Raw genomic sequence first — 69,691 nt, 5'->3', positions numbered from 1 at the left:
TAGGGTAGTTATTCTGGCTGCTGCAAGTAGATGTAACTTTCTCAGTATTCATGAGGAGAACAGGGCTAAGTGTGTGTGATTTCTGGCCCTGTTCCTAATCAGAAGTTTGAAGAACCAGAAAACTCATGACACATTCCTTGTCCTCTGTCTAAGAGTTTTCACATTGACACTAATCGGCAGTCATCCAGACAACTGCAGACTCTTGTGGAATGGGGCTGGGAATGGAAGAAAGAATGCTTCTACTTCATCCAAAACAAATTTCTCAATTGTTTGACAGTTGTTGAGAAATAACAAAAGATGCAGTCAATTTGAAATATATATTTTTTTCTCTTGTACCCTGAAGTCTTTTGGCAAAACGTCATGTTAGTCCAGTATTCCAGAAGGGTCAGAGAGATACTGTTTCTTCTTTAGAGTTTTAGGGTCTAAAGAGCATAAGGCAAAAGCCAGATAAAACAATACATATTGTTAATGTTTAAAGGCATCTCAATTTTTATATGTGCTTGTGTAAATTGAAAAAGTAGAATGTTAATACGATTTCTAAACAAAGTTCCTGACTGTTTCAGTTTGCTGAAGTTGCTGCAATGTAGTATACTAGAAATGGACTGGTTTTTCACAGTCCTGAGGTCATGAAAATGTCCAAATAAAGGCATCAATAGGGCAATATCTTCTTCCTGAACAAGGGCTGTTGGCAATCCAGACATCTCTGTTCTCATGGCAAGGCATGCAGCGATGTCTGCTGGTATTTTTTTTCTGGGTTTGTGTTTTTCAGCTTCTGGCTGCTGTTTCATGACTTTCTTTCTGAGCTTCTGTTAGTGTCCTCTCTCAGCTTCTATGTGAATTCTTCTCTCTCAGCTTCCTATACAGGTCTCAAGTTAAGAGAATGAAGACCCATCTGACGCCTCAACTGAAATAACCTCATTGAAAGGTCCCACCCAAAATAGGTCTGCGCCCACAGGAATGGATTAGTTTTAAGAACACAATCTTTTCTGGGGTCCATAAAACCTCCAAACCATCACACAGCTGTAAACACTTAACAAGTAAACATTTAACAAGATACTAAACATTTATCTTTAGTTTTCATTTTATGTGGATTCTGTACTTCCAAACTTCCCCAGTGGTGATCTTGAGCATGATGGAAGTTTGAAGATACATTCCACACCCAGGCTGTGTGACAAGGTCAGTTTGAATTCTGCCATAGGCCCGATCTGTTCAGTCATTTGTTCACAACTTTCTTCTCAGAGGTAGAACTTCTCAGACAGTTACTCCCAGGGAGGATGCCTCTAAGCCATATAAAGAAATGAAGGGGAAAGGACTGTCAAAAATGGTGAAAGGTCTGAGATTTTACCCTACTCACAAGCGAAAAGGAAAACCTGCCATAGTTCATGGATTCCAGAGGAACACAGGAGACACTTAGGTCAATGTAGTCATGTCCAAGCAGTACGAGCACCATGTGTGTTTCAGTTCCTTTTACTTCCCAAATACCCTGAGAGTGATGTTGAAGGGTCTCTGCAGATCCTGCCCATATGTTAGATTTGCATCATGGCTGAGGAACCACAAGCTCAGAAAAAACAGCCCTTTTCTTTATGAGCGCTTGCAAGCATATCTGCCCTTTGCATCGAAGAGGGAGACTATATTTTTTATGGTTGTACAGTCTGCAAATATCCTTGCAAAAGATAGTCACAAACAAAGGCCCACAGTGTTTCTGCTCACAAGACATGTAGAACCATGAGCAACTCATGGATAATTGTTAAACAAATTAAGGGGAAGAACTTAGTGCATTTTTCTCTTTCCCTTCTGCCTTGGGTTGGATCTAGAAAAGAAGAGAGATTTAACTACAATTAAAAACAGTCGCTTGTGTTATTAGAGTTAACAAGAGTTATTTGGTATTGAGTTATGTCTTTTATTTCTCTCGTCTTCCTCTCTTTTGATCCAGAGTGACATTTGTTCAACATACAGTAAGCACTCATAAATGCTTATTATCTGTGTGAATGCTAAAAGAGCAAAGTGAAAATATGCATTGCTATGCCTCATCTCCAGAACAGAAGCAGCTACTGTATAGATGAAAAAAAAAAAAAAATCACCAGCGACTGGCCCATCCCTCTTCTGAATAATGTCCAGTTGTAGCTCAGTGATATCATTTCAGATAGGAAATCACTGCTATTTCATATCTGTGCTACACTGACAGGATTCAACAACTCGATGCAACATCACTTAATTTATGTATAGGAAGGAAACAATTCTACCAGCGATTTTGCTGTTTATTGTGTGTGCCGGGATATAAACCCATGGAAAACACTTCCTTACCTGTGGGAAGCTGATGCCTCATAAACATGTGGCCTTCTCTCCTGCTGAGTGTAAAGATTGGTAAATAAAGGGTTCTCTGATAGAAAATGGGTTCATCCCCGTAAGGTCAATGAGTCCTTTGAAGCCACCACACTTATTCAGTGCCCTGAAAGAGTTCATTAACCCCACACAAATTGACCATTTGCTTCTACCAAGAGGATCTGGCTAATTAAATTGCTCTGATTAGCCACCTATGTCCCAATTTTCTATGAATACATGAATGTCATGAGTCTCATTCTCTCTGACTTTCTTGGAGGAAGAGATGATTATAGATTCAAATGCTTTGAATTTGCACTTCTGCCATAGACCTTAGGCTTCCTTGGTTTCCTCCAAAACCAATTTTTAAGAAACCTATCACAATAATGTTATATATAGCGAAAGCAGCCTCAATGGAGGAATTTTACTGTTTCATATATGTATTTTAATAGTTTCTTACCTTATTGTGGACTGCTTTTTGAAAGTAGGGAGTTTTTAAAATCAGTTTTGTTCCATTCCAAAATTCTCAGGAATTTCATGAGTGTGGTCATTGTTGAATGATGCGTTTAGCCTTGGGATACCTTGAATATGAAATACCAATAATGGTGTGCATTCTTTATTGTACTTAGGAATCTTACAATACACATATATACAATTGAACCTCATATCTATTATAGTTATCTATGCACCCATATTCTTATCATATTTGCTTCTTGCAGAAATTCAGGATCTGCCATTCTTCCCCTAAGAATAGTTTTTCCATCCATCCTATGGATTCCACCTACTGCCCGATCTCAGGAGCCTTAAATTTTAAGCAATTCCTCCTCTCTCTTGTATGTTTAACCCCTCTCTGTTGCTCAAACTTTCCTGCTGGTTTTTAAATATGTCTCGCCTACAAAACAATGAAAACCACCATGACCACAACAAAAAATACTCCCTAGACACCTTATCTCCTTCCAGTAACTTCCCTCCTTGTTTTCTTCACCTCACAGCCAATTTTCTTAAATGAATTATTGATTCCAATTTCTCCATTTCCTCATCCTATGCCAACATGGACTTTACCTTATGCCACTGCAGTAGTTCTTATTAAGGTTACAAATGACGTACAGATAAAAGAATTGAAGGCATAATGCCAGTCATTTTTGTACAAGTCCTTTTAGTAGAATTCAGATTTTGTATTTTTTTTTCATTTTCTCTTTCCTCATCATTTACAGCCTATTCTCTCCAGAATTTACTTCCTGCCTATCCGGCTCCTTATTCTCTGCCATTTTTTGAGGCTTAAATATATCAACTTGAGCTTGGAATGTTGCGCTTAGATCCTCTCTTCTTCTTACCTTTTATTTTTTTTCTTATTGATTCCATGTTATCTATGGTTTGAGTTGAGACATATCTGTAGATGGCTTACAAATGTAGAGCACCAGCCCAGAATCCTCAGTTTTCCAGATCCATATATCCAGCTTCTTTCTTGACAGTTTCTTTTGGAGACTCAAAGCCATTTAAAAATGAAAATGTCTTTATCCCATCACTTCCACCCCCCATAAATACCATTTAGTCTAATGTACAAGCTTGAAATCTTCAACCATCCTTGCTACCTCCTTTTCCCACATCCATTGACAATTCCTTTGACTTTTTCCCCATAAGTATGTCTAGCTACATCCACTCTGGTTCTCTCCAATCCATTCTGAAAACGTGTTTTTGACAAGTGCGATACTTCAAAACCAAATGATTTACTCTGCTCTTTCAGGTTAAATCTTCACTAGCTTCCCATTTTCCTCAGGAGAAAGCAGAACTCCACGTGGTCAATCATACCCTCTCCTGCTGCCCATTCCACACTCTTCCTTATTCTCTAGGCTCTGACAACACTGTCTCTTCTTTCAGTCCGTTGTGTTATCCATGCTTCCTTCTACCCTGGTGTGTGAGCATGTACGTTTCCCCTGCTGGAATGCTCTTCCCTTGCATCTTCTTTGGCTATTTTTAGCTCATCCTTCAGTCTCAGATCAAAATGTCCTTTGTTCAGGGAAGCCACCTTCAATTCTTTGACTAAGTCTGTTTTCTATATTCTGTGTTCCTAAAGTGTGGTTGCAACTCTCCTTTGCAGAACTTATTACAAAAGAGCAATGCTGTACGTTAGCATTATTTGATGAATATCAGTCTCTCTCACCAGAATGTAATCTGTATGAAGCTGGAAGTGCATTTGTTTTTGTTCACTATCATATCTCCAGGAGTTACCACAATGAGATGTATATGGGAGATGCTGGGTAAATAGTTGATGAGTTAAGAAATTTAAATAAACAAAACCCAGCAGATGAGGAAGAAGAGGCCCATAGAATAAAAGGGGGGTCAAGGAACTATAAAAGAAAGAAAATGAGAAAAGAGAGAAAGGAAAAAAGGACAAAACAAATGAGAAAGGGACGAAGAAACTCCTTATTCAGTGAAAGACAGTTATTAAATATTTAGTATATACTAAGCACTGTGTTAAAAACTTTATACATATTACTCTTAAAATAAATCCAAAGGCTATAATATTTTAATTTCTATTTTATAAATGTGACAACTGAGTTATAGGGAAGTTCCGGATCACAGAATATTTATGTACTATGATTTAAATCTAGGTCTGTGTGAACAGGATGAGATGTATTACTTTAGAATTTTCAAGCCCAAGACTATAATTTTGAATGAAATATTTGGGGCAAAAGAGAATCCTGAGAGCTTTTGAGAGGGTAACTTGTGTGATATATATATATGTAAGCATCAATAGCTAGATCAAGCAGAGAAATTTGTTAAAAATTAACAATTAGGTTAAGTATCAAAAGCAACAAATTTTTGTTTATGTTCAATTTTTTTCATATAAATAATTTATGTTGGGTATCAAAAATAACTCTTCTTTTGAAGTGCAAGGGAGAGGATTAGATACTAAACTTGGATTGAGCATCTTAAAAAGAAAATGAGTAACATATTTTCATGCTAATCTTTGAGAAAAGACATGAAGACGTCAATGGAAGTACTTGAGACAGTGTGGCAGTGATAGAAGTAACAAGTGAGAGCAGGGTAGAACTAATTTGAATTTATTTAGTGGTGAAATGAGGCAAGACATGGCGACGTCTACTGAAGGTGCCAGCTCTGTGCTGAGGGCTTGCTCCCATGCATCTGGTCCCTTAAGTTCACACCATCCTACAATATAGATGTCATCCTTTTTTATTTTACAGAAGAGGAAACTGAGGCTCAAAAGTGTTTAGCATTTTATCCAATCTGGTACAGCTGTTAAGTAGGGGCACTAGTGCTGGTCTGACCACAAGCCAGGAGCTGTCTCGTTCACATACTCTCCTATAGATTAATTAGGGAGAATGAGACCGGAAGGAGGACATACTGCCTTAGCAAGCATGGTCATAAAACATTGGAGAGTTGGAGGAAAAATATTGTGTTGAAAACTCTTAGTTTAAACACAATTATTCATTAACTTCTACTCACTATCTTATACTTTATAAAGGAGTACATGCTTTGCATATAATATAACATTTTATTAGCACAATCAAGAAAAGAGGAAAACTAATTCAATAATACTAAAACAAATGAGGATGCAGTTAAGTTCTCTCAACTGATGTTATTGAAATGACCAAGGCTTAGAAACAATTTTTAAAAATAGATTGGATAAGACTAAAGGAAAAAGATATAGCAATACATGAATAGTGAGAAATGAGGCTCTTTTTTTTTATCTGCTTAATGTATTATCATATCATCTGCTTGAATAAGTTTAATTTGCCCATCCAGGTTTTTCAGAAGATAATATTATCTATGAGTCTCCTTGATAAGATAAGATATAATTCTCCTTGAATGAGAATATACAAATCACTTTTCTCAAAACTAGATAAATCTTTGAAAAATTTTCTCTCTCTTACCTTTGAAAAGATTTCTTGGGGAGAAAAAGACTTCTTTCCAACTTCAGCATTCTCTTAAAGAAAGTCATCTCAAAGTAACAATATGTACCACATTTATCTCCAACCATTCTCCTCATTGCACATGGCCAAGAAGAGCTCATTTCAAAAAGCAGTCCATATGGTAATGTGAGGCCAGATGAGATAAAATTGAGGAATCTATTTCAAAATGGTCCTTTGCAGAAACAAAGAATAAACATGAGGGGAAGTCAGATGGACATCCTGGATTCCTGCAGACCAGACATTCAAATCAAAGCCCTTTTGGCTCCCCAGGTCCTGGATTTAAACTTGGCTGCAAATTGTCCTAGATCTGGCCATTAGTACTGTTGTGCGGAATTTATTGCTTAGGAGTGCAAGATACTGCAATGGTTGAGAACCTCGGCTTTATCAAAACAAAGAGTAGGATTGATATCCTAGCTCATAAAAGCATGCAGTTATCCTCAAGGCAACTGGCCTAAAAACCGTGTTGGGCAACTAGTTTATATTTTCTAACCCCCAGAGAAATACTGCGTTTCTCATAAGGTCATTAAATGCATTAGGCTTCCTCATTCCTAACCCTTCCTTCCTTAACCAGACAATGTTCTGAGGGACATAGGGAGATAAGGGAGTAACTGGAAAATGTAGAACTCCATCTAATAACTCCATCTGAGAACTCCCTCATCTCCATATGTCCCTCAGAACTCTGGATTCAGCAGGTTTTCTGTTCCTTAGAAAACAACCTGAGAAGATAGTGTTTCTTAAGTGTCAAAGTCCAATAAAAATATTAAGATATGACTTGTCCAAGATATGTGCCTGCTTTTTAAGTGGTTATATTAGTAAAGGTCCAACCAGAGAAACAGAACCAGCAGGAGAAATATACATTTAGAATTTTGTCCAAGGAGTGAGTTGGCTTGCATGATTGTGGGTCTGGTAGGTCAAGTCTGATATCCACAGGGCAGGCCCTCAAAAAAAAAAAAGGTAGGAACTCCCCTACATAGGCCTAAGCTGCTATATGAAAGTAGAATTTCTTTGTCTTCTTGGAAGGCATCTTTCAACTGATTGAATCAAGTCTACCTGTTTCTAGAATTATCTCCTTTATTAAAGTCAAATTATTATGGGCTATAAGCAAATCTACAAAATATCTTCACAGAAACTGCTAAATTAGTGTTTGAAGGAAAAACTGGGGACTTTAACTTAGTCAAGTTGGTAACAAAAATGACCACCACAATAGTCATTTTTGACATAATACTTACCTAAAACAAATAATTCTCTAATAGTGAATGACAAGCATCTTTGAGGGCTGGAGTTGGAATAGTGAAAGAAAGATGCTCCAGTGTTAGAATTCCTGGAGTGTTTCATCATGAATTTTTAGTAGAAGAATGATTTCTGAGACCTGTTTCAGCATCAAGTTATAGGGAATGGCTTTGGAAGATTAATTGTGAGTGAGAGTGATGATCTTGCTTTTTGGAGTTACTCTTCTCATCTTCTCTTAGCAGGTGGACTTTTCTTTGCTAATGCCCACATATCTTAAAGCAGCCTGACAATGCTGGCCATGACCATGTGCAGTTTATCTCTTAGAATGAACACAGAAAAGTTTTCAGCAAAATAATAGCTTTGGTAATGTTTGCAGCTTTAAGTTGAAAAGATCTATTTTAACCCATATATGTTTTAAACACTTCTAAGCATATGTTAAAACCTTTCTGTGGTTTAGAAATTGGCTCCATACTTTATTAACATTAGACTGTGAAAAGGAAGTATGAATATAATTAATGATTTTCTCTTAATTTTCCTTAGCAAAAATGTAAATCTTGAACTATTGGTAAACTTTTCTCTGCCTTTACCCATTTGATGTCTGTTTCCCAAAGTGATCTACTGAGCAAAGTGTTTAGGAGATGCAATGAACATAGAAGTATGAGCTTACCTCAAACTCTGGGTTTAGATCTTCCACTTAAGCTTATACTCTAAATTATTATTCTTATTTTTTTTGCATTTAAATTATTTTTTATTTCAGGATCATTAAATAAAGACTATTTCCCTTGATTATGTAGTTATTCAGTGGTGGTATTTGCCATCTAAATTAATTTTTCACCTCAAAGTGTATAATAATATAGTTGATATAATAGAAAAATGTTCATAACATAATTTCAGTTTTTGTTTATAAGCTTTTCTAAAAATTAAATACGCTTGACTAAAATTCTCAGAATTAAGTTGTCTAAGATGCAGCATGCAAATTTTATAAATAGAATGTAAACTGAGGCCCTTGATTCAATAAGTATTAAAGCCACCACTTGCACACTCACACACTTAGTTTAATATACTACTTATTTAAAATATCCTGGAGGTATGGAATTTTATTGCATTCAAGTGCATTTAAATCTCCAGTCAGGGAGACATACTTTAAGCAATTATTTCACATAAAAAAATTCTTCTTTCTAAGTAATGCTTAATCTATATTTTGTAACATAGAAATAGCCTTCAGTTCCAGAATTTATAAATCGCATACTTTAAACAGTTTTATATTGCTGATTTAAGACTTGTTTTCAGCTCTATTACAGAATTTAATGATTATTTTATCTCTTTAATTAAAGAAAATTCTGGTATAAAATGTCTAAAAAAGTATTTTGATCATGGAATTGAATACAGATGTTTTAGCAGTTTTATTGAAACAGATACACCATAAATCTATTTTAAGAGTAATATTTACTGATTTTTTGGGTAAATTTAGAGAGTTGTGCAATCATCACTGCACTCTGGTTTTTATTTTTTCTTACTGTGAAAAACAACATATGTACAAAAAGCAATAAATTTCAAAGCACACCACAACACTTTGTCATAGAACAGATTGCAGAGATGGGTTACAGTTCCACAATTTTAGATTTTTCCCTCTAGCCTCTATGACACTAGAGACTAAAAGAAATATCAATATAATGATTCAGGAGTCATACTCATTTGTTAAATCCTATCTTCTCTGTTTTAACTCCATGTTCTTCTTTGATCTCTCTTCCAAACTTTAGGGGTATTTAGGCCGTACACACCTAACTTTTGCCCTATCCCATATTATACATAGCCCTTAGCCAAAGTTTGCCTTTGGAAAGCATTGTGGATAATATGGGATAAGGGAATGGAAGTAGTTGATGTTCTGGAGAGGCCCCTCTGGGTTTCACGACTAATCTGGCGTAGGAACCTATTTGGAGATTGTAGGTCTGGAAAGTAAGCATAGTGCTTGGGGCTTTTGTATAATCAGATAGAACCCTAGATACTCTTTAGAATTCTTTTGGATTGGCAGGAATGGGTTTTGTTGAGGTTTAATAAATAGCAAGAACTAGCTGAAGCTTGAATACATAAAAGTAGCCTCCAGAGTAGCCTCTTGATTCTATTCCAAACTCTCTCAGCCCCTGATACCTCATTTGTTAGAATTCTTTTCCCTCTTTTGATCAGGAAGGCATGGTCAATCCCAGGGTCCCAGGGTCCCAGGGCCAGACTCATACTTGGTAGTCATGCCTCACATTGTCAGGGAGATGTTAACATAGATGTCATGTCCCATGTTGAGGGGAGGGTAATGATTTCACTTGCAGAGTTGGGCTTAGAGAGAGAGAGAGAGAGGCCAAATTAGAGCAACAAAAGAGGTTCTCGGGAAGTAACCTATAGGCATAACTATAGGTAGGCTTAGCATCTCTGCTATATCAATAAGCTTCAAAGACCAAGGCTTCAAGATCAAGGGCTTGACCTATTCACTTGAAAGTCCCCAGTGTTTGAGACAGTATCAGGGGTTTAATAGTTTCATCTTTTTTCTCCAGCCCCTTGAGTGACTTTGCAATACTTTTTAGTTATCTGCTACACATACTTTGGAATGTATCTGGACATTGCATTAAGCTGTACAGAATTACAAGCTTCATTCCCATTTTGGACTCCATGTGTCTGGGTTGTTTATATGATCTACCCAGACAGGTTGAGTTATATTATGTGCTACAGAAAATTAAGGTTTTGGTCAAAATAAACCTCTCTTCTTTGGTCTCATACACTCGGTCAAGTTCTGAAATGCAGACAATGTCCTCCTTACCCCTGTATTCTGGTTTACCTTAGTCCTAACAGGATTGGCTTCATTCTTATCTCTAATTGAAACCTGATCTCTTTCTCAATTTCTGCAACAGTTGTTGTATGTGGCAGTGCTGACCTTCTGTCCTGCAGAATTCCAACTCTGAGTCTTAGGTGTCATAGAGCTACCTGAAGTTCCAGGGAAATACCATATACATACATAGTACAGCCTCTCAAAATCTATAAGTAACAATTACAGATCTGGACTAAATATAACTGCTGTAAAAGCTTACCATCTAGGCCCCAATTTTCGTATAAGTATTTTCTAAATGAGACCAAACAGAATTTTTTGTTTCTGGCTTATTTTGCATCATATAATGTCCCACTGGTTCATTCACAACGTTGCATGCCTCATGACTTCATTCCCTTCAGTAGCAGCACAATATTTGATCATATGTATACACCACAGTTCATCACTGTACTTCTCAGTCAGGATATCCTTCAGCCACCTTCCTTCACCCATTGGGCCTCATGCATAATGACCAAAGTTAACAGTTCATGTCTCACATTATCCTCACTTAGTGGTATAATCATCAGCCCTCTGAATTTTAGATAATTTTCATTGCTCCCAAGAGAAGAATTGATAAATACACCCTCACCAAGTAGAAAATCCAAACCTCCACTTAACTCTTTTCCTTCCTCCCCCAATTATTTATCCCAGGTCTTACTGTGGTACAGTTGGTATCTTCCTATTAAACATAGTCTATAGCATGTAATAGTAGTTTCCCCCCTATAACCTGTGATTATAAACTCTTTGTATAAGATTCATAACTTTTGAAGTAGTTCATATTAGAAATTATTTATATTTGCAGTGTTAATAGATGGCATGCATGGCTCTACACAACCCCTTTCAACCATCTTCACTGTCAATGTGGCAATATTACTTATAGACCCACTAATGAACTGCCTTCACATCTATCCATTCCTTACATTTAAGTTCAATCTCATTAGCTAACTGTTCACCCATCACTAGCTTCTGTGTATCTCTAGGTACCCTATATTCAGTATTATAAGCCTCTGAGTTTACCTTCACCAAAGTCATAAAATCAAAATCATTCAGTACCTTTCTTTTTGTGTCTGGCTTATTCACTCAGTAATGAGTGAAACAATCCTCCTGTTGTTTCATCCATGTTGTCATATTCTTCAGGACTGCATTTTGTCTTACTGCTGCATAATATTTCATCATATATATATATGTATATGTATATACACACACATCACATTTTGTTTATCCACTCATCTGTTGATGGAATGGGCACTTGGATTGTTTCCATCTTTTGGGAATTATAAATAATGCTGCTAGAACATCAGTGTGCAAATGTCTGTTTGTGTCACTGCTTTCAGCTCTTCTGGGCATATACCAAGCAGTGGTATTACTGTGTTATAGGAAAATTCAATATTTAGTTTTCTATTGAACCACCAAACTGTCTTCCATAGTGGCTGTACTATCATACATTTCCACCAACAGTGCATACGTGTTTTAATTTCTCACATCCTTTCCAACATTTGTAGATTCCTGTACGTTTAATAGCAGCCATTCTAAGTGTGAGCTGGCACCTCATTATAGTCTTGATCTGCATTTCCCTTGTAGCTAATGAAAATGGGCATCTGTTCATGTGCTTTGTAGTCATCTGTATTTGCTCTTTAGAAAAATGTCTACTCATATCTTTAGTCCATTTTATAATTGGGTTGTTTGTTCTGTTATTGTCAAGTTGTGTGATTTTTTCGTGTATCCAAGATATCAAACTTCATTTACTATGTGATTTCCAAATATTTCCTCCCACTATGTTGGCTGCCTCTTCACCTTTTTGACAGTCTTCTGTGGCACAAAAAGATTTGATTTTGAAGAGTTTCCATGTATCTATTTTTTTCTTCCATTGCTTGTGCTTTGGTTGTAAAGTTTAGAAAGCTGCTTCCTGTTACCAGGTTTTGAAAATGTTTCCTTGTATTTTCTTCTAAGAGTTTTATGGTACTGTACTTATATGTGGGTCTTTGATCCACTTTGAGTTCATTTTGGTATAGTGTGTAAGGTAAGAGTCCTCTTTCACTCTTTTTGCTATTGATATCTAGTTCTCCCATGTCTATTTATTGAAAAGACTATTTTGTCCAAGTTCAGTGGATTAGGGGGTCTTGTCGAAGATCAGTTGATCATAGATCTGGTGATCTATTTCCACACTCTATATTTGATTCCACTGGCTAATACTTCTATGTTTGTGCCAGAACCATGTTGTTTTGACCACTGTGGCTTTGTAATAAACTTTAAAATCAGGAAGTGTTAATCCTCCCATTTTGTTCTTCTTTTATTTTTAGGATATATTTTAGTTTTTCAAGGTCTCTTTCACTTCCATATTAATTAGCTTTTATGACTCTTCAAAGTAAGTTGATGGAATTGTGATTGATATTGTGTTCAATCTATAGATCAATTTGGGTAGACTTGACATCTTAACTACATTTAACCTTCCTATCCATGAACAGTGAATGTCTTTCCACCTATTTAGAGCTTCTTGGATTTCTATTAGCAATGTTACACAGTTTTCCATGTGCTGGTCCTTTACATTCCTAGTTCAGTTTATTCCTAGGTACATGATTAATTCAGTTGTTATTTTAAATGGGATTATTTCCCCTAATTGTTTCCTCAGGTCATTGCTTGTGTATAGAAACATTACTGATTTTTCACATTAATCTTATATCTGACCACTATGCTGATTTTGTTTATTAGTTTAAGAAACTGTGTCATAGATATCTCAGGATTTTTCAAGTATGGTATCATGTTGCATCCCTGGTGCTGGGGCACAGCCTTTAGATGAGCGGCTTCCGAAACATGGCAGGACACCAGAGATCAGGCTCAAATCATTTTATTGTGCTGTGCAGCAGGGCAAAAAAAGCTTTGTGGTTGCTGTTGCAAGTTGGGACCGAGAAGGTACAAACAACTGGAGGTTTTATACATAGCAGGATGCAGAAACATTCACTTTAGGCATCATGGACCAATCATAAGGCAAGTTAGAAATGATAACCATAATGGGGCTAGCTGCACACCCGTTACTGATTTAGTGACCTTTATACTGTGCATGTGCAAGGGACTTTCCAGCTGGCATACGTGACCGCCTTCCTTAGGGTTAATGGCTGCTGGCTGGTGTATGTGACTGCCTCACTTAGGGTCAATTGCAGCCAGCAATTATGGCTCATTTTGATAGCCTGTTGCAGGCTCCACAATGCCATCTGCAAACAATGAAAATTTTACTTTTTCCTTTCTGATTTGTATGTTGTTCTAGCTTGCTAGCTGCCAGAATGCAATATACCAGAAACAGAATGACTTTTAAAAAGGGGAATTTAATAAGTTGGTAGTTTACTGTTCTAAGGCCATGAAAATGTTCAAAAGCAAGTCTATAGAAATGTCCAATCTAAGGCATCCAGGGAAAGATACCTTGATTCAAGAAGGCCGATGAAGTTCAGGGTTTCTCTCTCAAGTGGAAGGGCACATGGCGACCACAGTCAGATTTCTCTCTCATCTGGAAAGGCACATGGTGAACACAGTGTCATCTGCTAGCTTCCTCTCCAGGGCTCTTGTTTCATGAAACTCCCCCAGGGCCATTCCCTTTCATCTACAGAAGTTGCTGGCTGGTGGACTCTACTTCATGGCTCTCCTCATCCTGTCATCCTTCTCTGTTCTCTCAGAATTTCCAAAGGTTGCTGGGTCATGGACTCTATGGTTCTCTTGGCCTCGTGGCTCTTCTCAGCTCTGCTGTGGTTTTCTCTTTGTTCTCAAAAAGTATTCCCTCCCAAAATGTCTCCTCTTTTATATAATCCAAGTAAACTAATCTAAACTCACATAGAATGGGTGGAGACATGTCTCTATCTAATCAAGTTTAATACCCACAATTGATTGAGTCATAACTCTGGGAGATAACCTAATCAGGTTTCAAATTTATAGTACTGAATAGGGATTAGAAGAAACTGTTGCTCCCACAGGATTGCTTAGATTTAAAACATGGCTTATCTAGGGTAAATAAATCCCTTCAAACTGGCTCAGATGTCTTTTATTTCTTTTTTTTTTTTTTGTCAGAATGCCCTAGCAACAACTTCTAGCACAAGATTGAATAATAATGGTGACAGAGGCCATCCTTGTCTCATTTTTTATCTTATGGGGGAGAATTTCAGTCTCTCACCATTGAGTATGATGCTGGCTATGCGTTCTTCATATATGCCCTTTATCATATTCAGGAAGTTTCCTTTGATTCCTTTCTTTAAAGTGTTTTTATCAGAAAAGGATGTTAAATTTCGTTAAGTGATCATTTCAACATCAATCAAGATGATAACATAATTTTCCCTTTTCATTTGTCAATATGCTTATTACATTGATTTTTTTGTGTGTTGAACCATCCTTGCATTCCTGGTATAAACCCCACTTGGTCATGGTGTATAATTCTTTTAATGTGTCATTGGATTAGTATTTTATTGAGAATTTTTGCAAGGTAGATTGGCCTCAAGTTTCCTTTCTTATAGTATCTTTACTCAGTTTTGGTATTAAAGTGATGTTAGCTTCATAAGATGAGCTAGGTAGTGTTCCTTTTTCCTCAGAGTTTTGGAAGAGTTTGAGGAGAATTGGTGTTAGTTCTTTTTGGAATGTTGATAAAATTCCATTGTGAAGCCATCTGGCCCTGGGATTTTCTTTGTAGGAAGATTTTTTATGACTGATTGAATTTCCTTACTTGTAATTGGTTTGTTGAGACCCTCTATTTCTGCTCAAGTCAGTGTAGCTTGTTCATATTCCATACATCCATCTATGTGAAGGGTAATGATTTTTTTGAAAATTCAGACTTGTGCAGTCATCACCACAATCCAGTTTTATAACATTTCCATCACCTAAAGAGATCCTAAATGTCCATTTACTTTCAACCCCTGCACCCACCCATATCCACAGACTATCTCTGATCATAGTTCTGCTTCTACAGATTTGCCTTTTCTGGACATTTCACACAAATGGAATAATGAAATATATACTCTTTCATTTATCTTCTTGAACAATGTATCTATATTTCAGCAGATATTATTTGTTCTTTTTTATTGTAGAATAACATACAACTGTATAGATAAAAGACACTTGATTATGCATTCAGTAGTTGAAAGACAATTTTATTGCTTTGAGGTTTTGTTGTTATGAATACTACTTTATTAAGCACTCATCTACAGGCATTTATGTGGTCATATATTTATATTTCTCTTAGATAACTAGGAGTGTGAATACTTGACTGGCTTTCATATTTAAGTGTATATTAGTTTTTTTGTAACCTGCCAAGCTTTTCTCCAAAGAGGCTGCACTAATTTACATTCCCACCAGAAAAAGTACAACAATCAAAATTTCTCCTCATCCTCATCAATGTTTAATATTGTCTTATCTTGGATTATAGCCCTTCTAGTGACTGTAATGATGTTGAACATCTTTTTATAAGCTCATTAGTTATTTGTATATCATCTTTGGTAAAATGCCTATTTAAATAATTCATGCATTTAATTGACTTGTCATTTTACTATAGAGTTTTAAGGGTTCTTTATATATATATTCTGAGCCCAAGTCTGTGCTCAAGTCTATGATTTGCAAATATTTTCTCCAAGTTTGTTCTGTCTTCTCTTCCTTAGGGCTGACTTTTGAAGTGCATAAGATATGTTTTCATGATGCCCAATGTATTAATTTTCCTTTTAGCACTCATGCTTTTTATGTCCCAATTGAGAAATCTTGGGCTAACTCAAGGTCATGATTTCTTTTTAAGATTTTAGTTCTTAGATTTAGGTTTATACTCCATTTCAATTGAAAATTAATTAATCATAAATGAAAATGCTTATTTATGGGGTCGTAATTTTATTTCATTGATTGGCATGTTTATCTGTAGTAGTTAGGATCAGGTATCAACTTGGCCAGGTTATGTGGCCAGATATCCTGTTGCTGTGGACTTAAATCATCAGCATATGAAATTAATCTATGGCTGATTATATCTAAATCAGCCAATGGAAATGCCTTCCATAATGAGTGAAGCTAAAAATGGAAGACTCAGAAGAGAGGAGCTCAAAAGCCAGTTAAAGCCCAGATGTTTGGAGAGGCAGAAAGAACATGCCCCAGCAAAAGCTGTTTGAACTCAGAAGCCAGGAAAGACTTCATTGTGTGCCTTCCCAAATGACAGAGAAACCCAGATGAAAGTTACTTGCCTTTCATTCATGGAACTGTAAATTTCTAACTAAATGCATCCACTTTATAATAGCCAGTCCATCTCTGATGTGTTGCATTTTGGTAGCTTTAGCAAACTAAAACAGATTTTGTATATATCTATATTTCAGCAGATATTATTTGTCCTTTTTTATTATAGAATAGCATACAACTATATAGATATGACACTTGGTTATGCATTCACTAGGTGAAGGACAATTTTATTGTCTTGAGGTTTTGTTGCTATGAATATTACTGTATTAAGTACTCATCTACAGGCATTTATGGGGGTCATATATTTATATTTCTCTTAGATAACTAGGAGTGTGATAACCAGAGGAATGGGATGCTGCTGTGATTGCAAATACCAAACATTTCGTATTGGCTTTTCAAGTGGATAAGGAGAGTATTCTGGGAGAATTGTGAGGAGCTTCAAAGAGAAAGCCTAGATTGTTTTGAAAAGACTGTTGGAGGAAATATGCACTCTAAAGATACCTCCATTGCAGATCGGAAGTAGGGCCACTGTTGTTTTGAAGTGGCAGAAAGTTTAGCAAAATTAACTCCTGGTGCTATATGGAAGGGATAATTTGAATCTGGGATACTTTCTGGGGAAATTTTTAAAGGTAAATGTGGAGGATGTGGCCTAGCTTCTCCTTGCAGCTTATCATAAAATGTGACAAGAAAAGGATAGGCTGAGGGCTGAACTTTTGGGTGCAGAGAAACCAAAAATTGATGATCTGGAAAATTCCAGGCTTCTAGAAAGTGAGACCCCAGATAATAGTGCCCCACATGAGGATTTAACCAAACATGGAAGTCAGCCATTACAAGACAAGTGGGGATAGGAGATGGATTAATCCATAAGGGATTTGTGATAGGTCCTATCATCTAATTGTTTTGATCCCTGTATGCTGCATGCTAAGTTGAAAAGATGTGTTACAAGACCTGCATAAATGGAACCACTGCCAGACTGGACTAAAAGGGAGAGGAAATGGACGGAATGAAAGAAGAACAACCTCAGAGGATAGAATCATGGAGGCTAAGTTCTGAAGCCAAGAAACTTCAGGCCATGAGAGTAGAGCATTAGTAAACTAAAGCACTGTTCTTATGCCATTTCTTCACTCTTTTTTGGTTACTGTAATATCTTCTATAAATTCTGAAGTGAGAAAGTAGAAGTCCTTCAACTTTGTTATTATTCAATATTGTTTTTTTCTGTTTTTGACAGTTTGACTGTTTGGAGGTCTGTTGTATTTCTATATAAATGCTGAGGTCAGTTTATCTATTTCTACAAAATGCCTGTTGTGATATTAAGGATTGCATAGAAGCCATAGATCAATTTGGGAAGAATTGCTATGTTAGCCATTTCAGTCTTACAATTCATGGACATAGAATCTCTCTCTTTTATTTAGAATATGGATCTTTAATTTCTCTTAGAAATGTATAGTTTTATACTTATTCTTCTTTGTTAAATTTATCCTTAAATATTTAAATCCTTTAAAAGCTATTGTGAATGGAATTATTTATTAATTTTACACTCACATTGTTCATTACTAGTGCATAAAAATACAATTGATTTTTTGTATATTGATTTTGTGTCCTGTGATCTTTCTGAATTTGTTCATTAGTTACAGTAGATTTTGGGTGTTTTCTTTTTTGGGGGATTGCGGTGGTTTCCTTAGGAATTCCTGCATATAGAATACATCATTTGCAAATAAGGAAAGTTCACCTTCTTTCTTCCAATATGTGTATCTTTTATTTTTTTTCTTGCCTGATTGCACTGGCCACAACCTCCAGTATGGTATAAACTGATGTGGTGAGATGTGGTAAAGAAAGGCATTCTTCCTTTGTTCCTGATCTTAAGGAGAATCCATTTAATCTTTCATAATTATGTGTGATGCTAGCTGTAGATTTTTTTTATAAATGTTCCATGAATTCGTTGCATCTCATACATATTTATGTTTTGTTTTTGTTTTCATTTAATTAAAATATCTTTATTTTTAAGATATTTTGATTTCCCTTCTCATCTTTATTGATGCGCGGACCATTTAGAGGTGTGTTGTTTAAACTCCAAATATTTGTGAATTTCTTAAATTTTCTTCTGTTGATTTCTGACTTATTTTCATTATGGTTAGAGAATATACTTTGTTTGGATTTAATCATTCTAAATTTATTGAAACATTTAATGAGAGTCTAGCATATGGCAACCAAGGCCTGCCCCACCCTGGAAGGACTATGTCACCAAGGGAGCTGGGAACATGGAAATGGGGTAAAATGACAGAGGTTCCCACCATCAATCTTCAGTAGTTTTTTTAATAAACAATTCTAATTTTCTGTATGCCTCTGGAAAATTCCCAGGTTCCTAAAATGGTTATGTTTGACAATTTTGCCCAATTTTTTCACTGCTTTTTCAGGGAAGAGCATTGGTCAATCTCTTCATTCAACCATTCAGGAAGTTCTGCTTTCTCCTAGCAGAAAATTTATTGAGTCGCTACTCAAATGCAATTAATGAGAGTAGGCTTATGCTCAGATAAATTACAATATTTTCTAATAGAAGAATAAAAATGTTTCATAGCTTTCAAAGAATCTACTCAATCTTGAAGAATCTCTGCAAGAGGCAATATTTGTTTCCTACTTAAATGCTGGGAAAATATCTGGAGACAAAGATCTTTGACTACCCTAAAAAAAAAAAACTATGCAAAACTGCAATACAGTAAACATCAACACAAAGAAATGGTTTGGGTAAAAATAGTTATGTTAACTGTCAGAAAATATCCATAGGAAAATGTCTTAATGTAGATATAAAAAATTATCCACATAATAAAAGAGTCAAACACTTTCTTTGATTTCTAACCAGGAATAAAACATGTACATTTGCCATTGAGAAAAGTCTTTGAAGTGGATGATTCAATCCAAACAACATGCACTGAGGCTCTATCCTGCATCAGGCTCAATTTCAGATTTTGGACCCCAGTACAAGGGCGCTCAGGGGAGATTACTCAGTGTCTATTTGAATAATGGTGGAACATGAAACATCATAGGGACATATGTTTGTTTAAAAAAATCAAACCAATGCATTTTGCCTAATTCTCTTTTACAAGAGGTGAATGTGATATCTAAAACAAAACACCGCATCAAAGTGAAGCTGTTCTTGGCCTGAGATAGGGCTGTTTCACTAATTTCTTTAGTAAAACAATAAACAAACAAATAAAGGATGCTGGCACTACCAACATCCAACTACTATCACCAAAAATGTGAGCAAATAAAAGCAATCCCTGTATGGCAAAAAGAGCCCACATCTAAGGGTTTTCAGTTCAGAGTGGAAAGACGCTAGTCAACTCTTTCCATTCCTCTCTCCTCTACTTCCCTCTCCTGCTGTTTCTTCTTTTTCCCTCTTTTCCCTCATTCATTCTTCTCCTCTCCTCCACTTCCTCCTCCTCTCTTCCTTCTCCTCCCTCATAAAAGTAGAAAGCTGATATCCTGAAATGAAGTACTTCAGGCTTTATATAAATAGGATGACACAAAATTAATATCTGAGTTAAAATCCTGATATGCTGGACAAGATATTTAAAAACATTAACATTAATTTAGCTCAGGTCAAAAGCTAGAGAATATTTTGGTTTTGAGGCTAGAATGATCAACTACATTTTCCACCATAGATAAGATTTAGAATAAGGTTTTATGGAAATAAAACAATTTAAGTTAAAAGGATACTCAGTTGCCTCTTAGATTTAAATATTGCTGATTATTATTTCCTCAATTTTTGATCTAGGATTAAATTTCCTAAAGTCTCATGAAGGGATCAATTTTTAAAAAGCAAATCATGGAAATTATATAAGAACAATGAGTCTAATTGCATGCTTTGCATAGTGAGAGGCACAAAGTATATACAGAATTTGTGCCTTGCTATATAGGAGCTGAAAATGGAAGGGTGAAACTTCATTACATGTGAAAAAAATCAACATATACTGGGCAATGGAGGGTGAGTGTATTAGTTAGGGTTCTCTAGAGAAACAGAACCAACAGGGAACACTTGCAAATATAAAATTTATGAAAGTGTCTCACGTGACCATAGGAACGCAGAGTCCAAAATCCACAGGGCAGGCTGCGAAGCCGATGACTCCAATGGATGGCCTGGATGAACTCCACAGGAGAGGCTCACCAGCCAAAGCAGGAATGCAACCTGTCTCCTCTGAGTCCTCCTTAAAAGGCTTCCCATGATTGCATTTAGCATCACTAATTGCAGAAGACACTCCCCTTTGACTGATTACAAATGGAATCAGCTGTGGATGTAGCTGACGTGATCATGACCTAATCCTATGAAATGTCCTCATTGCAACAGACAGGCCAGCGCTTGCCCAATCAGATGAACAGGTACCACAACTTGGTCAAGTTGACACCTGTCCGTAACCATGACAGTCCACCCCTTGTCAACTTGGCACATATATATATATATCACCTTAGACCATACTTAATTTCCAAATGCAAACAAATAAGCACACATTTTTTCTTTTACCTGACAATACTCAACTGTCCTGCATATAACTGGAAACACATTAAATCTCTCCAGAATAATGTGCAAATCCTTGGGCAACATTCATTCTTAAACTTGATATCTTACAACTTAAATAGTATAACATGAACAAAACAGCATTACAGTCCTCGTTTCTGTAACTGATCACGTGGTCGAAGTTCATATTTATCACTACCTTCTTCCACTACCCATTCCATGTTCCCTTTCCCCTCAGCAAGCACTTCGGCTGGCCGTGGTTCTTTGCCTGGTGGGGTGACCCAAACCTTCATTCCTGAAGTCTCAGAGCCACTAGTGGTCCTGCCTGGATTGTGTTGTTGCAGTTTTCCATTGATTTTAATCACAGGGCATGGTAGTACTAATAGACGCCCCAGGGGATCTCCTATATTCCAAGAAAACTCTTCTTTACCTCCATTATGTAGTTGCAGTCCTACTTCCTTCTGATAGTCAGGGTCAATTACCCCAGACAATAATGTAATCCCCTTCTTGGTGTGTTGATCCAGAGACATAAGTAGCCCAAAGTGGCCAGGTGGCAATCTTAACTTCCAGTTTAGTGGTATCACTGTTGTTTCTCCTGGAGAAAGCACACTCCGTTTTGGAACTAAAACCTGTAGACCAGCAGAACTCAGGGTAGCAGGGACAGGAAGCAAAAATTTTCCTAGTGGATCACTAGGAGTAATAGTGAGTGGCACCACACCCATTTCCACCCCTTGGTTCCTGGACCCATGGATCCTGGCTATGGGAGAAACAGCACCATACAGCGGACGCTGATTCAGAGCATACACAGCTTCCTGGAGAACATTACCCCAGCCTTTCAAGTTTTTGCCACCTAGTTGGCACCGTAATTGAGTTTTCAAAAGGCCATTCCACCGTTCTATCAATCCAGCTGCTTCTGGATGATGGGGAACATGGTAAGACCAGAGAATTCCATGAGCATGTGCCCATTCCCGCACTTCATTTGCTGTGAAGTGTGTTCCTTGATCCGAAGCAATGCTATGTGGAATACCATGATGATGGATAAGGCATTCTGTAAACCCACGGATAGTAGTTTTGGCAGAAGCATTGCATGCAGGGAAAGCAAACCCATATCCAGAGTATGTGTCTATTCCAGTTAGAACAAATTGCTGCCCCTTCCATGAAGGGAGTGGTCCAATGTAATCAACCTGCCACCATTTAGCTGGCTGGTCACCTCGGGGAATGGTGCCATATCGGGGGCTGAGTGTGGGTCTCTGCTGCTGGCAGATTGGGCACTCAGCAGTGGCTGTAGCCAGGTCAGCCTTGGTGAGTGGAAGTCCATGTTGCTGAACCCATGCATAACCTCCATCCCTACCACCATGACCACTTTGTTCACGAGCCCATTGGGCAATAACAGGAGTTGCTGGGGAAAGAGGCTGACTAGTATCCATAGAACGTGTCATCTTATCCACTTGATTATTAAAATCTTCCTCTGCTGAAGTCACCCTCTGGCGTGCATTCACATGGGACACAAATATCTTCATGTTTTTAGCCCACTCAGAAAGGTCTATCCACATACTTCTTCCCCAGACCTCTTTGTCACCAATTTTCCAATTATGGTCTTTCCAAGTCCCTAACCATCCAGCCAAACCATTAGCAACAGCCCATGAGTCAGTATACAAACGCACCTCTGGCCAGTTTTCCTTCCAAGAAAAATGAACAACCAGGTGCACTGCTCGAAGTTCTGCCCACTGGAAGGATTTCCCCTCACCACTGTCCTTCAAGGACACCCCAGAAAGGGGTTGTAATGCCACAGCTGTCCACTTTCGGGTGGTACCTGCATATCGTGCTGAACCATCTGTAAACCAGGCCCGAGTTTTCCCTTCCTCAGTCAATTCACTGTAAGGAACTCCCCAAGAGGCCATAGCTCTGGTCTGGGAAAGAGAAGGTAATGTGGCAGCAGGAGTGGAAACCATGGGCATTTGTGCCACTTCTTCATGTAACTTACTTGTGCCTTCAGGACCTGCTCTGACTCTATCTCGTATATACCATTTCCACTTTACAATAGCGTGCTGCTGTGCACGCCCAACTTTATGACTTGGTGGGTCAGACAACACCCAACTCATGATAGGCAACTCAGGTCTCATGGTAACTTGGTGGCCCATGGTTAAGCGTTCAGTCTCTACTAAGGCCCAGTAGCAGTCCAAAAGCTGTTTCTCAAAAGGAGAGTAGTTATCTGCAGCAGATGGTAAGGCTTTGCTCCAAAATCCTAAGGGTCTGCGTTGTGATTCTCCTATAGGGGCCTGCCAAAGGCTCCAGACAGCATCTCTATTTGCCACTGACACTTCCAGCACCATTGGATCTGCTGGATCATACGGCCCAAGTGGCAGAGCAGCTTGCACGGCAGCCTGGACCTGTTGCAGAGCCTCCTCTTGTTCAGGTCCCCACTCAAAATTAGCAGCTTTTCTGGTCACTCGATAAATGGGCCAGAGTAGCACACCCAAATGAGGAATATGTTGTCGCCAAAATCCAAAAAGACCCACTAGGCATTGTGCCTCTTTTTTGGTTGTGGGAGGGGCCAGATGCAGCAATTTATCCTTCACTTTAGAAGGAATTTATCTCGACATGCCCCACACCACTGGACACCTAGAAATTTTACTGAGGTGGAAGGCCCCTGTATTTTTGTTGGATTTATCTCCCATCCTCTGACACGCAAATGCCTTACCAGTAAATCTAGAGTAGTTGCTACTTCTTGCTCACTAGGTTCAATCAACATGATATCATCAATATAATGGACCAGTGTGATGTCTTGTGGGAGGGAGAAACGATCAAGGTCTCTGCGAACAAGATTATGACATAGGGCTGGAGAGTTGATATACCCCTGAGGTAGGACAGTGAAAGTATATTGCTGACCTTGCCAGCTGAAAGCAAACTGTTTCTGGTGGTCCTTACTAATAGCTATTGAGAAAAAAGCATTTGCCAGATCAATAGCTGCATACCAGGTACCAGGGGATGTATTGATTTGCTCAAGCAATGATACTACATCTGGAACAGCAGCTGCAATTGGAGTTACCACCTGGTTGAGTTTACGATAATCCACTGTCATTCTCCAAGACCCATCTGTTTTCTGCACAGGCCAAATAGGAGAGTTGAATGGGGATGTGGTGGGAATCACCACCCCTGCATCTTTCAACTCCTTAAGAGTGGCATTAATCTCTGCAATTCCTCCAGGAATACGGTATTGCTTTTGATTTACTATTTTGCTTGGTAGGGGCAGTTCTAGTGGCTTTCACTTGGCCTTTTCCACCATAATAGCCCTTACTGCACGAGTTAGAGAACCAACGTGGGGATTCTGCCAGTTGCTCAGTATGTCTATGCCAATTATACTTTCCGGAACTGAGGAAATAACTACAGGATGGGTCCGGGGGCCCACTGGACCCACTGTGAGACGGACCTGAGCTAAAACTCCATTGATCACCTGGCCTCCATAAGCCCCCACTCTGACTGGTGGTCCAGAGTGACGTTTGGGTCCCCTGGAATTAATGTCACTTCTGAACCAGTGTCTAATAATTCCCGAAATATCTGATCATTTCCTTTTCCCCAATGCACGGTTACCCTGGTAAAAGGCCGTCGGTCTCCTTGGGGAAGACTTAGAGGAAGGTCAACAGTATAAATTTGTGGCAGTGTAACAGGTTTCTCCCCCATAGGGACCTGGCCTCCCCTTCATTCAAGGGGCTCAGGGTCTGTAAACTGTTTCAAGTCTGGAAATTGATTAAGGGGCCGTGATTCTGTGTTTTTGTAATTCAGGTTAGACTTCTGTTCCCTTGACCTAGAACTCTTTTGTTTATACAGCTCAAACAAGAATTTAGTAGACTGCCCTTCTATTGTATTTCTAGGCACCCCATGATTTACTAGCCAATGCCACAAATCTCTGTGTGTCATATAATTTTGATGCCTCCTTTGAGTTTGTTGTCTATTATAATACCCGCGTCTACCCTGTCTTTGGTGATTAAGTGCTGCCACCTGGCTTCTGCCAACTCGGGATCCTGTCATCCCCATTGTGTTTAAGGATTCCAGCTCAGTGACAGCAGTTCCTACAGTAATATCTGACCTACAGAGAAGTGCAACCACAGAGCTCTTGAGGGATGATGGTGCTAGTCTCACAAACTTATTTCTCACTGTTCTGGTAAAAGGTGCATCTTCTGGACATTCCTGGGGTGTAAGAGCAGGCTTTGCATGATAAATCCACTCTAACATCCCAATCTCTCTAAGCCTCTGGATCCCCTCATCTACATTATACCAGGGCAGTTCTGGCATTTCAACCTCAGGTAACGTTGGCCACCTTTTGATCCATGTTTCAACCAACCACCCAAACAAGCTGTTAACACCTTTTCGAACTGCTCTAGCTATAACATTGAATACAGAATCTCTGCTTAGTGGGCCCATATCAATAAATTCAGCCTGATCCAGCCTTATATTCCTCCCACCATTATCCCACACTCTTAAAATCCATTGCCACACATATTCCCCTGATTTCTGTCTATATAAATTGGAAAACTCACACAGTTCGTTTGGAGTATAACGTACCTCCTCATGTGTGATACTTTGTACCTCACCTTTAGGGGCCTGTTGGGACTTTAGTCTAGTTATAGGTCTAGAAGAAATGAGGGGTGGTGGGGGTGGGTCATGAAAAGAATTAGAAATATCTTCCAAGCCATTTGCTTCAGGGCTTTCATTTGCAGTTTCATCTGGTGAAACAGGATTAATCACTGTAGGGCTAATCCCTTCAGGAGGAGGTTGGGTGGCCAATTCCTCAAGGCAGGCTGGAGGTGGGGCGGCTATGTCCTCAGGGCAGACTATTACAGGGTTATCTAAAGAAGGCTCAGCATGGTCTAGGGTTTCAACCTCACCCCCAACATCATTATCAATCCATATGTCACCATCCCATTTTTCAGGGTCCCACTCCTTTCCAATCAATGCCCTCACTTTAACGGCAGACACCATGCAAGACTGAGATTTCAGTTTACGTTGTAAAGTTGCTACTCTAACAATAAGATTCTGAGTCTGATTTTCAGAGATCTCAAGTCTACAGCTACAGGAAATAAAATTTTCCTTCAGGATACTCATAGAAACCTCTACATCTTTCAGACGGCACTTAAGCTTCTTGTTTGAAGCTTTAAGCCCATCCCTTTCACCCTTTAATGTAGACAGTGTATCTAACAACAACCAACCAACATCCCTATAACTCTTATTTCTACAAAACTTTGTAAAGGTGTCAAAAACATTATTCCCCAGAGTCTGGCTTCGTACAAGCGAAGCATTAGGAGAATCGAATGATGATATTTTGACTATCTCCTTTGCCAACTCAGTCCATGGATTGGGAGTGTCATTCTGATTACGGGAATCAGAGTCCTTAGTGTCTCTGAGTCCAGTCAGAGTAGAAAACCATTCATAAAAACCCATTTTTAAGATTCTGTTCCTTAAGAACCACTCCTGGTACCAAGATGTATTAGGGTTCTCTAGAGAAACAGAATCAACAGGAAACATTTGCAAATATAAAATTTATGAAAGTGTCTCACGTGACCTTAGGAACACAGAGTCCAAAATCCACAGGGCAGGCTGCGAAGCCGATGACTCCAATGGATGGCCTGGATGAACTCCACAGGAGAGTCTCACCAGCCAAAGCAGGAATGCAACCTGTCTCCTCTGAGTCCTCCTTAAAAGGCTTCCCATGATTGCATTTAGCATCACTAATTGCAGAAGACACTCCCCTTTGACTGATTACAAATGGAATCAGCTGTGGATGTAGCTAACGTGATCATGGCCTAATCCTATGAAATGTCCTCGTTGCAACAGACAGGCCAGCGCTTGCCCAATCAGATGAACAGGTACCACAACTTGGCCAAGTTGACACCTGTCCCTAACCATGACAGTGAGTAACAAATAAATGTAGCAAGTACTACTAATTCATAGATGGATTAGAGATTTTCATCTGTATGATTAGAAAGGCAGATAAGTGTTGTTTGCATCAATTGGGCTTGATACTATTTTAAGCCATTCTAGTATCCCCTGTCAAAAGGTGTGTGCATGTATATGTGGGGGATTATACATGTTGCAGTTTATTGTTGTCTATGAATCAATATGTAAAACTCAGAATGATTAATGTATGTTTCTTTAAACTATTTTAGAATTTATTGAATCTCTTGAAATATAATTGTTTGTCTGATATCCTCAAAAATGAATTTTTTTACAAACTTGTTTTTAGTTTAGCTTTGAAATAAAAGTACAATCTTAAGAAAAATTTAACCCATATGTTTTTTTCAAAAATTCTCAAATTTTTAAAGTACAATATTGTTTTTAATGGATAGTTGATGTCCTAGAGAAGTCTTTTGAGCTATTTTAATGACATTTTTATTCTCCTTATAAAACATGATAAATTTTTAGTAGGAGGCATAGAGGATGCCCTTTCCATCATGAGCAAAGAGTACATTCAGTTTATGACTGAATTAAGCAATAGCTTGCATAATTTTCAGGTTTCTTCTTTACCCTCTCTATAAGAATAGTGATGAAACCATACCAAAATACAATTTATAAGGAGTGAAAGGTTTTTATTTTGTTAATTTATGAGAATCAATGAAAGAGATGATATTGATGGGTAATGCTCTGTTATTTCTAGTCAAATAACAGACTGAAGGGGAAGCCAGCCCTGTCATAGGTCAGTGGTATTACCTGATTGGATGAGAAGATCATCCTCATTGCTGAAGGCAACCTCCTTTGTTGATTGTAGATGCACTCACCACTAGATACAATTAACTGACCACAGATGCTAATACATCTATGAAATATTTGGTCACAATCAAGACAGTGCTTGGTTGACCAAATACTTGGGCACCATAACCAAGGCAATTTGCCACATGAAATTAACCATCATACACAGGCTTTCAGATTAAAGCTATGACTCACCCCTATGTATCTATTCATCCAATGACTGCTCAACTCAGAGTTGCCATAGCTATAGAGAAGTAATGTGAGAAAGGAATAGCCAGGGGGACTGGTTTACATTCAATAGGAAATGGTTCAACATGCAATCATTTTCTGCACAGCTTATTGTTGAAATCTGGCATTCCATGATTAGTGACTTATTTCTTTGGCTTAAAACTTTGTCTTCTACAGTAATTAATATAACCTTATAACAGGAAACACAATAATTCTTCTCAATCACTGAAATATAGTGACCAAGTTCATCAGATTCTTCCCATAGAATATGAGTTTTGATGGGGGAAAATGGATTTTGCTATTTTCAGAGTTTTAATGACTGGATACATTTGTGAAAGTGTCTCAAAATGCACTTAATTTGCCCAAGATCCCAACTATATAGGTTAAGTGATAAACAGTAGAAATAAACTTTCCTCTATGCTCAAAGTCGATTTCAAAAGCAATCTGTCAAAGGAATTCTATAGTTATTTGACTCATTTATAATGTATTTGAAAAAGGACAGTATATTCTGGTACAGTTTTTTGGAGGGTAAGTTTTCATGAATAGATCCAGTTTAAGATATTTTTGTCTCTTTTGAAAGCATAATGACTAGCAGCTAGTTGCTGACCCAGGTCTGCTGTCACTGGGCTTAAAGTAGATAAAAAGAAACAAGTTTGCAGCTAAATATTATAGAGTTATCATCAAAACACTAGAGGTGAAAATCTGATAAAATATATGTGTACCAATCCCCAAATCTGGCTCAAAGAGATGGCTTGTAGTAATGATAGCCCAATTTTTTTTTTTTGCTTGCAATCTCTTCAACATCATACTCACATATTTCCCCATTTTATCATCACATCCTTATAAAAGAAGTCATTATTACCATTCATTTTTGTAGATATAATAATGAATTCTCATGCTAGTTTTATGGAAGTCAAATTTTGAAGAAATGTACAGAGTCTGATGCTATTCAATGATACCATAGTTCCTTTCTCACCCAGGCAACTCTTTCTGTTCCACAATGTAAGAACCACAGAAATCCTTCAAGGCTTCCATAAAGATTGTATTTCCATGCTTTTCAGCATGAAATTTTCTGAAGTCCATTCTAGGGCCATATAAGAGCCCAATCTCAGAATGCTTAAAACTGCCCATAAGAGCTAAGATCCGAGTAGGTTGATAGATTCCTTTTTGTCCATCTTTCTTATTGCAGTGAAACTGAACCAAAGTTGTAATTCTTGGAGAGTTTCAGAATGGTAAATGCAGTTCAGACCTGGGTGCCAGCCGCTTTCTGCATGTTGAAAGGTAATTGAATAGGAACAAGTACAAGTGCAATTGAATCTGTAGGCTAGAGGCACTAAATTGCAGCCTCAAAGAGGTCACACTGAAATGAATTTTTTAAAAGGACTATAAAATTGCATCTAAGATAGATGGGGAGAAAAAGCAATATTTAAATGAAATTGTTATGGATATAAGTCACTTTCCAGGCATTATAACTATTTCAAACATAAAATATGTTTTCACTTCATATATAAAACATTGTTATTATTCACATCCTATGACATGTTAACATATTAAAACTTAAATGTTTAATGCATATATTAAAATTTTGTGTCATCATTAACCCAGCTGATGAATTCTCCTTGAAAAAAATAATGGAAAAGATATATCAAGAGAGATAATTTTTACAATTAGAATAAAAATATGTAACTTAAAGTGCGGTAAGATAAAAACGTCTAATTCAAAGTCCCAACCCCCCGTTTTTTTGCTCATGGGAATCCTACTTCCATTTGTTTTCCTATTAAATGACATTTCAAATTCTTTATTATAAACATAAATCACATCTCCTTTCAAGAAGGCAAACGACAAACTAAATTTCAGATCTGAGTTACACTTCTTTGCCCTATCCAAGACTAAACAGATAAGCAGTTGCTTTATAAATTGTTTCTGAAAGATAAACAAAGTCAGACAGTAGATTATAGAAAGCATGTCACTTGAAACTGGCATCTGCCCTTTAATTCACAAGAATCATCCTGAACCCTGTCACTTCAGTTGACATTTGTTACATATCCTAATATAAGAAGTTCAGGAAAAGAGTAATCTTATCTGGAGTTGAATAGAAAATATATATATGTATGTATGCATACATATATATATATATATGCATACATATACATATTTTCTAAAAAGCTATAGTTCCCCTATAGCTATTATTCTTGTATATCAGTCTTTTAAAATGTCAAACACATTGTTATTCACGTGTCGAACCACCCAGATCTAGTAGTGGATGCTGTGAGAACCATTGAATGTCCTATGGACTCATGTAACATCCTCTGGGATACGGGAAATTTTCAGCATTAGTTTGACCTCTTTGGATAAAAGCATCTCAAGAAGACCCTTGGTAGATGTGCACATTTTATCTGGGATGATTGACCGGTGATTATATTTGCATTAATTATCATCATTTATCACATGAACAGAGGAAGGGTCCTCTGAAATGGAACAATGAGTTACACTGGAATGAGAATGAATGAAAGATTCTAGAGCCTGGAAAACCATGTCAGACATTGTGATTCAGACAAAAGGAATACAGAGGTGATAAAGTTTTATGGTAAGAAGTGGTTCAATTATGGAAATACTTGAAGGTAGAGCCAATGCTATTTAGTTTAACTCTGCTTTGTTTAATTCTGAAATCATTTACACTTAGGAATTTTCTGCGATGTCTGTCTTTCACCATATCCCATACATTTTTATATTGGGAACCATATTTGTTTAATATTTTCTCATTGGTACAAGTAAATTTGAGATAAGATTATTTTAATTCCTAAAAGATTGGTTTAGTTTTACTTGCAAAAGATTTGGTCAATGAATGAATATTATCTTTAACATTTCTACTCTTTTGGGGATTTTAATTTGTCCTTGTGCAATATGGTAAAATAAATAAAGAGAAGATAAAATCTTTTGTGCAGGAAGAAAGATTTAATAAAGTGACTTATTGAATATATAAATTTTAATATTGATTGCTCTTTGTTCATGTTTATTCTTCTCCTACCAAGAAATTGACATTTTGCCACATTTGCTATAGTATTTTATCTATCTATCTATCTATCTATCTATCTATCTATCTATCTATCTATCTATCTATCTGTCTGTCTGTCTATCATCTATCTGATTTTTTTAAACATTTGAGAATAGATTTCATATATGATGGCAATATAATATCTAATACATCCAAGAACCTTTCTTAAGGAAAAGGGTAATATTCACTTATATAACCACATTATACAATTTCCACGTTCAAGAAATTTAACATTTATATAAAGCACCCCGTCCATATTCCACTTTTTTCAATTACCCCAATAATGTTCTTTTGGGCACTTTCTCCTCCAATATTAGATTTAGTTCAAGATCACATTTTGCTTTTAATCATCACCTCTTTCACCTCTCTCTTTCTAAAATTGTAACACACATCCAACATAAAATTTCCAGTATAATCCATTCCTTAGCATATAATTAATAGGAACTAATCACATTAAAAATATGTGCTACTATCACCTCTATCCATTATCAAATCCTTTCCATCACTTCAAACAGAGACTCTGCACTTATATTGCATTAATTCCTAATTCTCCACACATGCAAACTTCTCCCACCCCTGGTAAACTGCAGTCTAGTTTATCTCTATGAATTTGCATATTCTAGGTATTTTATATAGGTGGAAACACAGAATGTTTGTCTTTTTAAGTCTGATTATTTCACTCACCATGATGTCTTTAACTTTCAGCCATGCTGCATCACTTATAAAAGTTTCATTCCCCTTTACAGCTGTTCACATTGTTTGTAGATGCCAGATTTTGTTTTGGTAAACAAATGTGTTCCCATTTTTTGTATGACTTATTTTTTGGGGGGGAGGATTGTATCATCTGGGAATCAAACCCAGGTCTCCTGCATGAAAGGTGAGCATTCTACCACTGAACCACCGTGCACCTCTCCATTGTTTGTAGATTCCAACTTTGGTTTATCCACTCATCTGTTGATAGACACTTGGGTTGCTTTCACCTTTTGGATATTAGAATACAAGTCCTTGAGTTCAACTCTTTTGGGTGCATTCCTAGAAGTGTATTTCTAAAAGGTCATATGGTAGTTTTATGTTTAACTTTCTGAGGAACTACCAAACTTTTCTCCACAGTGACTGCAACACTTTATATTCCCACCAACAAAGCACGAAGGTTTATATTTCTATGCATCCTTGCAACTCTTGTTACTTTCCATTTTCAAAATATTAACCATTCTAGTGGATGTGAGGCAGTATCTAATGATTTTGATTTTCATTTCCCTGACGGACAATGATGTTCACTATCTTTTTGTGTGCTTACTGGACAATTTTATATCCTCTTTGGAAAAATGTCTGTTCGAGTCCTTTGCTAGTGGTTTAATTGGATTGCTGTATTTTTGTTGTTAAGTTGTAGGCGTTCATTATATATTATGATATTAAACCCTTTGCTGATACATGGTTTGAAACTATTTTCTCCTATTCTGTAAGTTGTCTTCTTATGTTCATGTTAATATCCTTTGATGAACAGAAGTTTTAAATTCTGGTGAAGCTCAATTTATCTTTTCTTTTCTTTTGTTGTTTGTGCTATTGGTATAAAGCTAAGAATCCATTGCCTGAGACAATGTCCTGAAGATTTGCCCTTATATTATCTTCTAATAGTTTTTTAGTTTTATCTTTGTCTATAAAACCAGTTCACTGATCCATTTTGAGTTAACTCGTATATCTTATGAGGAGGTAGGGCTCCATGCTTATTCTCTTACATATGAATATCCAGTTTTCCCAACACTATTTGTTGAAGAGACTGTTCTTTCCCTTTTGATGGATTTGATACCCGTATAAAAAGGAAATCAATTGGCCATAGATATCTGGGTTTATTTCTGAGCTCAATTCAATTCCATTGGTCTAGGGGTCATGCTCTGTGCCAGGATTACAATATTTTGATTATTGTAGTTTGGTAACAAGTTTTGAAATTGGGAAATGTGAATCTTTCAACTTTGCCTTTTCTTGCTGTATGTAATTGAATCTAAGGCATCATCCAAACATTTTTCTAACCTCTTCCCACTTATATTAACTCAATGCTATTGTTTTGATTCAAATCTTCACAATTTCTTTCCCATATTAGTAGAGTACCTCCATCCTCAATTCTTACTTACTGAGTTGGCCTCTCTGTTGTCCACTTATTCTAATGAGTTTAGCACATTTCATTGTAATCCCTTTGCCCAAAATGTTATGCTCTGATTTCTTAACATGATCTTAAGTGTTTATCCTATTTCTCTATTTCTCTCCTTAAGACTCAAAAGTCAGCTGCTTAATTTCTTGAAAGACATGGTACTCTCTGATGGCTATTCTTTCTGGCTAAAACTCTAGTAAATTATACTCATCATTCAAAGTTCAGGTTTTTCTCTGTTTTTATAGCATTCTGTACATATACCAAATCTTAAGTTTTTTTGGTTTTTTTTTTTTTTTTGACATTTGATATTGTCAAAGTATTTCTCTAGACTTTGACATTCTTGAGGACAAGACCTGGGTCTTATACCTTGGGCCATCAGCAAGGAATATACTGCCTGAAACATTGTGGACAAAAATATATTTTTAATGGAAAGAGATATAATTGATCTGATACTTCTAGGCTAGTATAAATCCATCATCACTTCAGAAAAATAATATTCAGGGTATATCCTTCAGGTAGTGAGAACACAAATGTATTTTTCTATATAAAGGAAAAAAGCAAAACTTTGCAGTGAATATTTAATATCTTGTTCCACTGAGGTATTTATGATATTTTTTAATTGAGTTGAAATTCTTCTCTCAATATAAATCCTCAGTGTAAGCCAAGTATTATTAGGGGGCTGAAACTAGAAAAAGAAACAAAAAAAGGAAACCAAACATTAGGTTTTAGTCTAAGAATTTGAGTGCTTTCTAAAACCACCAATATAATCAGATTTATATTTATTTTTACAGAAATGTTTGCTCAGCTAATGCATTCCTAATCAAATAATGGGTGTTCCATGATGGAAATTTCAAATAAAGTTCTTAAGGCTGTCAAAAAGTAAATAAGCTAACTAGAATTGTATTTCTTTGTTTCCCAGTGGACCTCATAAATGCTTGGAGGGCAATATGGTGTATTCAGAAATAGGCCAGATTGACACTTAAATGCAAGTTTAGTCAACATTTTTTCCTCCACCCCTCACCCTCAACTGATGATTTTCATGCATAAATTCTGGTGAGATATGTCCTTTTTTAATAACTTGACAATAGTTTCCATGAACTATTAGGTTGTTTTTTTTTTCATTATGTGGTTTAGCTTAGACAAACTCTCTCTAAATAAAAAGCTGTAATTCCCTTAACTAAGATAATTGATTTCATATTAAAAATACAGAGCATCATGTATTTCTTTACTTTGTTTTTTTATGCCTATTTACATGTATTTTACTTACATTAGTATGAATAAAGGATGCTTAATATTTTAACTTGCATTAAAAGTATACAAGTGTGCAGTGAATATTGTTAAATTATTTTGAAGTTTATTTTAGTCCCTTTTTTGTAATTTCTAAAATCTTTGGCATGACATATTCAGTCAGTGAAGATTTTTCCAATTGAAATCATAGTCTCCTACTTTAAACCTTGTGACACAAGAAAATCTCTAAAACTCTTAGATATCCAACTTGTGCATTGTTGACTACAGTGTATTACCATAGAGATGTTTCATAAAAACATAAACTTATTCCCCATTTTGTGGTTCATAAGGCATTACCAATTAAGCCAAGATGTAAGAAACATCAAATTTCAAAGATTTTATTAAAATAGATTTGGCAACATTGGAATGAAATAACAAAAGTTCAGATTGTCTGTGTTTATTCTTGGTCAAAATATCTCAAATGGAAAGAGTAAGACTAATGGAGCACAAGTTCAACTTTTGTTAAGTTTGAAAAGCTATTTTTTTTAATATAATTTGGTTCACACATTGTGAGACAATTAGAGAAAAAAGACATTGTTGTCCTCTGAGATCATGAGACAGTAGGACAACTGGCCATAGAAAGAAATATCAAGTAAGGCATAGCACAACACGAAGCTTTTAGAATGCTCTGAAGGTTCATTTTTCACATTGCTCAAAACACGAAAGGCCACACACTGTAAAGAATCCTCTGAATTCTGAAATTAAAAATAAACACTAAAAATTAAAGACAGTTATCTAAAGACAATCCTTGTACTTTTCTTCATTTGCATTCACTAAGCTTCAGCAAAAATAAAAGTGTTTCTTGGAAAAGTCAATCTGACTATTGGTAAATGTATTTTTAAAAGCAGTAACAAAAAGAAAAAGAAACAGTAGCAAGAACTATTATTCCACCTATTTTTGCATTGTGTCTTTTATGTTCCAGGTACTTTATTTTATGTCATGCTTACACAGATCTTATTTATGCATCACGCAAGTAAAGAAGTTTGGGCCAAGAGTCAATTGTCCAAGGCCATGTTTCGAGAAAGCAGAATAATTGAAATATGCATTTGAATCTAACTCCAAAGCTTTTGGTTTTTAGTAAGTCTCATATCAGCCAAGTTTCTTGAATGTAAATAAGAGGGAAAAAAGTACCTTTCTTAAGTAAAAGGAAATTTATCCAGGAAAGATACCAGGGCTCACAGAATTGAAATGGAACAAAAATAGTGGCATTCTGGAGGCCAGGCAGCAGAATAAGTATCAGCAGATTGCAACCTCTTTCACTTGAGGGTAGAATGTCCCCATTGTTAGATGATACTAACCCTGGGCATCAATGCTACCCCATTAAACTACCCTTGCTCCCAGCCATAAGCTCCTGAACTGGTCCTCAGCTATCACTCTACCTTCTGTCCCAGGTCTTAGATACAAGTTCTGGCTAGGAATATTCAGTTGACCAAATCTTAGTCACATCGTCATGTCATGGCAGTCAAAAAGTGAGAAGGAACTGCTCCCTACTAAACTATCAACCACAACACAAGCCCCATTAATAATACGTACAAATGAGTATTCCCTAGTAGGAAAGCTTTAAGTTCTGCCACTGCAACTGTTTGACCATATGTTCATGGTTCTTCTCTTTTCTGAATATGAAAGTAATACTCTCTTAAAGTCTTCCCCTTTTTGTGTTTTCATCCCCTTTTCTCTAATTAGAATAGTAAGATTACTCCAATAAAAATGCATCAGATCTCAAATCGTGATACTCTTTCATTCAAAACCCTTTAATATGTTCTCTTCTTATCTTGCTCAGAGTAAAACCTGAAATTGAATCTTAATATATATGAGTAGGATTAAAGGGACAAATGAGGAGTAATAGTGAAATGTTCAGAGCCTAGCACCAGTAGGAAGCTGTTAACATTTGTGATAGTCTGGAGCTACATGCCCCAGAAAAACATGATTTTAGGCTTGTTCTATTCCTGTGGGTATGAACTCTTGTAAATGGGACTTTTTGATGAGATTACTACAGGTAAGGGATGACACAGTTGAGTCCTGTTGGACCTTAATCTTATTACTAAAGGCCTTAGAGGGAAGATCAGAGTGAGAGAAAGAGAGAGAGAGAAGGCCACAGAGAATAGTCAGAAACTGAAAGTCAACAGATTTGAGAAACTGGAAGAGGCTACCATGTGCATTGTCCTTTGACAGATCATCCAATGAACAAGTTCTGCCCCAGCCAAACGCAGAATTCCACAGTCTTTTAAAAGAAAGCATCACTTTGGTGTTGCTTGATTTGGGGCTTCCCTTAACTGAAAAACCATGAGCTAATAAATTATCACTGTGTAAGCCACCCATAGCATGGTATTTTGCATTGGCAGCGAGGAAAGTAAACAGTTTTTGACACCAAAAGTGGGGTGCAACTATTGCACATAATAACAACAACAAAAACCGAATATGGAGATAGCAATGGAATTTGGTAATGTGTAGAGGCTGGAAAAATTGAAAGGTGCTTGATAGAAAAAAACTAGGTAGTTAAAATATGAGCTAAGGGTGAGTGATGTCACCAACATGGTAATATTAGACATCCCCTGAATAAACCTCCACAGAGATTTAGTGAATAACAGGACAAATTTCACTTGCTTAAAACTCTGGAGGAAGAGACTAGAGGATGACTCCACAAATGTTGAATTGAAGAAACGGAAAAACTTCAGGTAAGAGAATTCCATCTCAGACCACTGAGTTGAGCTCCCTCCAACCAAGGACAGAGACCATAGACCAATTCACAGCAGAGATAGAACTCCATGCATGTACAGTCACAGAGACATAACTCTGCAGAGACAAGGGTAAACACAAGCTGCTGAGGAGTGCTGAATAAAAAAAAGGGCCTCCAGGCTGGGGTGGGGAGAGAACATCAGAGAAAGGCTAGTAAAAACTGTTGTGACTTCACTCAATCAAATTTCAGTCAGCTGGACCATCTGAGAGCAAAACAGATATTTCTGAAGTGACCTAACTTTCTGGATTAACTCCAGCTGGCTCCCAGTGATGGGGGCGGGGAGAAATAGAAAAAGGAAAAGACTCAAAAAACTGGGGTGGTTGAGGGATAAACTGAACTTCTGTAAAATATGACAGGTCCTTGAACTGAAAAGTATAAGAAAAATGGGGTACTGAGTAAGGGAGAGAATTTAAACAAATCATAGCAGCTGGGGAGAAAAGTTTGCCCAAAAACAAACTTCCTGAAGAAGGAACAGCAGAAAGGAAGCTCTCTTCTGAAGGTGAAACAATTGCACAAACTATGCAATCTTAAAAACTGCACCACATATCTAAGTTAAGAATAAGGTGAAGAAGAGCTGAAAAAATCCGAACAGTTGAACACAGGCTAAAATTCATTTGACCAACCATCAAAGAAGAGACTTAACACCAAGCCAGTCAATGGTAAAACCTTGAACCAGAGGAAAAATGGACCTTCAGAGTTAACCCATCATGATAATTAGATGTCTAGTTCTTAGAAAAAAAAATTAAAAGCCATACTAAGAAAGGAAGATATGACTCAGTCAAGGAACAAATTAAAACTTCAGAGGACACTCAGAAGTTGGAACAACTGATAAAAGATGTTCAAACAAATCTAAAACAATTCAAAGAGATGAAGGAAAATATACATAAAGCGATAAAGAATATTAAGAAGATAATGTGTGAGTATAAAGAATAATAATTTGAAATATAAAAGGAAACACAACAAAAATTATGGGGACCGAATAAATATGAGATATTAAAAATAAAATAGAGAGATACAACAGCAGATTTGAGCAGGTTGAAGAAAGAATCAGGGAACTAGAAGACTAGACAATCGAAAGCTTACAGTCTGAAGAACAGAAAAGAATAGATGCAATTGAGCAGTGCCTCAAGGATTTGAGTGACAGCATGAAGCACACAAACTTATGTGTCATGGATGTCCCAAAAGGAGAAGAGAAGGGAAAAGGAGAAAAAAGAATATTTGAGGAAATAATGGCTCAAAACTTTCAAACTCTTATTTAAAAAAACATAAATATACATGTCCAAAATACACAATGTACTACAGACAGAATAAATCCTAATAAACCTACTTTGAGAAACATACTAATCAGAATATCAAGTGCCAAAGATAAAGAAAGAAGTCTGAAATCAGCAGGAGAAAAGCAATTCATCACATAAAAGAGATTCTCAATAAGATTAAGTGCCAGTTGCTCATTAGGAAACAAAGAAGGTGAGAAGGAAGTGGGATAATGCATTTAAGGTATTGAAAGAGAATAATTACAGTAAAAAATACTTTATCTGGCAAAACTATCCTTAAAAAGTGAGGGAGAGTTTAAAGTATTCACAAATAAAAAGAAACTTAGAGTTCATCAACAAAGACGTGCCCTATGAGAATAACTAAAGGGAGTTCTGCAGGTTGAAAGGATAAGACATGTATATTTATGTCTTATCTAAGAGTGTTTTATCTACTCTAAGAGTGACTTAGAGTAATGTGAAGAAATGAATATAATTAACAAGGGTAACTAAAAGGGTAATTGTCAAACCCAATCAATAGTTCTGTCCTCAATGTACAACTCTACTCTTTATTTCAAGTAAGAAATCAAAATACAATTGTACAAGAAAATGGCATGTTTCCCAAAAAAAAAGGCATGCAAAATTTAAGGTGATAAAGTGAGACAAAAGCTACATAAAGAGAGGAAACAGAAGGATATGTGAGGAGAAAAGCTGAGTTGGTATCTTTTCAAATTGGTAGGGTATAGTTTTAGGTTGTATGCTGATTTGAAGCTGTTATGTATTCTAGAAAAGGCCATATTCTTTTAATCCATTCTTGTGGTTTAAGATCTGTTATGGGTGAGATCTTTCAGTTAGGTTATTTCAATTGAGATATGACCCATTCAAGGTGTGTCTTAATGCTTTTACTTGAATCCCTTATGAGAAGATAAAGGACAGGAAAAAACTGAGATAGCTCTGAGAGAAATGCCCAGAGAAGTTTGGAGAGAGCTTAGAGAAAAGACCCTACAGGAGTATAGAGAGAAATGCCCTGGAGATGCTAAAAGAGAGACCATGGAAGCTCAGAGAGGAGGCCACTGGAATCAGAACTTGAAAGCAATGGAACCTAAGAATGAAGGACCAGCAGATGTTGGTCATGTGCGTTGCTATCTGACATAGGAATCTCGGATGCCAGCAGCCTTTCTTCAGATAAGGTGTTGTCCTGTTAATGCCTTAATTGGGACATGTTCATAGCCTTAGAACTGTCAATTTGTAAACTAATAAATCCCCTTGTAAAAATCAACACATTTCTTGTATATTGCATTCTTGCAGATTTATCAAATAGAAACAGGTTGTATAATATAAACCCCAGGATAACCATGAAAAAATACTTTAAAAATATCTAGAAAAAGAAATATGAAAGAGATCAGTCAGATACATCACAAACAATCAGCTATAAAGGAAAAGAGAAATAAAAAACGAGACATGACATATACATAGCAAAGAACAAAATGACTGAAGGAATGACTGTTTTTACAGTAATAACAATGAATGTTAATGGGATAAATTCCCCAATCAAAAGACACAGGTTGGAAGAATGGATTTTAGAATGCATAATCCAACTATATGTTGTTTCCAAGAGACTCAGCTTAGACTCAAAGGCATAAACAGGTTGAAAGTACAAGAATAGGATAAGTATTCCATGCAAATTTTAACCAAATAAGAGCTGGGTTAGCTATACAAATATTAGACGAAATAGACTTTAAGTGAAAGCCATTATAAGAGACAAATAAGGACACTATATATTAATAAAAGGAACAATCCACCAAGAAGAAATAACAATCATAAATATTCATGCACTCAGCCACAGTACCCCAAGACACATGGAACAAACATTAGCAAAACTGAAGGGAGAAACAACTCCACAATGATAGTTAAATACTTCAATACACCTCTCTTATCAATAGATATAACATCTAGGTTCAAGATGAATAAGGAAATAGAGTACTTGAATAGTATTATAAATGAAATAGACCCAAAAGACATACACAGAATATTGCATACAAAAATTGTAGAATATAAATTCCCCTCAAATGCACACATCATTCTCCAGGATAGATCACAGGCCGGGTCACAAAAAAAGGCTCAATAAATTTACAAAAACTGAAATGATACAAAGCTTCTTCTCTGTTCATAATGGAATGAAGCTGGAAAACAAAAGCAGGCATAGAATGGGAAAACCTACAATACATAAAAGTTAAATAATGTTTTCTTAAACAATCAGTGGGTCAAAGAAGAAATTACAAGTGAACTCAGTAAATATCTTGAGATGAATAAAAAAGGGGAACACAACATATCAATGTGTACGAGATGCAGTGAAGACTGTGCTGAAAGGGGAATTTATATCCCTAAATGCTTACATTAAGAAATAAGAAAAAGCTAAATCAAAGACCTAACTGCATGCCTGTAGGAACTAGGAAAAGGACAGCAAGCCAAACACAAAGCAAGCAAAGAAAAGAAATAGCAAGGATTAGGGTGGAAATAAATGAAACCAAGAATGAAACAAATAGAATTAACAAAACCAAAATTTAGTTCTTTGAGAAGATAAATAAAATTGATCAATCCTTAGCTAAATTGACAAAGCAAAAAAGAGAGAAGACAAATAAATTAAAACAGAAATGAGAAGGGGACATTAACTACTAACCTCACAGAAATACGCAAACTAGATTAGATGGATAAATTCCTAGAAATGCACACAAAAAACCCTACATATTAGACAGATCATAAAATAGAAATTATCAGCAAGGAGATTGAATCAGTCATCAGAAACATCCGAACAGCAACAACAAAAGCAAGACCAGAATCCTTCACAGGTGGATTCTACCAATCATTCCAAGAAGAATTAATACCAACACTGCTCAATCTCTTCCAAAAAAAAAAAATGACTAGGAGGGAATGCAACTTGATTATTCGATGAGGCCAGCATCACCTTAATACCAAAGCCAGATAAAGGTACTACAAGAAAACAAAATCACAGCCCATTTTCTCTTATGAATCTACATGCAAAAATCCTCAAGAAAATACTTGAACATTGAATCTATCAACACATCAAAACAATTATGCACCATGACCAAGTGGGTTTTATCTCAGGTGTGCAATCCTGTTTCAACCTAAGAACATCAATTAATGTAGTACATCTATCAACAAAATGAAGGGGAAAAAAAAACCCACATGATCATCACAACTGACTCAGAAAAGGCATTTGACAAAATTTAGCAACTTTTCTTGATAAAAAAACACTGATGTTAAATGATCATAAAGGGCATATATGAAAAGAACACACCTAGCATCATACTGAGCAGTGATAGACTGAAAGCTTTCCCTTTAAAATCTGGAACAAGGCAAGGATACCAATTTTCACCACTGTTATTTAACATAGTACTGGAATAATCCTCCATTTCTCTTGGCTCCAGCTTCTGTACCCTTGGTTCTGCCCTCTTAATTGTTGCTGCTGCAGCCAGCTCACCATTCTTTCTACATGAAAGGTAGGCCATGCTTACAACGGAACAATTTTAGCAACTTTCTTACTGTCAATAGATGAATGTTGGGTTAATTTCTTTTTTTCCGTTAATTAATAAAAAAAAATTAAAAAAAATAAATAAAAAGTCTCTTTACATATAGTAACTTTCATTTCAAGAAATTCTAGTTTTTATTTAATTGGCTCTGTAACATTTTATGGTTACCAGTTCCTTGCTTTAATTTTCAAGTTAAAAATTATTTCTCTCCACAAAGCACAAATAGATTTTTATGATATGAACCTGATAATTACAGTATCCAAAGTCTTTGTGATTTTTCTTGTTTGGTCCTCTTTATGATGTTCTCACTTATAGTTTGCTGTTTCTGGAAGTGCCTGATCATTGCATTTGAATGATTATCTTATTAGTATTTTAAGGCGCATATGATAGTATCTTCTTTCTGAGAGGTAGATTTTAGTTTCTTCTCATGGGTACAAACCATGTAGAACTCCTTTAACCAAAGGTCAAGACTTGAGGTTCCAGGGGTAACTCATGCAAATCTCCTTTGGGATGTCTTTAATGTTGGGTGACACTTTCTTGAGGCTGTTGACTTTCATGCATGTGAGGTTAAGACTCCCTAACTTGGAAAGGTTTCCTTGCATCTCTGTTCTATAGCTGTTCGTCTGAATTGATGTTCTCTCAATACAGAAGCAGTTTTGAATGTTGGACTTGTCTCTCTGGGTCCACATCTTCTCTTCAATAATTTCAGACAATTACTCACTATTGCATACAGCCATTTTAGTTGTTTGCATTGAAAAGATTGGTTCGAATTACACAGTGCTGGAAGTAGACGTTTCTGAGCAAAATTTTGAGCCTTTAGGCTTTGTTCTATGAGCTTGGTTCTAATCTGTGAAAGTCTGATGTTGAATCCTCTAGTCCTATGCAAGTTTAAAATATTTGACTTCATTATCTGGGGCCAACTATGGTTCTGATCCCTGGTATTTTCTAGCTTTGAGTTTTCTATTTATTCTAGCGTGTGGGAATTCTTTCAACTCACAAAATTCAATTTACCCTTCACTACATTTAGCGTTTGCTGCTACCACCCGGTATCTAAGCAATAAAAATCAAACAATTCATCCACTTCAATAGCAAATTAACATGGTTGCTTCAGAAATACCAATAGTGACTCTCTTAACTTTTCAGGCTGCTTATGTCAAATGCCACAAAATGGATTGGATTAACAACAGGAATTTATTGGCTCATGGTTCTGAGGTTAGAACAAATAAAAATCTAGGTATCAGCAAAGCTTGCTTTCTCCTGGAATGTGTACCATTCTGAAAATGGCTCCTGTCAACCTTTCAGTTTCCTTGGCTTGTATCTCTGCCTCCAGTCGCATAGCACCACCCTCTACATTCTGTGTTTGTTCCTCTGGTTTCTGAAGATGTCTGGCTTCTGCTTGTGGCTTCTTGGACTCTGGCTTCTAGTTTCTTCTCTTTATTATGCCTCCAATAATATAGATTATGAACCAACTTCATTCAGTTGGGCCACACCTTAATTCAAAATAACATCAAGAGGTCCTATTTAAAATGGATTCATAGCCATGGGGCACAGAAAAAGATTAAGAACACATGTCTGTTGAAGTACATAATTCAATCTACCACCATGTCTTTTGGCCTCCTTCTGATATGAGAATGTAAATAGCATTGACAAAACCTAAACTTAATTATGATTCTGACTTGTCAATGAAAATAATTGCCTTTCTACAGTATTCAGATTATCACAGAAGCTGCAAAGTCTGCTGACATTTCGAAGTCCTATCCATAAAATTATCTGTAAGAAATCATAGCTGCTCAGTGAATGAACAGGTAAATCCCACATTTATGTCAAGATTGGACCTAGTTTCTAGAGAGAAAAGCACCTTTCGAATGAAGCACATCTTGGAATAATGTTTCAGAGTTGTTAATAATGCAATTCCCCCAGACCAATAGTCTACTTTTCCCAAAAGCTAATGCTCTCCATACTTACAATCTTGAGGTGGTGCTGAAAGACAGCTTTGAACCAATCTAAGAAAATCAAAGACTGTCAGTGCTGTAAACGTTACTTAGAGAATCAAGGTAATGTCATGTTAGATACTTTATAGAATAAGTGATACTTAAAATTTTACCATATGTTGAAAGGACTGAATCTATGTTTCAGGGATGAGCAATTAAGGTAACCAAGATAAGAAATGCATAGTCAATTTTAAGACAGCATGTGTAATGTGTGGGCAGCAGTGTAATAAAGAATAGATGCAAGACATAAAAATATGTAAGTATTTATCAAAGAAGAAAAACAACTTTATACATGTTTGGATAAGTTTTTGCTCATGGGCAAATAAATCTAAGTGATCATTATCACAAGGTATTAATAAAATATCTAGATTGATAGTCGAAATCTCATTGGATTTATTCATCTCATCATGAATACTTAGTTTATACAGCCTCAAAGAAAAAGATTCAATTTTAAGATGGAATGAGTTTAGCTCTTTGGTTTTTTTTCTGGTAAGAACATCTGTTCATATATATCTGCCTATTCCCCAAACTCCCCTCACCAGCCCTCCAGAGAAATCTTCTCAGTGAATTCAACAAGAATTATATTCTTGAGAAACTCATGATCACTTTTTATTATTTGCAAGTGACAGTTAAACAGTGTCAGTATTGTACTATCAAAGACTACACAGTCTTATCCTGTGTATAAAAGATGGCATGAAATAGTGGGAAAACTATCATGTGGAGAACCAAATGGCCAGGGCTGTGTTCCTAGACCTGAAACTAATTTAACAGATGATTATAGGGCTATCACTTGACCTATACAAATGCTAATTTCCTCATTTGTAGGAAAAAAAGATTAAATTCAAGTTTGCTAGGTTTAAAATTTAATATGTTATGATTCTCTTCCTATTGAGTTGATGCTCTAGAATTCCTAGTTGACCTATATACATATATATACCAGTCAGAAGAAACTTAGTTTAACCAAATTCTTGGTACTTCAGACCATAATGAGGAAATTGAAAATATGCCATTTGAGAGAAACTTAAAAGAGGATCTTCTAATTGTTATTGGTCAGCCTAAATACCCTTTGTAAATATGCAAGTATGAATATAAAGCACAACTTTGCTAATGGATCAGACCACCTCTCATCTTGACTCACTACTTACTCCAACCAATACCATGGCAATTAGCTTATTAGTATTTCACCTCAGTTGTTCTTCTTTCTACATGAAGTCTTCCCTGATCTTGTGGCAGGTAGATCTTGCAGAAGCTTGATAAACTCATGCAAGCGCAAACAGGAAGGGACAGCGACTTTACAATGTAGGAAGCAATCTTGAAAAATGGAGAAAAGCTCAGCTGGATAACTGCCCCCATCCTTCCACCCTTAAGGAACACAGATTTGAGAATAATTCTATACAGTTTTTCAAAGGAATCTAGTGGAACTGAGCATCAGTTGCCCTCAACAGTGTCCAGCTCAGTAATACACATTGTGTTGACTTTCCCTTCTTCCCCATTTCACTCTCCCTGTTACCCTCTTCCATACTCTGTGGCCAACTCCTAAACAAACTACCTTCACAAGAGTTCATGCCTCGGGTTCTGTTTTTGGAGGAAAGTATCAAGCCTAAGAAAACTGGGACCAGAAATGTCCTTGAAAGCGGACCTTCAGGAGGAGATTTTTGAACTAGACCTTTCACTGGCTCTATGGCAATAAAGATGCCACTTCTGGTGGTAAACTAGATGGCTATAACCCTTGGCATTCAGTAGCATTACAATTACTAGTAATTTAACCAACTTAGATGAAATGAACAAATTCCTATAAACACACAGCCTGCCCTGACTTGAGAAGAAATAGATGATCTCAACCAACCAATCACGAGTAAAGAGAGTCAATCAGTCACCAAAATCCTCCCTACAAAGAAAAACCCAAGGCCAGATTGCTTCACAAGGGAATTTTACCCAACACTCCAAGAACTAACACTATTCCTGTTCAAACTCTCCCAAAATATTTAAGAAAAAGAAACACCACCTAACTCATTCTACAAAGCTAATATCACTCTAATACCAAATCCTGAAAAAGATACTCCAAGAAAGGAAAACTACAGACCAATCCCTCTAATGAATAGAGATCCAAAATTTCTCAAAAAAATACTTGCATATCAAATGCAATGGCACATTTAAAGAATTATATACCATGACCAAGTGGGGTTTATTCCAGGAATACAAGGGTGGTTCAACACAGGAAAACCAATCAGTGTAATGTAATACATTAACAAGTTGAAAGGGAAATATCACATGATCATCTTGATTGACACAGAAAAGACATTCAACAGAAGTCAGCATCCTTTCCTAATAAAAACACTTCAAAAGATAGGAAGGAAACTTTCTCAACTTGATGAAGGACATTTGTGTAAAACCCACAACCTACATTGTAGTCAATGGCAAGAGACTGAAAACCTACTTCCTAAGATTGGGAATGAGGCAAGGATGCCCACCATCACCACTATTATTCAACATTGTGCTAGAAGTTCTAACTAGAGCAACTAAGCAAGAAAAAGAAATAATAGGCATCCAAATCAGAAAGGAAGAATTAAAACTTTTATTCTTTGCAAATGACATGGTCCTGTACTCAGAAAATCTCAAGAAACCTATGACAAAGCTACTTGAGCTAATAAGCAAATTCACTAATTTGATTAATGTGCAAAAATCAGTAGTATTTCTATACACTAGTAATAATCTAACAGAGGAGGGAAAATGGGGAAAACAAAGTCTATTCACAATAACAACTAAAAAAATCAAGTATCTGGTAATAAACTTAACCAAGGCTGTTAAGGACCTGTACACAAAAAAACTACAAAACATTGCTAAAAGAAATTTTTTAAAAGGCCTACACAAGTGGAAAGATATTCTGTGTTTATGGATAGAAAGGCTAAATGCTGTTAAGATGTCAATTCTACCCAAGGTCTAAAGATTCAATGCAATACCAATCAAATTTCCAAAAGCCTACTTTGCATACATGGAAAAGTTAATTATTAAGTTTATTTGGAAGTGAAAGGGGCCTCAAATAGCCAAAAGTATCCTAAAAAAAGAAGAATGAAATGGGAGGACTTCCACTGCTTGAATTCAAAACTTCCTATAAAGCCGCAGTGGTCAAAACAGCATGGTACTGACACAAAGATAGACATACTTACTGATCAATGGAATTGAATTGCGAGTTCAGTGTATTTGGGGACCTTGTCAATTGATTTTTGACAAGGCCCCCAAATACACTGAACTGGAATAGAATAGCTTCTTCAATAAATGGGGCTTGGAGAATTGGATATCCATAGCCAAAGAAATGAAAAAGGACCCCTCTCTCACACCCTGCACAGCAATTAACTCAAGTGGATAAAAGACCTAAATGTATGAGCCAATACCATAAAACTGCTAGAAGGAAATATAGGGAACCATCTTTAAGAACTAGTGATAAGGAGGTAGCTTTTTTAGACTTTATACCCAAAGCACAAGCAACATAAGACAGAATAAATGAGAACATCTCAAGAATGAAACTCCTGTGCTTCAAAGGAGTTTGTGAAAAAGGTGAAGAGGCAGCCAGATCAATGGAAGAGAATATTTGGTAATCATATATCTGATAAATGTTTGATATCCAGTATATATATAAAGAAATCCTACAACTCAACAATAAAAAAAAAAAAAAAACATAAAATGAGCAAAACGTATGAATAGACATTTTTCAAAAAGGAAATACAAATGACTAAAAAGTACATGAAAGACGTTCACCATCAATAGCTATTAGGGATGTGCATATCAGAACTACAATGAAATATCTCACACCTAAAAGAATGGCTGCTATTAAACAAACAGGAAACTACAAATCTTGGAGAGGATGTGGAGAAATAGGAATGCTTATTCACTGCTGGTAGGAATGTAAAAAATGGTACAGCCATTGTGGAAAAGAGTTTGATAGTTCCTCAGAAAACTAAATATTGAATTGCCCTATAACTCAACAATTCTGCCAACTTGGTATATACCTAGATATGAAAGCAGGGTCAAAAACAGACATTTGCACACTGATGTTCATAATGGCATTATTCATAATTGCCAAAAGATGGCAGCAATATAAGAATCCCTCAATAGATGAGTGGATAAACAATGGTTTACTTGTATGCATAGTGTGTACATATGATGGAGTATTATGCAACAGTAAGAAGGAATTAGGTCCTGAAGCATGTGACAACATGGACAGAACTTGCCAGAACACTGCATGAAATAAGCTAGACACAAAAGGACACATATTGTATGATTTCACTTATATGAATTAACTAGAACATGAAAACTCAGCATCTTAGAATGTAGAATATAGCGTACCTAGAGATAGACAGAAGCTAGAGAAGGGGAGTCATTCCTAATATGCATAGAATTGTTAATGAGGCTGAAAAGTGTATGGGAACAGATAGAGGTAATGGTAGCTCAATATTAGGATTATTAGTAACAGTGAAGTATTGTAGGTGAATTTGATTAAAGTGGTTGTTTATAGTCATCTATGCCAACTGATTAACACTACAAATACAAATAAATTCTTGCATGAGCTACTACAAATGTAAAAAAAAAATGAAAAAAATAGAGGGGCATATGGGAAAAACATAGCTATTGCAAACTATGAACTTTAGTTAACAGTAATATTTCAATATTCTTTTATCAACAGTAACAAATTTGCTACACCAATACTTCTGGGTCAATAACAGAGAGGAATGGGGGTATGGGGAGATTTGGGCTTTGTTTTTTATTCTTATTTCTGTTCCAGAGTGATGATAATGTTCTAAAATTGATCATGAGGATGTATACACAGTTATGTGTTGATACTGCGAGCCAGAGATCGTATACTTTATACGGTTTGTGTGATGTATAAATGTATCTCAATAAAATTGAAAAAAATGGAAAAGTAAAAAAAAAAAGCAAAACAAAACTACAGGGATTCTCCAATGCTAAGCTCTCTGCTCTGGCTCATTCCACAATGTGAAGGAAAAGGAGGAAGGGAGTAATATGTCTTCAGATTTTTGTAACTGTAGTGGTTAAAAGGGAGTTTGGAAAAGTAAATGCCCTCTGCTCCCGTTCTCTTCAAAAAAAAAAACCTCACTTGAAGCAGGCTTCTCTCAAGATGAAGACTCTTATCTGCCTCAAGTCCAGCTTTGCCTCCATTTATGACCTATAATTCAATAACTAGAGCCAGATTTCAGGATAGGCCAAAGGGGAATATATAATCCCTGTTCTGGAAGGAAATATCAAAACACTAAAGGAATTGCAGAATATGGCTAATATGTTCCAGCTGGTCCTGGAAGTGGGTTTTGAGGTAGAATGGAGGGAATATGAACTATAAGAGTGAATAGAGAAGAATTTACTGACCCGGAAACTTGCTCCTATGACTGAATTTAACTTCCCAGTAGACACACAGGAAGCTGAGTCTACATCAATGCTGAGGCGTCTCCTTGAAATTTGAACCATTAGCCATCAACAGTAAATGGGGAAGACCCCATTAACAGAGTAGTCACAAAGACACGGATGGACATATTTGCCTAACGACATAGGCTCTCTCTCACCAATAATGATCTAGCTAAATCCCTGGCTGAATGATGAGCCTGCCAACAAACACTCATGCTAAGTCCTTTCTGTAACAACATCCCTTGCAGAGAAGATGCAGCCACTTGTCAGCAGGTTGATTATATGGAAACCCCACCACCCTGAATGCAGGGAGTTATCCCAACCAGAATTGAAAGCAGCTCTGGATTTGGGTTTACCTTACTATCTACAAACTTAGAAAGAGCCTGATGTACCAGCGTGACATATCTTACAACATTGTCTTAAACAAAAGGATCCATTATTGAGGATAAGGTCACTAGCACATGACCACAGAATTCACTGACTCCATTGTATAAAACATCACTTGGAAACAGCCAGTCTAACAGGATAGTGAAATGGCCAATAAAAGTTAACTAAGTTGCCTTCTTGGGAACCACACACTGGGGTTTGGATAGTATGCTTCAGGAAGGAGTCTATATGTTGTGCCAACAGCTGATACATGAAGCCAGTTGCAACATATGGGTCCTGGAGCAAGATTAGTCTTTCTCACCACCATTTCTAATAAGCCCAGTTTCAATATCTGTGTTTCCCACCTATGAATACCTAGGCTCCACCATATTAGATGTCCACATCTCCACAGGAATCACTGCCCTAGGAGACAAAGTAAGGCTTTAAATGGAGTTAACTGCGACTATTACATGGTCACTTTGGGCAACTCATGCCAGAGAGTCAACAGGCAAAGAAAAGAACTATTAAACTGTTAAGGGTAATTGGCCCTGGTTACCAGGAAGAGCTAAGGTTGCTGCCACATCATGGGGACAAGAGTAAATCTGGAACTCCAGAGATTAACTGAGGCAGATTTGGGCTCTGTGTGTCCAGTGTAAATGAATATAGGCAATTGTTCAAATCATAACAAAAAAATGTAAGGCAAATAAGGGCTCAGTCCCTGAAGGATTAAGATATGGTTTGCTCTATTGGGCAAGTAACCTAAACCAGGTGATAAATTGAGTGAGAGTGGCAGAAATTGAATGGTACAGAAGGGAGATGATGTGCATCCATTAAGATCTCAGGACCAGTTTCAGCTTGAGCAGCTACATTTCATTCCACTAACCCTAAGTCACTTACAGAGATTATAGCTAGCTACCACATGAGGCATCAATGAAGGGTGACCTGATGAAAGATACAAAAATATTCTGAGCTCTGTAAGGGATGAGTTTCTCTGGACACTTTTGTGACCCATCTTTTACCCTAGCCAGGTGTTGGGGAAACCAGGTTTCCACAGGTGTGATCTGGCAGTGTTTTGCTTTGGCTACACTGTGTACTTCTAGGTTTTTACCTTGGGAAGCTCCGAAGTCAAGATGGGAAATGCCTATGGAAACCTATGCAGCACTCATACATGTGTATTCTGAGGTGTGGGGCTGCTAATTCCCCAATGGCGAATCTTGGCCCTGGTAGATATGAGGTAGGGAATAATTTCTCCCCCTCAGTTCCCAGAAGGCACATTCTGTGTAGCCTCTTAGAAAGTCCTGATGAGTTTGAGGTTCAATTACCCAATCAGTATATTTGGTAATATACCTTCATATTGGTTTTGTCTCCTTCTCGGCTTCATGATTTTTCAGGGTTTCACTCCTATTTTCTAAAATTGTTTTACAAAATTATTACCATTACACAGTGTCTTGCCTTATGCATGGCTTTCAGAGACAAGGCAGGTGGAGAGGGAAAAATTTTTTTTCCAATTTACACAATCATTTTTATGTTTCATTTAATCATCTTATAGCTGGACTCTGCATATTTAATAGAATCAACAACCATGAATTAATGACACCCATATTGCATTTCTAAAGAGAAATGTTTTGTGAAAGTAAAAATGCTGTATGAAAAGAGAAGCACGGGGCTGGCCTCAGTGGCTCAGCAGACAGAGTTCCCTCCTGTCATGCCAGAGACCTGGGTTTGTTGTCTCCCCGTGCAAAAAAATAAAATAAAATAAAATAAAAAGAGAGAGAGAAGCAAGACTGGCCCAGAAGATGGTTTGAGAGATTAAATATTTGTGTGTTTTTGCTTGCTCGTTTTGTTTTTCGTTGTCATTATTGTTTCAGGTGATGAATGACAACTGGAACAATTTCTTGATTATTGGTGAAGTTAAATTTAAAGCATGTATTGGGCTTTAAAAGCAACTAAATCATATTTAGTATTGGGAGCTGAATCGTATTTGGGAGTTTTATTAAAGAATAAGAAGGGGCATAAAAGACATTAGTCAAGAAGAATGGAATCAAGTACATTCTCTCGGACAGTCCCCTAAACTGATGCACCATATTTTGTACCATGTACCAAAGGAAATGTTTGGGCAGTTGAGCCCCAGGGATCTCCATGGGCATATATGAATGCGTCTCCCTTATTGATTCTCTGTCCTCAAGATACTGTGATGGCCATCCACCTATGACAAGAGGAAAATTAATCCCATTTCATATCGCCTAAATATTTCATATTGAAGGAAATAGTGCACCCTATTTTCCCAGAGCACAGCTGGGTTTGCTTCTCCTAGGCACACCTCCTACAAGTTACCTGCAGTGTCAATTTTCAAGTACATATTGATTAAAGAAGCCCATTACATGGCATTTGTTTTTTTAATCTAGTGAAAACATTTAATAATTAAATATGAAAAAATGTTACGTCATTTTGCTGTCTTGAACATACAGGGAAATAAAAAGATCCATGCCAGGGCAACTATACTGTGTTTCAGAGTGGGAAATTCTTTGGCATAAGTCATCAATTTCCCCTTTTCTGAGATTTCCCTGTGCATTTTCTTAAAGATCTGAATTTAGAAATCCAAATACATCAGGGACTAAATTATTTATAAATTACCCTGAATATCAGATGAGTGAGATTATCTAAAAATGACTGAGATAATGTAATGCAGAAGGTAACTAAGGACCTGTAAACACAGCTTCCTTTACCACTTTCCCTTCAGGGAGCAGTTAATGTTCCCAAAATGGCTTCTTTGGGAACTGGATGGTTCTGAGAAATTGGTAATAAGAGATGACACGGTGATTTTGCCATTATGTCCTGACTTGAACGACACATAAACAAACCATCTTTCTAAACAAATATATTCACAAATCCTTTAAAAATGCATCAAATGCTGATAGCCTGGAAATCCGCACTTCTGATCAGACTTCTGGGGGTTACTTGTCAGAATCAGTTTTGCAGAGAGCACAGCAACACTCTTGTCCTTTTATTTTCTGCAGCAATCGGCTTTGCTATCACTAGTATAGAGCAGCCATTGCAAGCAGAAGTTAATAAGAAGTTTCCCCTTCATTTGTAGCTATTTCAATTGGTCTTTATATAGATAGTCAAGTAAGTTAGGGACTAACTGGGTTGTTCATGGACAGAGAAAAGAAGACAAGAGGATAAAGAAGCATTTACTATAATGGAGCCATGCTGTAAGATAACCACATGAGAAAAAATATATAGCTGAAAGGGACTTTATAGTTCTCTATCCTCAAGCTCTTTAGTTCCCAGATGTGCAAGATGAAGCAGAGATGGGTTAAATTGACTTGAAAAAGTCCTTCAGCAGCAGCCTCAGTTCTTACTGCAGCACCCCCAGCCCTCCCCAGTGGAGGACTCTTTCCTTTGCATCACACCACCTACCCTCAAAAGATGTTAGGAAGCAAGTACATGGGATGCAGTAATTGCAAACAGATCAATCAATAACTGAAATTTTATTTAAAAAATAGGCCAAGTAGCACCCATAGTTGAACCCAAAATTATATGGCTCCTAGGAAATAGTGAAAAATTTCCAGCAAGCAACATCCCTCTCTCAATACCTTTTTTATTTTGTTTTCATTTATTATTATTATTATTATTATTATTATTATTATTATTATTATTGCATTGGCAGGCACTGGGAATCGATCCAGGGTCTCTGGCATGGCAGTGATAACTCTGCCTGCTGAACCACTGTGGCCCACCCTCAATATTCTTTTCTATTCTACATTCTGCAGAAAAGAAAATGAGGAGAAAAGGAAAATAGCCATCGTAACTAATAATTGGATCATACTTGTGAAAGAAGCAAGTCACTCTGACATTTTATAAGTGTAGACATTTAAGGAGACAAAATTGTAAACATTAGACACGTAAATAGAGTCTGTGAAGGCAACCCCCAAACCGCAATGTCAACAGTTGTTACTATGAGAAAGGGATATTATTGTACCAAAGAAAATGTCCCAGATTTACTCCGAGTCTGGTATTGTGGAATGAGATGGGGCTTGAGCTGGTACCTTTTACCAAGCATGTGTCCCAACTCTTGATTTTAGCAATTTCAGCTCTAAAAAGGGACCAAGGAAAAAATACCAGTCTAATAACTGTCAGGATTAAATAAGATAAAAAACCTAAAGTTAAAAACATAAAGCAAATGCTTAATAAATGGTAATTGTGATTTTTAAAAAATTTCTATTTTGAAAATGTTCAAATCTGTACAAAGAATAGTATAATGTATCTTCTGAACCTGTTACTCAGATTTGATCATTAAAATTTCATAGCCAAAAAAAAAAAAAATTCATAGCCAATCTTGTTTCACCCATACCCACATCCCATTTCCATGCCTACCCCTACTCCAACATTATTTGGAAAGAAGTCCTAGACATTCTTCGTATCTTTAAATAATTCAGTATGTATCTCTAAAAGCTAAAGACTCTTTTGGAATCTAAGCATAAACCATTATCACATTCCGCAAATAGAAATAATTCCTTAATATTAGCAAATATCTAGTCGATATTCAAGTTTTTAAATACTGTGAAAGTAGTTGGGTTTTTCCAGCTTATGTGAATCAGAACCAAGAAGAATGGTTGTTATGTTTTCATTGTGTGATTGATTATGATTGCCAGCATCCAGTGGTTTAATTCTGGAATTGGAGTAACCTCTGTAAGTAATCCAGCCATTGCCATAGGAGTTCAAAGTTTCAAGAACACAGTATCTGACGCATCCATCAGGTCAAATCTCTTCCCTTTCTTCCACTGAATGGGTATCTTAGGGTCACAAGGATTGTGCCAGCTCTGGGTGAGTGTGGGGAAAGTGGAAGAGTGGTGTGAGTTGGGGAATGCTGGCACTGGCATTTTGAGGGCACAGAGCAAATTTCTTTGGGTCTGTGTGAGGTACGATGTAAGTGCCCCTGACAACTGAGTTTCCACAAACACAGTTGTACAAAGTCTAGTTTCTTCTAGAAACATAATTATTCACAAAGAGCATCAAAACGAAAGAGAAATAGCCCATATCTTTGCCTCGGGTTTGTGGGGTAGAATGCTTCAGAGGAGTGGTATCTAGAAAGGGAGTTAGAGTGAAAGAAAATTGGGGAGATAATATGCAAAATCAGAAGTCTGTGTAATCAGTAAAGCTGGTGGGAGCTACCCCTTTTCTCTCCCCATCCCTCAGCTGAATAAATGTGCAAATTATATTCATGCATAACAAGGCAATCTCTGTAATTCATTTCAGTATTTCTTTTTCTCTCTCTATGTATGTATGCATGTATTTATATACATACCAAGATATGCATCTGTGCTTTTCATGTATATAAATGTATATATCAATATACACATATAAATACATACATATATGCATTTTTAATTGGGTGTCAGGTTTTGTGAGAGGAAGACAAGGAGACATGGAATCTTTGTCTCCAGCTATGTCAGCTTCCTAAAAGACAATAGTGTCTAAGGCAATGTGTTAAAGGGGGTGTAGTAGTTAGATTTAGTTGTCAACTTGTCCAGGTGAAGGTGCCTGGTTATATTGCTGTGGACATGAGCCGATGGCATGTGAACTTCATTATTGCTCATTACATCTGCAGTCGGCTAGGAGGTGTGCCTGCTGCAATGAATGACATTTGACTTAATTGGCTGGTGCTTAAATGAGAGAGCGCAACATAGCACAGCCCGAGCAGCTCAGCATGCCTCATCTCAGCAGCTCAGCCCAGGCCTTTGGAGATGCAAAAAGAAATCACCCTGGGAGAAGTTGGAACCCAGAGGCCTGGAGAGAAGGCCAGCAGAGATCATTCTGTGCCTTCCCACATAAGAAACCACCTCAGATGAAAGTTAGCTGCCTTTCCTCTGAAGAACTAACTAAATAAATCCCGTTTTATTAAAAGCCAATCTGTCTCTAGTGTGTTGCGTTCTGGCAGCTAGCAAATTAGAACAGGGGGATAAAGGAAAGGTTGTAAAAGACTGAGCTGAAGAAACCAGTGGATAGAAAAACAAATTACAAGACAGGACTTGTTACTTCTGTATTATTCTGTAGTTTACCAAAGGGAAATGGATCTACTTTGGATACAAATTTATTGGCATATAATAATTTACTCATGGGTTTAAATGGAAGTTTGGAAAGCCGAAGAGTGGAGGTAATCAAAGCTGGGGAAGGCACTATCAAAATAAAGATCTTGTCTTTTATGTTCATATAGAACACATGGTAGGCAATAAGTATTTTGGAATTAATTAATACAGTAATTAAGCCATGATCTTTCCTGACAAACATGGACTCACACCAGGTGACCCCCTGACCTGGTGAATGGAACAGCCAGCCATCTGATTTGGAAAGACAGAAGATGATAAATGATGTGTAAAGACTTTCTCTCTCTCATCCCATATCCAGTTTAGCACCAGGTCCTATAGATTTTACATCCTACATACCACTCAATTATACTTTTCTCATTGCTTCCCCATTGGTATTACCTATACTACCATAATCTCTCACTTGAAGTACTTCCTCTAGCTCAGTTTAATAGGTCTTCTGTACTTTGCCAGAGTGATCTTTTTGTTGTTTTTACAATTGATGAAAGCACATTTTAATAATTGTACTATTAACTGTGGTCCATGGTTTAACTTAGGGTTCACTGTTGATATTGGTTGTGAAGTTCCATGGATTTTTTAAAAATGTTGTATTCTAGTAACATTTATACAACGTAAACTTTCCCCCTTTTAACCACATTTATGCATATAATTCAGTACTGTTGGAGTGAGCTTTTAAAAACACATTTCTAAACTTATCACTCACCCACTAGCTCACTCTCCCCCTGCCCCTTAAGCCTTGTAAAGGCTTCCAATTATTCTGAAAATAAAGACTAAACCACTTTAAATGACTCACAAGTCCTCTCTTAGGTCTTCAGGTAATCCTTTGCCATGCAATCGCTTCTTTGTCCTCATGGCTCCTCTCCCAGAGCCTTCAGCTGAACACAGCTCTTTCTTAACAAGGCTGGTTGAATATGCTGTTTCTCTAGCCTTGACTACTTTCCCTTGTGCTTTATCAAGTAAATGTTTATTTCTACTCTAGATCTCAGCCCAAAGCTTACTTCCTCAGGGTTGCCTTCTCTAATTTTCCAGAATAGGTAAGTCTTTTACATTTATAAATTCACAGTATCAAATAATTTTATTATCAAAACACTTTCAAAAGTTTGTGTTTAGTTGCATGGCTATTTGGATAACATCTGACCCACCAAGAGATTCTCACTCTGTGGAAGGCAGGAAGTTTTTCTGTGTTGTTCATCATTATAGCCCAACACCTAACAGAATAACTTACGCATGAATAAGCACCTAAATGAAAGCATTCCTCCAAATAGCATAAACTTTCTATAAATAATAGCTATGGCTTTAGTATGTAGAAGGCAATTTTATCACAAGAAAAACAAAATGATATATTCAATCCACTATGATCTACAGAAACTCTGTTTTGTGTTCTCTGCCATACCAAATGTGATTTTTGTTAATTTAGATACAGCAGAATTCACCCTTTTGTAGGGTACAGTTCTGAAAGTGTTGACAAAAACATACACTCATGTAATCACCAACCACCACAATGAAGTTGTAGGACAGTTCAGTCAGTCACCCCAGAACAATTCTACAATTTGCTCCTTTGCAATCCTCCCCAAACCAAAGACCCATTTCCACCACTGATTTGTTTTCTGCCTCATACTTCAGCCACTTCCAAAAGTTCATATGAAACAAACCTCAAGTCCATGTCTGACTTATTTAACTTAAAATAAGGCATTTGAGATCCATCCATTTTGTTGCATTTATCATCAGTTCCTTCCTTTCTTTATTTTTGAAATATATTTTGTCTCTTTCCTATATATATATTCAGCAAAATTTCCAAGTAAATATTAGCATCATATACAGATAAAAAGTTCTTTAGAACTGGCACTGAACTAATCACAAGAATGGTCAAAATATGATAATGAAAAATAAACTTACATGTTATATACTATATATATATATACACATATAAAAAATACAGCAACATGGAAATGAAAGCTTTACAATCTCAAGGATTGTTACAGCAGTTCAGATAAATAAATCTGTCACAGGATATTTTGTGTTTTGCATTATTTCTTGGCTTCTATGGATCAGTTCTTGATTAAGAATAAGTTCTCTTGGAGATAAATTTTATATAAATCCTGTACTCTGCTAAGTCATTGGATTGTTATCTGACTAAATGTGAAAGAAATTTTTCTATTTGTCTTATTATCTACATTTCCGTATCACTGGCTCTGAAATGCATTTTTTGGAACTCTCGTCTGCTCATTGGAGGACAGGATGAACAATGGTGGAAGGACCTGCCTGAGCTCGACGTTTCTAAAGAATTGGCTCTCTGGCATTGACTGATTGCTGTCCTCATTGAGAAAGATACTGTTGTCCACCTGAAGTGGTGGCTTCTGGACTTTCTCTACCTCTCATGTTGACTCATCACACACTGCAGAGCTGCTCTCAGAGGCTGGCAGGGACGGGCCATCTCCAGTCTTTGTTGAACAATCATCATTGCAACTCCGCAGTGATTGAGGCAAAGGCCTTTGCCCTCATGTGGCATGGAGGCACCAGCTTCATTTCCTGGAAACAGTACACCCCTTCCAGCAAACTCCAGAGGCTCATTTCCACAAGGGGCCTCAGGTGCAATTTTGCACATGGAAGCACTTACACATTTAGTTTCTCGTTTCTGTAGCTCTTATTTCACAAGGTTATCTTTGTCCTACTTAAACTTCTTGGATGTTTGCTTCTCGTTGGCTTTGTGTGATGAGGAAGTTGGACACACTCTCTTGGCAGACTTGGCACCATCCACTTCCTGTGCAGACGCCGACCCAGCTGCAGAGAAATTTCTGCCTCTCAGGTGTGCTAAAGAGCTCACACAACCTGTGAGCTTCTGGCTCCTTATGAGTGTGAGTGGAGCTCCAGCCGCTGTTGGGGCAGCAAAGAACCCCGTGTCGGGGTTGACACTTCTGAGAAGTGACCTGGTAGAAGATTGCGATTCCTGCCTTTTTATTGCTCAGTATCATTCCACTATATGGATGTACCACATTTCACCTATGTATCCCTAACTTGAGGGACATTTACTGTTTCTACCTTTTAGAAATTAGGGATAAAACTACTCTAAGCATTCACTTATACATTTTTGCATGAATGTTGGCTTTCCGTTCACTTAGATAAGTACCTAGAAGTAGTAAGTACAGGATAGTAAGTGCATGTTAAATTAATTAGAAACTGCCAAAATGTTTTTCAAAGTGGATATAATATTTTTTATTCCCATCATAAATGTATGAATTCCAGTTGCTCCATATCACCAACACTTGGTTTGGTCAATCTTTTACTTTAGCCACTCCGGTGAATGCATGGTGGTATCTCATTGTAACACTGATCTGCATTTCTCTAATGATAAATGATGTTTTCATGTGCATCTTTTCTTGTACTTGTATACCCTGTATCTTTGATGAAATGTCTGTTCAAAGTTTTTCACATTAAGTATTACTGTTATATTATTATTGAGTTTTTGAGAATTCCTTACATATTCTGAATACTAGTTCTTTATCAGATAAGTGATTTGCAAATATTTTCTCTTAGAATCGACTTATGTTTTTCATTATCCTTACACTGTATTTGAACAGCAGAAATTCTTAATTTTGTTGAAAACCAATTTATTAAATGATTAACTTATCATGCTTTCAATGTCATATCTAACAAATCTTTTTTAAACCAAAGTCACAAATATGTTCTTCAGTGTTTCTTCTAGAAATTTATAGTTTTACATTTTACATTTAGGTCTTTGATCCAATTTTGAATTTTGTATAAAATAGGAAATATACATTGCAATTATTTTTTTAAAGTTTTGTATATGTATATTAAACTTTTCTAGCATTATTTTTTGCAAAAAAAAAAATCCTTTTTCCATTACATTACCTCCTTGACATCATTGTTGTTGAAAATCAGTATATTCATAGGTCTATTTCTGTGCTCTGCCTTCTGTCCTATAGATTTATTTTTCTATTCTTTCTCCAATTCTATACTGTCTTGATCATTGTGGCTTTATAGTCAGTCTCAAGATCAGATAGTAGGAGTATTCACACTTTGAGCTTCTTTCTCAAAACTTAGTTTCTTTGCCTTTCCATAAAAATTCTAGTCTGTTAATTTCTAGAAAATATCCTGTTGGCATTTCTACTGGATTTGTATTGTCTTTATAGGTCAGTTTGGGAAGAACTGACATTTAACTATATTGAGTCTTCCAATCCATGAAATTGGTATGCTCTTCATTTTGGAGAGGTTACTTGATTTATTTCATTAGTATTTTGTTGTTTTCAGAGTATAGAACTTGCACATATAGAATCCACTTTAAATTATACCAGATATTTCATATTTTTGGTGCTATTGTAAATGGCACTAATTTGCATTTCAATTTCCAGTTGATTGTTGTTCCCAAATAGAGAGTGATTGATTTTGTTTATTGACAGTGTATGCTTTATCTTTGCTAAGCTTCCCTATTAATTAGAATAGTTTTTTATTTGTTAAATTCATTGAGATTATCTGCAAAGAAAATTATGTTGTCCAAAAAATCAGGTTTATTTCTTCATCTACAATCTGAATAATTTTTATTTCTTCTTCATGTATCGTTGTAATATCTTCAGTAAGATAGGGGGTAAATTTGGGGTGAGTGAAAATCATTGCTTTGTTTTGAGTCATAGGGTAAAATATACTGTCTTTATCTTTAAATGTGATATTAGCTGTAGATTTTTCATTAAATCCTTTTATCAGAAAAGAATATCCTTTCTCTTTCTATTGTACAAAGACTTTTCATCATGAATGGATGAAAAATTTTTAAAGGTTTTTCTGCATCTATCGAAATGATTTTATGAGTTAAATTAATTGATTAAATGATATGAGTTAAATTAATTGATTTTCAATGTTAAATTAGCCTTTCATATCTAGGATGAAGCCCACTTGTTCATAATGTTTTTATATATTTTGCATATTGATTGATACAGTTTGAATGTATTTTATTGAGATTTTTAAATCTATGCTCAGGAGATTTGTCTGTAGTTTTAATGAAATGTCTTTGTCTAGTCTGGGTATGAGGATAAGGCTGGCCTTATAAATTGAATTGGGATGTAGTCACTCTAATATTCTTGAATATTTTACATATAATTGATCTTATTATTTTCTTGAATATTTGGAAGAATTCTCCCCTGAGGCTACCTCAGCCTGTAGTTACTTTATGGAAAAGTTTTCAATGCAGATTCAATTATTTTAATAGATATAGGACTCTTCAGGTTATCTACTTCTCGGTTAGGCTTTGGCAGGTTTGTCTTGAACTTTGTCCAATTAATCAAAATTGTTGAATTTATGGATGCAAACTTGTTCATAGTATTTCATTATTAGTCTAAAAACTCTTCTTTTGCAGATGTTTGTAATTTTTGTTTTATGACCTTATTTCTCAGTAATACTAACTATAGGTTTATCATTTTATTTTATCTTTTCAATGAACAAACTTTAATTTTATCCATTTCTTTTCATAATATTCCACCTTCAATTTTTATTGATTTCCACTCTTATCTTTATATTTTTCTTCTCCTCTCCTTGGTTTAATTTACAATTCATTTTCAAGTTTCTTAAGGTGACATATCTTTTATCTGAGATTTTTCTTCTTTTGTAATGTAAGCATTTGATATTATAAAGGTCCTCGTAAGCATGGACTTATCTGCGTCTCACATATGTTGTATTTTCTTTTCAGTTAATTATTTTTTCCTACTGTTCTACTTTTCTAGCTGCCGGAATGCAACACGCCAGAAACGGATTGGCTTTTAATAAAAGGGGATTTATTTTGTTGGTTCTTCAGAGGAAAGGCAGCTAACTTTCCACTGAGGTTCTTTCTTATGTGGAAGGCACAGGATGGTCTCTGCTGGTCTTCTCTCCAGGCCCCTGGGTTCCAACAACTTTCCCCGGGGTGACTTCTTTCTGCATCTCCAAAGGCCTGGGCTGAGCTGCAAGTACTGAGATGAGGAATGGCGAGCTGCTAGCTTTGCTACATTGTGCTCTCTCATTTAAGCACCAGCCAATTAAGTCAAACGTCACTCATTGCAGCAGACACGCCTCCTAGCCGACTGCAGATGTAATTAGCAACAGATGAGGTTCACGTACCATTGGCTTATGTCTGCAGCAGCAAGACTAGGTATGCTCACCTGGCCAAGTTGACAACTGAATCTAACTAACACACCTACTCTATATTGTGATTACATCTTAAAGAGACAGAACTTATTGCCCTTTCCAGGCAATTCAAGTATTTTGTTAAATAGAGGATGAGATAAAAGAATCTGGATGGGGCTTCATGTCTTCCCTGTAGCAGACAATGTTCTCTTCTTCCAGGCCTACTCAATGAAGAAAGTGTTCTTGAGACTCTCTATTTGACTTTCTGTTTGTCTCCAGTCTTGCTTATGAGCAGACAGTGAAGTCTTTGGAGAAAAACCTCTTAGAGGGTATGAAATATTCTTGGGTCAGCAACTTCCAGAGAGTCTATTTTCTAAAACTAGTCCACACTCAACCTTTAACAATTGATTTAAAAATTACTTAATTATTCTGCTGAATTTTCTGGTATTAGGCATCTGCCACAATTAAGCAAATGTGTGTGCCCTGAGTGTCCTTAGCATAGCATTTTTTCTTTTGTTGCTCATATTTTTGGTGTAAAGTCTAAGAAATCATCACCTAGCATCAAGTCCTGATGATGCTTCCCTAGGTTTTCTTAAAAGAGTTTTAGTTCTTTTAAGTTTTAGTTTTTATACTTAGACATTTATTCTATTTGAGTACATTTTTGTATATGGTGTGAGGTAGGGGTCCATCTTCATTCTACTGCCTGTAGAAATATAGTTTTCCCGGCACCATTTGTTGAAGAGACTATTTTTTTCCCATTTAGTGGCCTTTTTTTGGCACCTTTGTCAAAATCATTTGGCCATAGATATGACAGTTTAATTCTGAACTTTCAATTCAATTCCATTGGCCAATATGGCTATCCTTCTGTCAGTACCATGCTGCTTTGATTACTGTAGCTTTGTAATAAGTTTTATAATTGAAAAGTGTGAGTACTTCAACTTCATTCTTCTTTTTTATACATAGTTTTGGCTATTTGGGGTCCCTTACCCTTCCATATAAATTTGATGATTGTCTTTTCCATTTCTTCTAGGAATACTATGGAATTTCAGCTGAAATTGTATTGAATCTGTAAATAGTTTCTTCTATTCCTAGTTGTAACTGACATACTGACAATATTCAGCCTTCCATAAATGGAATGTCTTTCCATTTATGTAAGTCTTCTTTGATTTCTTTAGCAATTTTTTGAGCTTTCTATGTACAAGGCCTTTATATCCTCAGTTTAGTACATTACTAAATATTTGATTCTTTTCATTGCTGTAGTAAACTCCTCTTCAGATTTTTCATCCATAGTGTATAGAAATACTACTGATTGCATGTTTATCTCATACCATAGTACTTTTCTGAATTTGTTAATTGGCTCCAATAGCTTTATTGTGGATTTTTCAGGATTTTCTACATATATGAACATGCCCTACTCATGTAGGGAAAGTTTTACTTATTTCCAATTTAAGTGCCTTTATGTCTTTTAATTGCCTAACTGTTCTGGCTCAAACTCCAATACAATGTTGAATAACAGTGGCAACAGTGGACATCCTTGTATTGTTCCTATATTAGGGAGAAAGCTTTCAGTCTTTCACCATTGACTATGATGTTAGCTGTTGGTTTTTCATATATGTCCTTATCATTTTGAAGAAGTTTTCTTCTATTCCTAGTATTCTGAGTGTTTTTAAGAAGAAGTGGTGTTGGATTTTATCATATACCTTTTCTGCATCAATTAGGATGATTATGTGCTTTTCCCTTCTATCCTATTAACGTGATTTATTAATTTTTTTTTTTTAGTTTGAATGACCTTACATACTTTGGATAAATCATACTTGATCATGTTGCATAATTTGTTTTATGTGCTGTTGGATTCAGCTTGCTCATATATTGCTGAGGATTTTTCCATCTATATTCTTAGGAGACATTGGTTTGTAGTTTCTTTTAATATGGTACCTTTACTAGCTTTAGTAGTAGAGGGTGATGCTGGCCTCATAGAATGACCTACTAAGTGTTTAGTCCTCTTCATATTTTTGGAAGAGTTTGAGCAAGATTGGTGTTAATTCTTCTTGGTGTGTTTGGAAAATTCACCAGCACAGTATCTGGTCTTGGGTTTTTGTTTTTAGGAGCTACTGATTATGGACTCAATCAACTTATTTGTTATTGTTCTGTTGATGTCTTTTATTTCTTCTTGAGTTTGTTGAGGTAGTTCTTATGACTCTAGGAATTTGTTCAATTCATCTAGATTATGTATTTTTTGGCTTAGTGTTGTTCATAGTATCCTCTTTTAATCCTTTTTTCTCTGTGGGGTTGGTAGCAATGTCCTCTTTTTCATTTCATTTCTGATTTTAGTTGTCTACATCCTCTTTTTTTCTTTGTCTACCTAACTAAAGATTTGCCTATTTTTACTGATATTTTCAAAGAACCAAATTTTAGTTTCACTGATTCTCTCTATAGTTTTTCATACTCAATTTATCTCTACATTATTCTTTCTTATTTCCTTTCCTCTGTTTGCTCTGGGTTTCATTTGTTCTTCTTTATTTAAATCCTCTAGTTGTGAAGTTAGGCCTCTGATTTGAGATCTTCCTTTTTAATGTAACCATTTGAGGGTATAATTTTCCTTCTGAGCAGTGCCTTTGCTGCATCCCATAATTTTGGGCATATTGTGTTTTCCTTTTCATTCACTTCAATATATTTACTAATTTCTATTGTGATATCTTCTTTAAGCCATTGTTGTTTTCATGTGTGTTGTTTAAATTCCACATATTTGTGAATTTTTCAGTTCTCCTTAGATTCATTCCATTGTGACTAGAGAAGTTCATTCTATGATTTTAATATTTAAAAATTTAATGATACTTCTTTTTTGGCTTAATATATGGTATGTCCTTGAGAATGACTCTGGGGCAGTAGAGAAAAACATGAATTCTGCTGCTGTTGGGAGAAGTGTTCTATATATATGTCTGTTAGTCTAGTTGGTTTATGATATATTTTAACTCTTGTATTTCTTTATTGATCTTCTGTCTAAATGTTCTATCCATTATTGAAAGTAGTGTATTAAAATCTCCTACTATTATTAATGTAGAGCTGTTTATTTCTTCCTTCAAATCTATCAATATTTGTTTCATATATTTTTGGGGCTCTGCTGTTAGAGGCATATATATATACATAATTATTATGCTTTCTAATTGAGATGTCTGCAAGACTATTTTTAAAGAAAAAACGCTGCTCACTACATAGATAAAATCTGATAATCCACATTATGTAAATGTATGATGAACTTAAATACATCTCCTCAAGAGCAGACATATTTAAAAAAAAAACAGTACATTCAGAAGGCTGCAATTTGTTAGTTTCAACCTCTTTAACCCTGTGTGAACAGTTATGATCAGCAAGCTTTTGTTAAATTAGGCCACACAAATTTTTCTTCTCCTGTCCTTCAAAATAAAAGTTATAATGAAAGAATAAGTGTATATGCAGCCCCAATAAGATGGAACAAAGGATTGTTATCTCCACAAATGCTTTTTAATAAAGATAAGGCAGATATAAAGCTGCACATCTAAATGTAATTTTAGAAAGGGAATCTCAATAAGAAATACTGCTACTGCTATTCAGTGGCAGAAATTATTTTGAAAGTTTCTATAAATTCTATTAATAGATACAAAATATTTGTTAGTTACAACTGAGAGTTGTTATAAGAAAAAAATATTGATTTTTGTTAAAAGGTTTCAAAGTCTTAACTGGAGAATGAACTATAATTCATCATTCAGTTCCACCAACACAAATATTTGGAAGAAAGGGAGAAAGAGAGAGAGAGATACAGAGAGACAGTGAAAGTGAGCTATCTAGCTTTCTATTCCTCTGGGTAAGGAGCCATTTATCAGAAATTTCATATTGGTAAAATCTTCATTTCACCATAGGTCAATATAAAAGAAAGAAAACATTTTTCTACAAAGGTCTGTGTTGCTGTCAGATGGCAGCACATTAAATTGTTTGAAAAATCCACATCCTGGCATGTGAGTATTTTTCAAAGCTAACTATTCATAAAATGTTGACATATCATTACTGTAACTGTCAACATACAAGGATACTGGTATGATCACAAGAAATTCTATTCTCAAGGAGACCAGAAATCACAAGACTACACTGCGAGTTTCCAGAGCACGACTACTCAAAACAAGGAAATGGCTATATATACATATAGCAATTAAAAGAACAGTTTCAAAATAAGATATAAGAAATTTTGAAATATTTACTAAGTCAGACATTCAAATAGTATCATAGGCAGTTAGAAATACCTAGTAATACCTTTGGTAAACTTAGGAAAGCATACAGGTTTGGAGATCATCATCTATAGCAAAATCATTTTTAAATGTTTTAAAATATTATGATATGATTGTATAAAGTTTGAAGTAATCATCATGGTTCAAAATAGTGATACACATAGTTCTTTTATGCTCCACAGTATGAAATTTTTCTCGGTTTGTTCATGGCATATTAAAGAAGCGATTTCAATATTTATTCTTAGATAATTTGGGGGGAATTCAAACGGAGGAAAAATAGAAATAATGTCCCCAATTAATGACAGATATGTATTTTCAATATTTTTGAAAAATACATTTAATTTAACAAATTAAGGCATTTTCTTAAATATTTTCAAAATGTTTCTAAAATAAGAACAGTTATTTGAAAATAAATTCATAATTGTCTTCCAAAATAAGTAATATTATTCTTTAGTATTTTAGCCATTATCAACATTAATAAAAGCCACCATTTATTTAAAAATTATTTTGCATCAGGGAAAGTAATTGAGGTTTTGCCTATGTTGTATCATGCTCAATGATACTTATGTAGGTCAGCTCTAGTATTTCCCAAATAGGGAAAACTTTTAAAGAAGGTCTACCATGGGATCCAGAGAAAATGGATCAGATCATTAGTCTACTCACATATTTGTAGTTCCAGTGTGCAAGCTTTGTGTACCCCTTGCTCATTTTTCATTCTACTTCTGTTCTGAGCCTAATTCTTATATTCTTCAAATCCTTTAATCTTTCTTTCCAGGAAAGAATCAAGCCTTAAAGCTGATTGACTTATTGCCTGTGCATGCACCATCCCTCAGAGATAAAAGAGAAAATAGTCACTCAAGTCATTTTCTGTGTTATGTGGTTCATATTGGGAACCCTCATTGAGAAAGGCCACTTGAAAAAATAATGACATTCATATTAGTCCATATGATCTCCCTTGATATCCACTTGTGACTCTTGTAAAGTAGGCAGTTAAATCCGCATGTATGATGCCATTTACTCATGACTTCCATAGGTTTCATTAGAATAGACCTTTAAGAACTGCCTAGGTTCAGTGGTGGGAAATACATTTAATAGAATTATTTTCTTTGACCAGTTTATATCATTACAGATTAGTTTATCTGATTGTTATTTCTCTCATTGTCATAGAGAATAAAGAGTAGAATATTGGCTGGACAATCCATAGGGATTTAAGTGTAACCAAAGAATAAATGAACTGCAGAAAAAAATAAGTATTTTATTAAATGAGATTACCAGACAGTCCATTTCTCAAACTTTAGTTTGCACTAAGGTCATTTTGATGATTGTTAAAAATGCATATTCCTGCCTCTTAATTGGGAAGCCATTTAGTTGTTTCAAGATGGGGACCAGAAATCTGCATTTTAGTAAACACACAGTTTAAACTTTAAAACACCTTAATCTTTTTTCCTATTCCAGCATCAATGAAGGATGTTGTATCAGAACTAACTTTTATTCACTGGTTATTCTGCTACATTTTTTAATACAAGGAGAGATATTCTCTAGTCTATACTCACTCAATTGGGGGCTCTAAACCATAAGGTAGACAGGACCATCTCTAAACAACTCACACTTTTGTAATTGAAGTAAACAATGCTTTCAATATGCCTCAACATGCAAATCTATTGATTTTATTTCTGCACACTTACTATACAGTTGATGAATGTTATTGGGTTCTAAATGTTAAAGCTAGAAGATGGCATCAGCTATCTTGCAATAAAATCCTTCTTTCCAAGCATAGAATGGAGGCAAAGAATAAGCAACTTGCCAACCATCTCACATCAATTGGTCAAAATGAATCATTGATTCGTTTATTTGTTACTTTGTTTGGAAAGAGAACCATTTGCGTCCCACTTGTGGCTATGACAGAGTAACTGACACTGAACTTGCCCTCACATTAAAAAATACTGTAAAATTAGATAAAATATAGAGGTGACTATTTTTACACATTGGACAATTGATGTCTCAGGTCTTGATTATTGAGAGGTGGGAAAGCAAACGAACCGAGCTCAATAGTCAACCCACAAACTTCCTGATTGCTATGTAGAGTGATTCTCCTGCCACAGAACACAGGAGAGAAGCCATGCTAGTGGTGGCCTTACTGAACTGAGAGGAAAGATATCAGAGGAGGACAAATACTTCAGAAAAGAGAGCTATGTAGAGAGGAGGCTCCAGAAATCTGCGTGGTAATTCACATGGCCTTGGACTTGGCTACATATATACAGTACAAAATTCCAAAAGACCTAGAAGAGATCACACACCACAGGATTGAGAATAATACAAGAGCTTATGCAGAGCTGAGAGATTTTTAAGTTCTAGCCCAGTCAGAGAGAGAGAGAGAGAGAGAGAGAGAGAGAGAGAGAGAGAGAGAGAGAGAGACCTCAGTGAGCACACTGGTAATCATTAGAGATTCCAGGAAGCCATTGCCAAGAAGTAAGAGAACCATAGCCTACAAGGGGCATGTTATAGGACTAAGTTCAAAGCTAAAATAGACCTATTCTAAAAAAATATTAAAATAAGCATGACCAGTCCAAAATGATCCTTTAGTAATTTAAATGCCTACCAGAACAAAACTTAATGCTCTCTAAAGGGAGGAAGCTATCTTAGTCTTCTAAGGCTTCTATGACAATTACTAGACAATGGGGTTGGCTTAAACCACAAGAATGTATTGGCTCACAGTCTGGAAGGCTACAAAGCCAAAATCAAGATGTCACCACGTCCGTGATTTCTCTCAAATGCAAAAGTGTTCTGGTGATGGCAATTTTCCATAACATGGTGAACTCTCTCCTCTTTGGCTTCTCGTGACTTCTGCTTTCTAGTGACTTCTGTGTCTAAATTTCCTCTTTATAAGGCCTCTAGGCCTGTGGATTAAGGTCCACACTGATGCAATTTGCCCTTATCAAAATAAGATCTTCAAATGAGTTCACCCCTTAACTGATAACAACTTCTTCAAAGGGCCCTTTTGTAAATAGGTTCACTTTGACAGGAATGCCTATTAAGACTTAAACATGTTATCTAGGGGGTAAATGAATTAATCCCCAAAAACATCATAATCCAAACTTCTTTCTGTCCATAATTTCTAGTATAAAATAAAAATTTCTAGTGGGTGAAGGAATGTGAAACATTACCAATACTCAAGGAATGAATGGAAAGACTAGAAGGTGATTTAGATACTAAATTTAGAACAAAAGGATTTTTAAGCAAACATTATCAATACATTCAAAAACTTAAAGGAAAATGTGGTCGTAAGGAATCAACAGATAGGAATACCAGCAAAAAAATAAACAAATAAAAACTATTAATAACAGTAAAGGTGGAAATTCTAGAATGGGAATTCCAAAAATAAAATCACCGGATAGGATTAAAGCATATCAGAGACAACA

At 36.2% G+C, this 69,691-nt stretch overlaps 1 long non-coding RNA gene and 1 pseudogene across 1 annotated transcript; one reads left to right on the top strand and one right to left on the bottom strand.

Moving 5' to 3' along the window:
* The first annotated feature begins 30,531 nt into the window (after positions 1–30,531).
* LOC143669104 (uncharacterized) lies at positions 30,532–35,516 on the top strand. The gene is made up of 3 exons (XR_013168709.1): positions 30,532–30,587; positions 34,121–34,254; positions 35,411–35,516. It is a non-coding gene; the product is annotated as an uncharacterized LOC143669104 (long non-coding RNA).
* Positions 35,517–58,075: 22,559 nt separating this feature from the next.
* The window catches only part of LOC143668767 (UPF0688 protein C1orf174 pseudogene), a 16,702-nt pseudogene continuing 5,086 nt past the window's right edge, over positions 58,076–69,691 (bottom strand).

This window comes from Tamandua tetradactyla, chromosome 25, assembly GCF_023851605.1.
Source record: "Tamandua tetradactyla isolate mTamTet1 chromosome 25, mTamTet1.pri, whole genome shotgun sequence".
Classification (NCBI taxonomy): domain Eukaryota; kingdom Metazoa; phylum Chordata; class Mammalia; order Pilosa; family Myrmecophagidae; genus Tamandua; species Tamandua tetradactyla.
This window is presented reverse-complemented; position numbering and strand designations above follow the sequence as displayed.